General features: G+C 43.4%; 1 protein-coding gene and 1 long non-coding RNA gene across 2 annotated transcripts; both read right to left on the bottom strand.

Moving 5' to 3' along the window:
• Positions 1–23,916: 23,916 nt before the first annotated feature.
• Positions 23,917–38,611, bottom strand: LOC115778012 (uncharacterized). Its single transcript, XR_004019740.1, has 4 exons — positions 38,586–38,611; positions 24,559–24,651; positions 24,381–24,426; positions 23,917–23,964 (listed from the first exon to the last, which is right to left on the bottom strand). It is a non-coding gene; the product is annotated as an uncharacterized LOC115778012 (long non-coding RNA).
• A 5,783-nt stretch (positions 38,612–44,394) lies between these two features.
• On the bottom strand, positions 44,395–47,281 carry LOC115778016 (mucin-5AC-like). Its single transcript, XM_030726025.1, has 7 exons — positions 46,740–47,281; positions 45,976–46,040; positions 45,740–45,888; positions 45,410–45,642; positions 45,148–45,209; positions 44,787–44,974; positions 44,395–44,675 (listed from the first exon to the last, which is right to left on the bottom strand). Exons 3-7 carry the CDS (start codon positions 45,864–45,866, stop codon positions 44,395–44,397), a joined length of 891 nt encoding a protein of 296 aa, XP_030581885.1. The 5' UTR covers positions 45,867–45,888; positions 45,976–46,040; positions 46,740–47,281.
• Between the last annotated feature and the right edge of the window lie 12,196 nt (positions 47,282–59,477).

Below are 59,477 nucleotides of genomic sequence, written 5' to 3'. Positions count from 1 at the left end.
CCTTGAACTGACAAATAGATAAATGTTTTCTCAAAATTAACTAATGAAAGCACACATTGCTTTTGAATTGTAGTTTAAAAATAATTATTCCTAAAAACAAACCAAATTGGACTGGACAAATTCTTGTATTCCTAGAAAAGACCGAAAATAAGTTGATTATAGGATATGTTAAACTAAGGTGTGTCCTATAATTAGCATCACAGGTGTCTTCTAACATGTAGTCAGTCTCGCCTATTCAAATGTGAAAAGTAGTCACGGTGTGTACAACACTGGACCACACAAAGATAAGGAAAGAGAAGTCCCAGGAGATGATTGATATTTTTTTTAACGCTCACACTGCCGTGTAGTGTACAGTAGAGTCATTTTAGTTCCCAAATTATGAGTCTGGGTGGCTTGTCTGCAATTTGGAAGTTAATATCCTTTTGGGACTGCAGAGATTAAAGCTGTGATCTAGTCTCAGCCTGTATCCACCATTTGATTTGACTGAAGATTGCAAAGCTTTAATTATCACAATACATTTTAACCCAACTGTCAAATGTCAAACTATTAGATAAAAAATGTGAAGTTCACAATTCTCTTAAATAAAATTTTAATGACAAACATGAATGGCTGTACTTTTTTCACAGACACGAATGTTTACAACCATAATATTTATTAATTTACTGTATTTGGCTTCATATAGTGCACTTATGATAGTGTATGTTAATATTTAGATATGTTGCAGGCTGATGTGAACTTGAGATGATCTAGAGAAAGAAAAACACATATTCAGGTGATGTCTTTACCCTATGAAATGCATGCACAATGTTGTCATCTCATTGACTGCTAGCTACACAATGGACTGTCACTGTGGTTACATCGTATCGTACATCATCATCTATGTAAACCACGTTCAAAGATGTTGCCACAGTTCTGCAGTTGTAATTATTTATCATATATTTTGTTCATTATGAAGATGGAGAATGTTTTGAAAATGGTCCCAAAAGGCAGTGGCTATGGTGGTTGTCATAGATGCCTCAGTAGTGTATTACCTGATGTGTCTGGTTCCTGCTGCTAGCTGTCTGCCACAAACTCGTGTGTAACAAAACTCGCTGTCGGCTGTCTCAAAAATTACTCGAAGGAAAAATTGAGGTCTGGGGGCAGGCGAGGGGCTGTCCCCCTTGGTGCAGAAGAGAGGTTTGGATGATGCCACAGCCGTAAGAAGGCATGCAGTATGTGCACTGTATGTACACAAAACACAGCAACAGCAGATTTCAGGTTTCCGGTATTGTGTCCAAAAGGGATTTCCTATCTTTTTTTAATGTTTTATCTTTGCTGATATCAGTAAATAGACTGCGGGGCACAGGATTTATGAAGGGCTTATATATAAAATGAAGAAATGTTTGTTTTTACCCTCATTAATAAATAATATGTTGTAGCATCTGTTAAGACATTGAAGAAGATGGCGAGAGATTACCAGCAAAAGTTGCCCTTTTATTAACAATTAAATGGTTGCTGTGGGCCGCAAACATGCCAAAAACAACAAAATTTACAACAATAAATAAATAGCAATTTTTTGGGGCAAAAAACGAAAAATCACTTTTTGGCACGACTGGCTGTTTAGATGACAAATCGCTCCACTGCCACTGTGTACAGTGTGGCGGCATGTACGTTTTGCCTACTGCAGTGCAGTACACATTCACATTAAAATTCAAATCAGTTTATTGCACCCTATAAATTCTAATACATGTGTCAGACTTAAGGCCCGCGGGCCACATCCAGCTGCCTTTTGATTCTATACGGCCCACAAGATGATTTCATATAGCTATTATTAATAGCATGCAGGTAAATGGCACTCCCACCACTTGTACGACAAATCCGACAATGCACGTCATCAGCTGCCACGCAGGCCAAGACCTGTGTCTAACCCATTTTCATGTTGCCAGTGACACATATTAATCAGTGATCAGCGGATACAAACATCGTCAGCACGTTTTACAGTGACATTTAATTCAGCCTGACCCCAAAAATGACCAAATGAGAAGTGGAAAACAGGGATTTTTCTAAACAGGGTGGGAGGCAAAGGTCCTGGTTGCTGACGTCTCTTTTCCTCACCTGCAATGTGCAAGCTAAAGTGCGGCTTGGTGGGACAGATAGGGGAGAGGATTCAGAGTGTGACCTGCACAGGTGAGCTGACAGTGCAACACTGTGCACACACCAGGAAACGCTGCACAGCAAAGTCCTGAAGACAGAATGCACCATACACACCATATCAGAGAGGGTGAACTTTATAAGAGGCAAGGTTTAATTCAACCGCAGCTTCAGTCTTTTCTGTCGGAAATAGCTTCTGAATTTTCTGACGTGCCTTATCACTCAGGTGTGATGAGCTACTTGGGGAAATCTGTCAAGTTCATGAGAAGTAAAGTAAAAGCCTCAGCAGAGCTTTGGGATGAAAGGTGGCTGTGTGAGTCCAAACCAGCAACATGTTTATTAGATCCCATTCCTATTAGACTGTTCAAAGAAGTCTTTCCAATTATTGATGCTTCAATCTTAAAAAATTATCCATCTGTCTTTATTAGTTGGCTATGTACCACAGGCCTTCAAGGGGGCTGTCATTAAACGGCTACCTAAAAAGTGTGGCGAGATAAACTATTAGCATTACATGTATTAGTTACGTTTGCTAGCATTATTTGTTAGTTTTATTTGTATTTAGCAGTATATACCTTTTTGTGGTCTGGAACAGACTTTTTCCTTCTCAAAGTGTGTAGGCTGGCCATTCCTTAGGTGTAGTTGTCATAGAAACCAGTGTAGGAATTCTAAAAAAGGGTAAATTCTTTAGGAGAAGTGGAGGACAGGGGATATAAGCAGAGGACAGACTGTGAGAAGCTTAGACTGGATGGGGCAGAGGGACAGAGAGTTGAGGTCTGATCCAGTCTCTCAGATATCTGATTAAACATGTTTTATGTCATATACTCTGTTAATAAATGCTTGAATAAATGTTTACATTATGACGTGATTATTTGCATGACCTGTGTGTTTCTTTTCACCATCAACGAACCTGGATGGGATCACTGGATTGAAAGTTTTAAACAAAGTAAAGATTCTTAAAGTAGGATTGGACAACAAATCCCAACAAAAGCCATCACACGACCCAACTGTCTTAGCTAATTATAGGCCAGTCCTTCTCAAATAGTGGGGCGTGCCCCCCCCCCCCCCCCCCCCCCCCCCCAAAAAGGGGATCGGTGCACTACCGGGGGGGGCACGTCTGACCCCGAGAACATGCTTTTTTTTGCCGTACTAGAATAAAGTGTAATTGCACATCGACTGCAGTAGGTGGCAGTGGTGCTCTCATTGTCAGAGTGTGCGCAATAATCAATAGCTCTGTGGTGTACTTTTCTTTTCTTTTTTTTTTTTTTGCCTACTTACAGTGTAGAGCAGGTTCTGCAGCGACTAGGGTTGCGGTGGGGAGGCAAAAGGTTTTCTTCTTCCTAGGGGGGGCATAAGAGAAAATAATTGAGAAGCACTGTTATAGGCCAATCTCCAACCTGCCTTTCTCTCAAAATTCTTGAAAGAGTAGCTGTAAAAAGCTAACTGTTCATCTGCAAAGGAACGGTTTATTTGAAGAGTTTCAGTCAGGTTTCAGAATTCATCACAGTACAGAACAGCAATAGTGAAGGTTACAAATGATCTTACATCCTCTGAGAGTGGACTCATCTCTGTTCTTGTCCTGCTGGACCTCAGTGCAGCTTTTGATACTGCTGACCCAGTGTTGTAGTTAAGACCACCTAACCCGAGACCGAGACAAGACCAAGACCAGAGTGTATCGAGACTGAGACAACACCAAGACTTTTAGGGTCCAAGACCGAGGGAGGGCGAGACCGAGACAAGACCAAGACCAGTGCCTGACGCTATATGACACAGTAAAATGTAAAACATGATCAAAATCACTTCTCAAATTGATCTGAAAGATCCACATTCCCATAAAATCACCTAGATATTAAACACTTATTAAACAATGTAACTATCACGTTTTTAATGCAACAACAGGAAGTGACATCTTGCTGGGAACTGTAGTTTTTATTCTTTAAGGCCTTTCATAGCTCCACTGGTGCTGAAAACTAATGTTTGATTATGGCTTTCTGAATACAAGTAGGACTGCAACTATCAATTATTTTAGTAATCAAATATTTTATTTATCCATCCATCCATCCATCCATTTTCGTCCGCTTATTCCGGGGCCCGGGTCGCGGGGGCAGAAGCCTAAGCAGAGAAGCCCAGGCTTCCCTCTCCCCAGCCACCTCCTCCAGCTCATCCGGAGGGACCCCAAGGCCGTTCCCAGGCCAGCCGAGATACATAATCTCTCCAGCGGTCCTGGGTCTACCACGGGGCCTCTTCCCGGTGGGACATGCCCGGAACACCTCACCCAGGAGGCAGCCAGGAGGGCATCCTAATCAGATGCCCGAGCCACCTCAACTGGCTCCTTTCGATGTGGAGGAGCAAGCGGCTCTACTCTGAGCCCTCCCGGATGGCCGCACTCCTCACCTTATCTCTAAGGGAGAGGCCAGCCACCCTTCGAAGGAAACTCATTTCTGCCGCTTGTATTCGTGATCTTATTCTTTCGGTCACTACCCAAAGCTCGTGACCATAGGTGAGGGTAGGAATGTAGATCGACCGGTAAATCGAGAGCTTCGCTTTTACGCTAAGCTCCCTCTTCACCACGACGGACCGGTGCAACCGTCCGCATCACAACAGAAGCAAGCCCCGATCCGCCTGTCGATCTCCCGCTCCCTTCTCCCATCACTCGTGAACAAGACCCCGAGATACTTAAACTCCTCCACTTGAGGCAAGAACTCGTTCCTGAGCCGGAGATGGCACTCCACCCTTTTCCGGCTGAGGACTATGGCCTCAGACTTAGAGGTGCTGATTCTCATGCCAGCCGCTTCACACTTGGCTGCGAACCGTTCCACTGCGAGCTGGAGGCCCCCCCCCTGATGAAGCCAACAGAACCGCATCATCTGCAAAAAGCAGAGATGAGACTCTGAGGCCACCAAGGAAGAAGCCTTCCGCCACCTGGCTACGCCTAGAAATTCTGTCCATAAAAATTATGAACAGAACAAAGGGCAGCCCTGACGGAGTCCAACACCCACAGGAAACAAATCCGACTTATTACCGGCTATAACGGACCAAGCTCTCACTGTGGTTGTACAAGGACTGAATGGCCCGCAACAATGGGCCAGACACCCCATACTCCCGCAGAACTCCCAAAGAACACCCCGAGGAACACGGTCGAATGCCTTCTCCAAGTCCACAAAGCACATGTAGACTGGTTGGGCAAACTCCCACGCACACTCGAATATCCTTGAGAGGATAAAGAGCTGGTCCAGCGTTCCACGACCAGGACGAAAACCGCATTGTTCCTCCTGAATACCGAGGTTCGACTAACGGACGCACCCTCCTTTCCAGCACTCTGGCATAGACCTTACCGGGGAGGCTGAGTAGTGTGATCCCCTGAAAGTTGGAGCACACCCTCCGGTCTCCCTTCTTAAAGATGGGGACCACCACCCCGGTCTGCCAATCCAATGGCACTGCCCCAGATCTCCACGCGATGTTGCAGAGGCGTGTCAACCAAGACAGCCCTACAACATCCAGAGCCTTCAGGAACTCAGGGCGAATCTCGTCCACCCCAGGGGCTCTGCCACCAAGGAGTTGTTTAACTACCTCAGTGACCTCACCCCCAGTAATGTTCAAGTCATCCCCCTCATCCCCAGACTCTGCTTCCACTACAGAAGGCCGTGTCAGTGGGATTCAGAAGGTCCTCGAAGTATTCCTTCCACCGTCCGACTATAGCCTCAGCTGAAGTCAGCAGCACCCCCCCCCGCACTATAAACAGTGTGAGTGAAGCACTGCTTTCCCCTCCTGAGTCGCCTGACGGTTTGCCAGAATCGCTTCGATGCCGTCCGAAAGTCTTTTTCCATAGCCTCACCGAACTCCTCCCACACCCCGAGTTTTTGCTTTGGCCACTACCCGAGCTGCATTCCGCTTGGCCTGACGATACCTGTCAGCTGCCTCCGGAGTCCCACAGGCTAACCAAGCCCGATAGGACTCTTTCTTCAGCTTGATGGCTCCCTTCACCTCCGGTGACCACCATCTGGTTCGGGGGTTACCACCACGACAGGCACCAACCACCTTGCAGCCACAGCTCTGAGCAGCAGCCTCAACAATGGAGGTGCGGAACATGGTCCATTCGGACTCAATGTCCTCAGCCTCCCTCGGAATGCTGTCGAAGTTCTGCCGGAGGTGGGAGTTGAAGATCTCCCGGACTGGGGCTTCTGCCAGGCGTTCCCAGCGCACCCTCACAATACGTTTAGGTGTGCCAGGTCTGTCCAGCATCTTCCCCCGCCACCTGATCCAACTCACCACCAGGTGGTGATCAGTTGACAGCTCAGCTCCTCTCTTCACCCGAGTGTCCAGAACATACGGCCGCAGATCTGATGATACGATTACAAAATCGATCATCGACCTGCGACCTAGGGTGTCCTGGTGCCATGTGCACTTATGGACATCCTTGTGTTCGAACACGGTGTTTGTTATGGACAAACTGTGGTTTGCACAGAAGTCCAATAACAAAACACCATTCGGGTTCAGATCGGGCAGGCCGTTCCTCCCAATCACGCCCCTCCAGGTCTCACTGTCATTGCCCACATGAGCGTTGAAGTCTCCCAGCAAGACTATGGAGTACCCAGATGGAGCACTCTCCAGCACCCCACCCAGCACCTCCAAAAAGGGTGGGTACCCTGAACTGTCATTCGGCGCATAAGCGCAAACAACAGTCAGGACCCGTTCCCCAGCCCGAAGGCGCAGGGAAACTACCCTCTTGTCCACCGGTGAAAACTCCGATGTACAGGCAGCAAGCCGGGGGATACAAGAATACCCACCCCAGCTCGCCGCCTCTCACCGAGGGCAACTCCAGACTGGAACAGAGTCCAGCCCTTCTCCAGGAGACTGGTTCCAGAGCCCAGGCCATGCGTTGAGGTGAGCCCAACTATATCTAGCTGGTATCTCTCAACCTCACGCACTAGCTCAGGCTCCTTCCCCACCAGAGAGGTGACATTCCATGTCCCAATAGCCAGTTTCGATAGCCGGGGATTGGATCGCCAGGACCTCCGCCCTCGGCCACCGCCCGACACACACTGCACCCGACCCCTACGATACCTCCTGCGGGTGGTGGGCCTGCAGGAGGGCGGGCCCATGTAACCTCTTCGGGCTGCGCCCGGCCAAGCACCACGGGCTAATGCCTGGCCACCAGACGCTCTCCCTCGAGCTCCCTCCCCAGGCCTGGCTCCAGGGTGGGGCCCCGGTAACCCTATCCCGGGCAGGGTAAACTGTTCCCTTGTTTTTTCACTCATAAGGGTCTTCTGAACCGCTCTTTGTCTGGACCCTCACCCAGGACCAGTTTGCCATGGGAGACCCTACCAGGGGGACAAGCCCCCAGACAACATAGCTCCTGGGATCACTGGGACACACAAACCCATCCACCACGATAAGGTGGCGATTCATTATTACTCCGCCAATTAATCAAGTAATTGGATAAGAAATAATTTTTCATTTTAACAATTCATCAGCATATTTTAACTTCCGTACTGCAGTTTATCTCTGTGTGAAACAAACAACGATGGATGGAGCAGCTATAAAGTTCTCTTTTCTTCATGTTGCTGATCAGGTGGTTGATGAAGGACCTCCAGCTGTTTCACAGTAGTGGTTATAGGAACAAGAGCTCCTTTCGCTCCACCTGAGCTCACCATTGCTACTTTTCCACCGCCGAGGTGCCGTGCTCGTGCCAGTACTGGTGCTTTTTTAAATGAACCAGCAAAACGCTTAAGAACACGCTTTGTGAACTGCTCATACATAGCTTCAGCAGCCTCCCGTCAGCGCCCCTAGTGTCAGCCTCAGCAGCTTCCTTGTCTCAGCCCCAGTCTCTCCCGTCAGCTGCTGTAGAGCCCCTAGTTTCCCAGTCAGAGCCCTTATCACCTTTATCCTCACCACCACCAGATATACCCAAACAATCCCTGGAGTTGCCCCAGCCATCTGAGGACATCGTTGTGTGCCCTGCTCTGCAGCCACAGTCTGAGTCTCAATCCACACCAGCTGCAGCAGCTTCACAGCAGCCTTGGCCTGCACCACCTGAGCCAGAGCCAGAGGGTCCCGAGCCTCGTCACTGCCATGTCCGGAGGCTCACTCCGAGCCACCAGGGGGTCCCGAACTGGAGCCCGAGCCATCAGGGGGTCCCGAACCAGAACCCGAGCCGTTAAGGAGTCCCGCTCAGTCCGAGCTGTTAAGGGGTCCCGCTCAGCCCGAGCGTTCTGAGTCTTCCAAGTGTTCCGAGTCTTCGACCATCCATGGCTCAGGAGAATCTAGGCCAGCTAAGGCTCTGGAGAGTCTCCGCCGCATGCCACGTGGCCGCCCGCCTGAGGTCATCCGTTACCGCCACCGCTGGGAGCGCGGTCGGCCCCTTGACCTGCTTTGCCGCCGCTGGGAAAGTGGGCGGCCCCCTGACCTGCTTTGCCGCCGCTGGGAGCGCGGTCGGCCCCCTGACCTGCTTTGCCGCCGCTGGGAGCGTGGTCGGCCCCCCTGACCTGCTTTGCCGCTGCTGGGTGCGCGGTGGGCCCCCCTGACCTGCTTTGCTGCCGGGAGCGCAGTCAGCATCCCATGTCGTCTCGCCACCGCCGCCACCCGCCGGGAGCGCGGTCAACCTCCCGTCTCATCTCGCCGCCGACGCCAGGAGCGCGGTTGGCCTCCCGATGAACCTTGTGTTCCTTGGCCTGTGAGTCCTGCCCTTTGGCCTGGGCGGCCCCTGAACAACTCAAACTGTTTTTCTGGCCCTGTGCTGTTTTTTGTTTGGGCCTGGTGTTTTTGTTTTCGGATCTTTGGCCCTTGACCCCTCCTGAACTGTTTGTTGGACTGTTTTTTTCCGACTTTGTGCCACCGATCTTTGTTTTGGTTTGGTTTTCATTTGGACTGTGTTATTTCCCTGAACTATTTTGCTTTGTTTGGTCTCCTGGGTTTTGTTTGAGTCGGTCCCTCCATCCGGTTCCCCCTCCTCCTCCTCTTCCTTCCTCCCTCCTCCTTACTCCTTTTTGTCTGATATGTTCTGGGTTTCTTTTGTTTATGGGGTTTAGTTTGCTTTCTTGTGTTTCCTGGTGTCAAGTCTGTGTCTTGGTTCCCCCCTCTGTCTTCCTGTTTTATTTTGACAGTCGTCTGGTCTTGTTTTGGTAATCAGGGTCACCTGTGTTCCTACCTGTTTCCTCTTCCCTGATCAATCCTCCTGTGTATTTAAGTTCAGTGTTTTCAGTGCCTGTTGTGTTGTCATCTTCTCGCTGTGTGCTTCCTGTTTGTTGACTCTGTTTCCCTGAGATCTAGTGAAGTGTATTCCTGTCCTGCGTTTGTTGCCACTAGCCCTGTCTAGTCTGGCTTTTTGTTCTGCTCCTGTGAATAAAGTGGATTTTAAGTCTAATCTCTGCCTGGCGTATCCTGCATTGTTGTCCTCCTGCCTGCCTGCCACACAGACGTTACATGACACAATGTTGTGGATGCCTTTCCACTTCATGATTGTTCACTGGTATGCAGTTATTTCATAAGAGCCCCACCTTGTTCTATATACAGCATCTATGTGCAAGATTTTTGTTTCAATAATAACAGCAACACACCCATAAATCCTCAATTCTAAAAATACATGTGAGAAAAGCAGCTTGCATAACATACTAGACATCAAACATCATTCATAGAAAAATAGTGATTATTCATAAAGGATGATTAGTTTTATCCAAACAAAAGACCTTTCTTCTTGTTTGTTCAAGTGTTTATGCTAATAAATGTGTACGGTATTTTAGTGTTAGGTAGTTTATGTTAGCTTTTGATAGGTGATCCTGTAATTCTTCCATTCCCTGACTGAATCATACAAGCGTAAATACGTTCAGTCAGCCTGGGAACACACAAAAGGGAACAAAATGGGTCATTTTAAACAGTTCACAACATTTGCGAGTGTACTGTACTGTACAACCTTTGCAACCAATCCATTTGGGAAATTCCTTCCTAGATATTCCAGAATGAACTGTAAGTGGTATTATTACAAAATGGAACCATTTTGAAACCACAGCAACTCAGCTAAAAGTTATACTGTAGAGATGGGCCATCTATGTCGAGGCCTATAGTGATTAAAAGTCACCAACCTACTGTTGATTCAGTAACCACAGATTTCCAAACCAACTTTGGCACTAACACCAGCAAAAAAAGACGTGTGCACTGCGAGCTTCGTGGCATTGGTTGCCATATATATCAATATTTTACTTAACTGTTGACTACCTGTATGAGGCAGAATTAGAAGCACCTGACACTGTGGACTATGTTTTTTTCAGTTGTTAATTTTCTTACCTCATCTTCCGTATTCTGCATTGGGGTCCACTTCTTGCCTGACACACAGCCAATACATGACACTTATTTTTCAATTTTAATTATGCTAATGATTAATTGTGCTTTAATCAACTCTATACTATTCAAAAAAAAAAAAAAAATATATATATATATATATATATATATATATATATATATATATATATATATATATATATATGATTTTTTTTTTTTGGGGGGGGGGGGGGGGGGGGTCTCATTTATTATCTTACCTTTATTTGAAGTTCAAATCCTTGCACCTGTCCTTCTCAGCACTGCTGCTGGGACAGCACTGTTGTCCCTATCGGTGCGGCACAGTACTTTCTGTCTTACCTCGGTGGTGGAACAGTAGCGGGGCCGGCAGTAGCATAGGACAAGGGTGGGCTCAGCCCACCCAAATCTGATTCTTGCCCACCCAATCAAAATCTCCCATACTGCCTGCGGGCAGCGAATGGTACTCCCATCAAGCTACGCCTACAATAGTTTTTATTTTCCACACTTTGACTTTCTCACACGCTTTCGTCACACGTTCGTGGTTCGAGACCAGCTAGTTTGCGGGGCCGGAACTGAACCCGTTTTTCGGCCGAGCACCGAGTGTTTCGGCGGTGGAAAACCCGCCTCATGGTTCAAATTACGGCACGGGCTCCGGAAGCCTGTTGGTGGGAAAGAGGCCTGATTCAGGGCTGCACCCCCTCGTTTCGTGCTTTTCCTTAATCTGGGTCACACACCTGATTTCCATGTTAATATTTTTACTTCTTTTTACCATGAGCATGTATCGCGTCTATCAGTAAATCTAGCACTGGGGTATCCCCAACAGCTCCCGTCCCGCTGCTGCCCGTGCTGAAATATCTCCCCCTGAGCAGGTTACCTGCTCCGTCTCCTCCTCTGTCCAATCAGCAGACAATCTACCGACTAGTTTCTCTGCACAAGCACCTCTGATGCTAGTCCTACTCTAACCACATCCCCAGACCCAAAGCAGGTCCTTCCTCTGGCCATTTCAGCACCAAGTCCTGCCGTTGCGGACCTGAATAGCACTGTGCCCACACCAGGGTTATTATAGTTAACGAAAACGAACGAAATAACGAAAACTAAAATTGAAAAAACATTGTCGTTAACTGAAATAAATAAAGGCTACAATTAAAAGGAAAAAACGATAACTAACTAAAACTGTATTGTGAGTTTAAAAAACTAACTAAAACTAACTGAAATTATTGTGGATTGATCATTTTTCCGCTCTCCAAGTTTAAGCTGGGAGCGCCATCGGGCAGCTGTGTGCGTGCGTGTGCGCGAGAAAGCAGCAGAGTCGCTCTGAACCGATCGGGATCAGAGCGGGTCCACGCTGCCGCGACGCTGTGATGAACCTGTTCAGTCCTTGTGCGTTTCTATGGCGTTATATTTAGGTCAAAAGTCACGCGCGTGCAAAAAAACAATCTGCGCGAGAAAAAAATAATACCGCGCAAATAATTTAATTTCACGGGCGCAGGAATGCATTCACATTCGCTCAATGAATTTCTGCATGCGTAGAACTCAGCAGCCATGTGCACAGAGAAGCCACCTTGCACGCGAGACTGTCTGCTGAGCGCACGCTGCAGCAGTTTCACACGCCCGCGGGTTACTCGGGTTACAAAATTCTACGCGAGCGAAGAAACTGACTTTTGACCGTCCGGGGCGGAGCCCAAAGGATTCACAAGCCCTCACATGATCGGTCACTTTTAAATTGATCACGCCCACAGGGTGAGGGCCTTGACCTTGATTGACAGCAGTTGTTACAGGAAGTCCGAAGTCGGAATACCGCCACAAGGAAATGAATGTCAAATGCTGCCAGCATCACCTCATCTAGATTTAATGAAGTAAGTATATTTTATTTTGGCTAGAGGGCTCTGTAACAGTCACAAATGGTATTGTTTCGAAGAAACAGTTGTGTTACCTTAACATATATGTCTCAGCAACATTTAGCAAGCTGTCGAAATTGTTTTTATACCAATGTAATCTGCGATGGTAAAGTTAGCTGGCTCCCTAGCTGGCTAGTTCACGGGATTGTGGTGGCTGGTTGCTTGTTCTAAGTGTTAATATATTGCAGGTTCTGGCCAGAAACATTTCACAGGCCGGCATGCGACCGGACCGTTCGGTAACGACCGAACAACCGCTTGCTAATGCTAGTGGCCGCGTCGCTAGCTAACTGTTACGTTAGCAATCCTTTCTGGTAGCTAATTGCTGAAATTACCAGGGCCATTAAGCGCTTGCTAGAACCCAATATTGACATTGTGAATATCCCTTTGGAGGTGTTATGTATCCATTTGCGTTGTTTTTTAAGAGACAACATATACATCATTCTATCTGGTTTGGTCATTAGCTAACATGTTTTACTCGCCAACATCATAAACTTAGTACTTTCTTCATACTGGCATAAAACGGGGATGCCTTTATATGAGTAGTGTAAAGTATTCCAATTGCTTTATTGAATATGCTGCAAATCTAAATGTTGACACTGCTTTTGTGTGTGTGCCCCATAGTATAAAATCAAGGCGCCAACCCCACCTTCCCACGATTAGTTTTTGATGTGGCTGAATGGCAGAACAAAAAGAGGTGAACTCAAGTCCAGAATTCATTATTTACAAAACTCACTATTTGCAGAGCCTTTTTTTTTTTTAATCATTTCCTCATTTCTCCTGTGTCCTTTAGGACCAACTGCGCAATGCAGCCATCAATTTGTTGTCCATCCTGAGAAGTTCTTTGAATAATCCAATACCAAATGATATGTATCACCAGCTATTTCATTCCTATCATCACTGCATTATGCTGTGTTTTATGTATATACAAATGCATATGTTATTTATGGAACCACCACAGCAGTTGCATTAAGTTGTTGATTAATTATGTGTGTATGTGTATTGAATGTTGTAAATGAAGCTCAGGGACAGAGCACTACACAGCCAAGGTCAGCTAGTGGCACAATGCAGGACACACTGCAGGAACCAGCAGGGCAAAGTTCAGTTTGTGTACCTCAACAGGCACCTTCAGGGACTGCTCTTCAGCAAAACATGGCCAGGTTTGGATGTTATCCAAATGTTATTGTTAGCCTAAGCCTTTTAAACTTTATGATTGAGTTTTTATGCGTTTTACTTTGTCAGCAAAGTACAAAGGGAAAATTACCAACTGAGATGTTTCAATTCTTCAACTAGTTGTTTTACAGTTGATGTTAATTTCACTTGGTCTGCTACCTTTCTCTCAGATGTTTTCCTGGACCATCTGAGGAGCTAATGCTTTTACAAGCAGGGTTGGGAAGGATGACTGTGAATGTTCCCAATGATGCTGGCCATAAGGAAGTATGTGACCTGCTATGAAATTATTAATGAAGAATGGATTCTTGTTTTTTAAGAATTTGCACAAATTAATAATAATGCATACTAGTGTGGTGAACACGCCCAATCTTGTCTGATCTCTGAAGCTAATGAGGGTCAGCCATGGTTAGTACTTTGATGGGAGACTGCCTGGGAATCCCAGGCGCTGTAGGTTGGGGATGGCTGGGGCTCAGGAGGTAGAGCGGAGTCATGTACTAATTGGAAGGTTGGTGGTTTGATACCTGCTGTAGTTTGCATTCCAAAATATCTTTGGGCAAGATATTGAACCTCAAGTTGCTCCAGATGTATTAACTGGCATGCGAATGTTGGATTGAAAGAACTATAATGTAGAGAAAAAAAAAAGCTTGTATGACTGTGTTTGCTAATGAATGAATGGTAAATGGACTAGTTCTTATATAGTGCTTTTCTACTGTTTTGAGCACTCAAAGTGCTTTACAACACATTTATCTTTAACTCCATTCATACAAGCACTTCCATGGTTAACTAAGCTAAGTGCTTTTATTATCTTTATTTTATTATTATGGAAGACTTCCTGCATAGTTCCAGTGCCAAAGATCGCACAGCCCAGGGAGTCCAACCACTACAGACCTGTGGCCCTGACTTCTCACCTGATGAAGACCATGGAGAGGCTCATCCTTCATCACCTCCGCCCACTGGTGAGCTCAGCGCTGGACCCCCTGCAGTTCGCCTACCAGCCCGGCATTGGGGTGGACGATGCCATCATCTACCTGCTGCACAGATCCCTCTCTCACCTAGAGCAGGCAGGAAACACTGTGAGGGTCATGTTCTTTGACTTCTCCAGTGCTTTCAACACCATCCAGCCTGCACTACTGAGAGGGAAGATGGAGGGAGCCGGAGTAGACAGTCAGCTGACGGCATGGACCATCGACTACCTCACCAACAGACCACAGTATGTGAGGTGCCATGACTGTATGTCTGATGTGGTAGTCTGCAGCACGGGGGCGCCACAGGGCACGGTCCTCTCACCCTTTCTGTTCAGTCTGTACACCTCAGACTTCAGGTACAACTCGGACCACTGCCACCTACAGAAGTTCTCAGATGATACGGCCATCATTGGATGTGTATCAGATGGGAACGACCAGGAATACAGGGGTGTCATCAGTGACTTTGTCGGCTGGTGTGAGAACAACGCACTCCAAATCAACGCCAGCAAGACGAAGGAGATGATCATAGACTTCAGGAGGAAGCCACCCCCTACAGCACCGGTGAACATCCAGGGAAAGCATATTGAGACAGTGGTCTCCTACAAATACCTGGGTGTTCATCTCAATAACAAGTTGGACTGGACTACAAACACAGATGTCCTGTATAAGAAGGGCCAGAGTCGACTCCACCTGCTGAGGAGACTGAGGTCCTTTGGTGTCTGCAGGACTCTGTTAAAGACCTTTTATGACACAGTGGTAGCATCTGCCCTTTTCTATGCAGTGGCCTGCTGGGGGGGTGGATGCACCGAAAGGGACAGGAGCAGGATCGACAAACTGGTGCGGAGGTCTAGCTCTGTGTTGGGATGTCCTCTGGAGTCTGTGATGGTGATGGGTGAGAGGAGGATGTTAGCAAAGCTGACATCCATCATGAACAACCCCCATCACCCTCTGCATGAGACCGTGGGTGAGCTGAGCAGCTCCTTCAGTCAGAGACTGAAACATCCTCGCTGCAGGAAGGAGCGCTTTCGCAGGTCATTCATCCCAACAGCAGTTAGACTGTACAACACTTCATAATGTCTTGAGTCACTTGGACACTTTACCTCCTCTGCCATCACTTATCCCTACAGTCCAGATACATTTTATTTATTACACTCACCCATATAATGCATACCGTGTATGCTGTGTACCTTACCGGCTACAAATGTATATAATATTTTGATATCTGTATATAGTGTTTTGATGTGTGTGTATATGTGTGTATATGTACATGTGTGTATTGACTATATATTTTCTGTATATAGTGCTTATGTATATGTGTATAGTGTTTTTCTATTTTATTTTATTCTATTCTATTTTTAGTTTTCTGTACTGAGCTGCTGTAATGCGCAAATTTCCCCGTCGTGGGATCATTAAAGTTTTATCTTATCTTATCTTATCTTATCTAACATTCACACTCCAACGCTTGCGTCAGAGAGCAACTTGGGGTTAAGTATCTTGCCCAAGGATACATTGGCATGCAGTCTGGAGTAGCCAGGAATTGGACCACCGACCTGCTGATCAGTAGGTGCCCTACTCTACCTCCTGAGCTACAGTTACCCTAAATGAATGCAAACATTTTGTATAAAGCGCTTTCAGTGCCTGAGTAGAAAAGTGCTGTATAAGAACTAGTCCATTTACCATTTAGTACAGTTTAGTATTAAGTATCAGAGCATGGCATAATTACATCTATTTCTGAAGTGCTACCATTATGAATAACACATTGCTGTGGTTGATGTTGTTGATCTGCTAAATGTTGGTGAATCAAACCTGCCTGCTCTAAATCTACAGATTACTTACATTCTTTGTGAGACGTATCCAAAAATGTCAGAACTGGAGGGTGCCTGGATACTTCACAAAGCCATGGGTACAACATTTATTAAAATGCTTTTTCTCATTGTTTTCATCATTCAAAGCAAACCAGTCATGTTGGTTTTAACTTAAAAAAAAAAAAAAAGTAAAAAATTTAAACCCATGTAGGTGGAGCGAGTCAACGAAAATTCATTCTATTGTCACCTCAAGAGGAAGGATACACTGGGGCCAGTCTTGTGAAGGCCTGGGGAGGCAAGGGCTGTCTATATATTATGCCCATCCAGAACACACTGGATATTTCTCCCCTACCTTTCACAGCTCGGGAGTTCCAGGCCATGCCCAAAGCCCGGTGTGCATCGTGTCAGGAGTATGTGCCATTGCAACTCCTCAGCCTCCATGTCACGTCATGCTTCAAGTCTCAAATCATTGAAGAGGTATGACCTTTTGACATAAAGCTGAAACAGATTATTTTGTTGTCCTTCATCACTGTACATGGTGGTGAGTGAGCGTCCAAAGCAGCTGTTGCATGATGAAACCAATTTACAGTTTTTGATGCTGCTTGTGCCAAACAAGCTAATATTTTTTTAATTAGTCTGCTTTGATGAAACTTTTTGTAGACTCACTCTGATGACATTATCAACCTGGATGATGACAATCAAGTGGTAAGATATCAGGAGTTCAGTAATAATTCTAGAATTTCATGCTATTGAGATATAGATTTATAATTTTATGTAACATTTTACAGGGATCTAGTGATGTGCAGCCATCATTTCTTGAAGTTAAGGTGAGCATATTGTCTGACATAGAGGTAGACTTTATGTCCTTTATTTTTATATAGTTGTATTTTGATATGTTAGGGGAAGCTCTTTATCCGGTTAATACAAACTCACCTTTTTATCACCTTGACAGTAAGGATTCGCTGGGGATTCATCTTGTGTAAACCTTATAGGTGTACTGTCATGCAAGAGCTATGTAAAATTTAGAGTCAGATGTTTCAATCTCACAAAGTTTGTGGTCTCCTAGCCTGGCTGAATTTTACCTGTTAAATATTCTGAACAAATAACCTGGACCTTTTGTACAATGTTAGAAATGCAGTTACTAAAAAATATTGACCATTTGTAAGTGATTTATAAACAAGAATATTAACAGTACATGGATGATGCTTTTTTTGGGGGGGGGGTTAAAATGTCTTTATCCTTTTCATAGGTTCCGTGTCCATTGTGCAATCAACTCTTTACAAGGGAGGATATCCACATACATGCCAGTGTCTGTGGGGAGAGGTGATGAATAATGCTTTGTCAACACCTTCATGGGCTGATTTTACCTTTTTAAATTTTACCGTAGTTTGTTGTTTTGCTGTGCTTTAGGACAGCTGATGAATCAGTTTTAAAGATATAGATTTGTGTGCGTATAATGTTTTTGTTTTTCTTTTTTTTTTAAATTGAATTTTCCAGTCACATAAATGGGGACACAGTTAAAGAGAAGACAGAGGATACTGAGGACACAAATGAGAACTTCATGAGGTAAGCTGTGGAAAAGCTTGTATGGGGATTTGATGATGGTGAGCTGAATTGTAATACTGTAAAATAGTATTGTTTTAATGTGTTTGTGTAGCTCTTTAGAAATCCTGAAAGTGGACACATCCCAAACATTTAACATCAGTGTGACAAGGGAAGACCTGTTTCACAGGGGCCTTAAACAGTGGGACAGGCAAAAACAGGCTTCCCCCGAGAATCTTCTCCGGGTCTCTTTCATTGGAGAACATGGAATTGACCAAGGCAAGTTCCTTACTGGTACTTACTCCATTCCTGTGCTTACACTAATGTTTACTTGGAAATTTAACATTATTGCGTATTTGGCTAATATACTCCTTTGAACAGAAACTTTTTTTTTTTTAACACAGAAATGATACGAGGAACTGAGAGACGTTTCTTTGAAGGAGATGGCCAACAAGGCAAAAACCCTAAGTACAGTATTTGTGACTACCAGGAGAATAATTTCAAGTATGTAAATACAGTTGTTTGGAAAAAATGTGTACAATTAATGTAAAATACCAAAAAGAAAATGGTCTAACACCATTTTGTATAAACTGTTGGCATCTGTCTGTCTTAAGAATTTGTGGAGAGATTTTTGCCACAAGTTTGGTACAGGGGGGTCCTGCTCCAATCTTCCTGTCAAAATGGTGCTACCATTTTCTGTGCCACGGAGAGATGAAGAACGACATCATGTCCAGTGAAGTGACTGATATGGAAATGAAAAGCTTGATCAAAGAGGTACTCAAACATTTCTGCTGATGCATACTTTTTACATGTCGTGATTTTAAGTTTGTAGAAATATTTGTTACTGATAATGTGTTTCTATTTTCAGGTAGAACATGCTGACAAAGACAGGATGATGGAATTATCAGACCCAATTGTGGCATGTGGATATACAGGACCAATAAACTTTGACAGGAAAAAAGCAATCATAGAGTATGTATATTTATTGTAAAATAGTGGTCATAAAATTTTTGCCATAACTGCCTTCATGCAGAATAAATTCAATTATTACTTCCTTTGTGTCTTTTAGTGCCATCACCTTGCATGCAGTGGTGCGGCTGATCCCAGTACTCATCCAACTACGCAAGGGACTGAAGTTCTATGGTTTGGATAAGGCGTTGGCACACCACCACCAGATGTTTGAGGAGCTCTTTGTCCCTGGACATTTAAAAGATGTAAGTAAAGTTGTAAAAGGCGTGTACACTGTTTATAAATACTAAAAATGCTTATGGCATCTTTTTTTTGTGAACTATGGAACCCCACATTCTGAAAATATACAGTAGACCTCAAAAACAACAGCATCAGCATTGTGCAAACATTAACGCATCAGTGGCTGGGGTATTGTTATATTTATTGTAAACCATTTAGAAATATTTAAAGCATGTATTTCTTTTACAGGTGGATGCAGACTTCATCATGTTCGCACTGTCACCAGACTTCAGTGAGGAAGGCTCAATGAGACGACAGCAAGAGATGCGAGTCATCAATTTTCTTCAGGATTTCCTACAGAAGTTGGAAGACGAAGGTAACAGTCCTCCATAGCGCAGTTGTTTCATAACTTCTAACACCTGTACTCTATATCTTATAATTATATTTTTTCCACTGTGTTTTTATCAAAGTAATCATTAATTGAGTAATTGTTTGTACTTGTCATAACTTTATTTCTATGGTCATAGATTTTGTGCCAGCAGATATTGTGAATAAGACTTCTTTGTACATGTGCATTTCAGAAGGAGACACCCACACTGAGGGAAGCCCTGAAATTCCTGCTGCTGCTGCTGTTGTCCCTGGAGGGAAACGTCCATCTGTCCGAAGCTTCCTCCAGTGGGTAACTGGACAAGCCCACATTCCACTGATTGAATCAGAGGGACAGTCATTCAAAATAAGAGTTAATTTTGAACATGACTGTGACTCGCACTATGGAAGTCATTCTATTTGTTACCCAATAGTCAATGCTTGTGCAGTTGCCATTACATTCCCTACACGCCACCTGACCTCCTATAATGATTTTGAAATTAACCTCACTGAGGCAATCTGGGTTATGAGTTCAGCAGGCATTAAGATTTTATCAATTTTATACGCATTACAAAAGTTAAACTTTGCAGCAGAGGTTTAAGTTTATGTTCCTGTTAAACCTGTTATGTTTATGCTCAGTTTCAAAAGATTACCGGCTGATTAAATCTATCTAGAGTGCCAACAAGAATTTAGCAACTCATTGTCTCAAAATGTAGCCTCCAGTTCTGAAAAGTCAAGATGGAAGTGCCTTAAATGGTTTGTTGTTTTTTTGAATGCTTTTGTGTCTCCTAAATTTACAATAAAGTCAAATTGTCTTTGAGTTCCAGAACAAACCCAGTAAAACTGACTGTTAAGCTCTGGATTTAAACTATAAATTGTATATTGTTTTATATTCATTGTTTTGCACTTACCTAATAAAGTGTTTATTTTATTGTCATGATTTCAGCTATTTTTTTCACATAGAATCTCTCATACCAGAAATAATTCTGTGGCAAAGCCTTGCACTTTGATATGAAGTGATGATCAGAATACCTTGTGATCTTCAGTAATCTCCAAATATGGTGTTAGTGTTAATAGAAGAAAGCTTCTTGGAAAGTGACAAAAACACATATTTGGGTGTACTTTGTTAGTTCAGTATTTATCTTATTATGCTTGCCAACCTTTATTTGCTACTTTTAATGTATTTTCAGGTAAAAACCTAGTTAAACATGCATGTAAATCCCAGATAATAGAGCAGTGCATGAATTAAATTGAAAGCATTTTGTCAGTGCTGGAATAATAATTAGAATTTGTATTAAATATATTTTGGTGACATACTGGTGACCTGTCCAGAGTGTACTCCACCTCCCACCACCAGTGCTTAGGCCTCAAAATTACATTAATAAGATGCATTCACAAGCCAGCTGGTGATCATGTCCTAACAGAACATGATAATTAAAAATGAAATACTGAATATGGAAAAGAGAGGTTCATCTTAAACAAAAAAAATTATTTACAAAGTACATTATTTGAAGTGGAATTTATAGTTATGGCCTACATTTTGGGCAGTGGGACCATTTTTTCCCCCCACTTTACTGCATCACTTTTTCTGTAAATTGTGTTTTCCATGTAAAGTGAAGTACCATTAAAATAAACTGTTAGAATAGCCCACAGTTCAATTACTTTAATTGCAAAGAACCTAATACAGAACCTCTTAAAAGCATTACAGGTTTTCATAACACAAAAGTGACAATGAACTATAGTAATTTAAGAACTTCTTGCCAGCTCTACTTTTGAAATCACATATTACAACTAATCTCTAATTTTTAATTTGATCCCATGCTGTTCCAGTGTTACTAAAACTATAATTGCCTCACTGAAAATGCCCTAAAATCTCAACAGTAACAGGTATATTAGACAGAAAAGGGTAATTGGCATCAAAACCAACAGCACCTTAAAACTACGCTGAGGGAGCTGTTCGTTTTCACTGTGCTACTTGACAGAGCACTTACTCCAACCAAAGCCAGTTCATGGAAGACAAAAATTATACCAAGCACAATATAAACTGTAAAATAAAGTGACTTAACGGTTCAACAATTATAATACTGTGAGATTTGGGATGCATCCACCTACCAGAGGTAATACAGGAATATATCACTCTAGTGATGTTACAGATAATTTTAATATGTAACTGTCAACTGAAGAACACAGCACAAGCCAGTTGATTCTTTATCCACACTTGCTCCTTCAACTGTTACTCAAATCAGAAACATAAAATTGAAAAATCTTTGAATTACATACTTGGCATAATTTAATCCTACATTCTTGACACCAAAACAAAGCCAGTCCAAAATTTTAACCAGTCAAAGATCTGACAAAGCAGTCGCCAAGTACTTGCGACATAGGAGGTAAAGGTTCATAGTTTCTGTTTTTCCAACATTTTCATCAATCAGCAACTGAAGTGTTGCTAGTTGCTGTTCATTCAAAGGACTCTCAAATTCAGGGACCACAATCACACCGTCCACAATCTCTCCATATTCAGCAGCAACATCCCAGTCAAGGTTCGGCTCTTGAACATCCTGTAAGTTGAACATAACAGATTGAAATAACATTCATTTGTCATCATTCCACACTTAAGAGCACATAATGTAATCAGGTCTTCTTGAAAATCTTTAGCCCATAAAAACAACCTATGGGATTTGAATAACTTCTCAATGCAGTGTTATGAACAGGGTTGAAGATAATCACCTCAATATTCTCTGGCAGATTGACAGGATGAAGTGTCATTCCTAAATGCCAAAGCTGCTCAGGGGTTCGATTCCCTTCTGTTTGGAGTGGGTGATTGTTCCAACCTTGCACAAAGGCTTCTAGGTCTGCCTTCAGCTTGGGTAGGAATGTCATGTGGACAGCAAAAAGATCTTCTGTAAAAGACAGTTACAAAGAGGTTACTGCAGTAAGGTGAGCTTTGAAAACAATAGTATGCAAATAGTTTAATGCCTTCCATATGGTAGTTTCTTTCGCTGGTGTTTTTACATTAATTCTTTAAACTTCTGAAGTGTTGTCTAAGTTCTTTAGAGTAATAGCAAACCAATCTTTAATTTTCAAAGTGCTCCATATATATATATTTTTTTTTAAATAATCATATAGACATGGACCAATCTGAAGGGGGTCAATACTTACTGTCAGCCCCAAATAACATACCTCTGGAAGAAACATCAAGAAGGTGAGCATTCTCTAGGTCATGTAGTGTGTTGTAGTAGTATGAAGTCACACAGGCCCTGACATCCCTCCACAAACGTTCAATCCTATTTATATAAACAAACTCTTATTCTTTCAACATTTCAGTTGTGAGGTTGATAACTTCGGTAAATTGATAAAATGTAGGTGGAAGAAAACAACCAAATTGACATAATAACTTGATGAAAAGTATTTTACCTTTGATTGTGAACACTTTTTCCAGACATAAAGCTTCCTCGATCAGTTCCACGGACAGTGAACATGTATTGGGCTATTTGGACATTCTCCACTCCCTGATCCCCTCTAACTCTGTAGTGAACACACAGACCAAAAAATAAGATGTCTACATTCTGTCAAGGCCTGTCTGGGTTTCTACATTCATGGCCAAAAGTTATAGAACATATTTTGTGTTTCATACACTTTGAAAATTTCATGTTAATTGAGATTATTTTTCACATGGTTCTATGACAGTGTGGATCTGTTAAGAGTATGTCATAATTTCAAAGACATTTGTTGGCAAATGAATCAACGAAGTCGGAATGAATCAGCTTTGACAGTCTTGCCACTGTCAAAACATTTAGCCTTGACTAAATGGTCACACATTTACAAAATACCAATCACTTCAATAGGTGAAGTGATACCTCTGGGACTGAGTTGATTTGAAATCATTCAATTAGTAGTGGTGTACTTTTACTTCTTCATCCATCCATCCATCCTCTTCCGCTTATCCTATTAAGGGTCACAGGGGAGCTGGAGCCAATCCCAGCTGGCACAGGGAGAGAAGCAGGGTACACCCTGTACAGGTCGCCAGCCTGTCGCAGAGGTAACACAGAGACACAAACAACCTTTCACACTCACATTCACACCTATGAGCAATTTAGAGTGGCCAATTAACCTAACCCCAGTAAGTTAACGAGTAAACCCAAGCAGACACAGGGAGAACATGCAAACTCCACACAGCGAGAGAGAGAGGCCTTCTAGATGGTATTCTAACTGTGAGGCTGCAGTGCTAACCACCGCGCCACCGTGCTGCCCAGTTTTACTTCTACATTTATTAGACATGTATAAATATGTAGTCATACTTCTATGACTACATATCACAAGAACACACGTGATTGTGTTTATGAATATTATGCTTGAAACACTTTATATTCTAACAGGTAATTTATGGAACAGACAGAGACTAAGAGAGTCAGAAGTACAAAAACTGCTTGTCCAGCTGAACAATTGCTTTAGTTGTTCATATATTACTGAAATTATCCATCAAATTTATGTCTCAATATTGCAAATTGGAAATACTTACCTTGAGGGTATGCCGTGCCTCTCAGTTGCTTTTTTGAAGGCAGCCAATACTGTTGATGCATGATTATTTGTTGCAGCCTCCAAACACATCACCTGTTTTATGGAAAGAAATCTTTGATATTACTGTAAACGTAAACTTGATTTTTGTTTTAAATGATATATAATCCACTTTCAGAGAACACTATAGAATTGGCCAGATTCTGAAAAGCATCACTTTGATGAGCCTTCTTAATAAGGAGGCACATTAAAATAAATTCTCACCCTAACAGGAAATGTTAGGGTGAAAATTCAGAATAAAAACCAAAACAAAAGCTTTTCCTCCCACGTGAACACAATACATTTTACTGCAAAATCGTGTTGTCAAATGTTCTTATGCATTTACTGTTTTATTTGTCAAACATCTATAAGCAATTTTTGGTTTAGTAATTGTATATCCTGTATATGTGTATATCAAATTCACTACCACAGAATGACAACTCATGAAAGGACCTGGAAAAATGAAATCTTACCTTCCTGGAGTAGCCATCTACTGCACCGAAAAGTACAATGTTGTACCTGTTAATTTAAAATAAAAATGCACATATCAGTCTTTTATTTGTTAATTGCCATTGCAAAGTAATTACACTTGGAGCACTACCAGAGTTTGCATCATAACATTTTGTGAACAATATGCGCAGTTGTACTGACCTGATCAGCTTTTGGTTTGTGTCCACATACCAGAGTGACAGGGGCCCTCTGACAGAGTATGTTCTGCGCACAATGCAACCTAATCCAATCAGTCTGGAAAGAATTCCCAATGAGTCCACTCGATGCATTAATAACTCTTTTCCACTTCAAGTGGATCCCCATGGACTTAAGCCTCCCTTTGACAAGCCAATACCCCACAGTAGGGTTTAATCCCGGGATCCGGGATTCCCGGGAAATGCGATCAGAACAATTTCCCGTTTCCCGGGAAACGTTAGACGGGAAACCGGGAAAAAAGTCGCGCGCGTCGATTTGACTTTCAGAAAGAAAAGAAAGCTTCAGAATGTTAAATTTAAGGAAATATTGAGAGAAGGGTTCGTTTAATGCGAAAAGCATTACTCTTCATTTCAGGCACGTTCAGCCTCCGTTTAAGGCTTCAGCCTTCATCTCAAGCGTTTTAATAGAGGTATTACACAGTTGTACTTTTTTCCTCTTTAATTTGTTGAAATCGTAGGCAATGTGTTTACCCTAAGGTATTTTGTATTATATAATTTCATATTATTATATATTGTTATATTGCATTATATAGCCTATAAAATATGCCTGCCCTGAACAATAAAGAAATATCTGTTTAACTTCGAGTGTTTCTTTTCCTCGTTTGCAGCCGCTTACTAACAATCATGAATTAGGATACGGGCCTAATGGGTGAAGAAATGATCATGAAATAGATTGCTTTAACATATTTCGCTTTTAAAATGGAGTTGAGTAAAATGTATATTTTTTAGGCTATAATGATTGGCCAGTTTTTCAATAGACGATTCACAGCGATCCTACTTTAACCCTCAGACACCGTGTTATAAATTTGCTGTTGCCAGAATGGCAATGACCAAGTCGTAGTGCATTACTCAAGGCCCTGTGTTATGCCATATTATAGTGTAGTACGGTAGTTAACTTTTCAATGACTATTACAGCGTTCCACTGGTGGAGATATAGCACAACAGATGTCGCCACGACAGCGTGGCTGAGCCTTTATCAATGCTGTGGAGATGAACCGTATTGTTTTGTACCAGCAGTTGTAAAATAGCTTGGTATAATTCCATGTACAATGGAGGAATATTCGAATTATATTTGTTAAGGGAGTGTTGAGGAACGATACAACACCGCATAGCTCGAGCACTCGAATGTCGAGATGTAGGTTTTATTGCGTTAATCAAGCCGACGTTACCCCCTACTGGGCATAACAGGACATAGCTGGAAAGCTACCTCTACAATATCAGAATAGGTTAAGGCCGACACAGGCTACAGAAGGCCTAATTAAAATAAAAAAATAAATAAACTTTTTCCCGGGATTCCCGGGAAATGGCTCGTCATTTCCCGGGATTTGATTCATGTCATTTTCGGGAAAAATATTAAACCCTACCCCACAGTGGGCATTTCATTTTTTATCTGCTGCACAATTTCATCAATCTCCACATCCGTAGCATTGCTGTAGCTCTGTCTTGCAGACCAACCAAACTCCCAAACATCCTTCTACCAATGGTGCTGGCTGAAACTCCCAGTATTTTTGCAATGCAATCCATAAACTCCAACAATCTCTCTTCCTCTATATTGTACCTGGGACGCCCCATCTGTCTTGTTAACGTTTCAGGAGTCCTACTACTAACTTCATCATCTTCAATGCAGTCCATCACCAGTCTGAGGAACTCTCTTAAGGCCTGTATCATTTCAAGGTGAACAGTAACATGTCTTGACAGTGCTTCCCACAGATACAGTTCTTGGCGACATGTGAATTCAAGGAAGTCAAAGTCAAGTGGACTTCTTGAAAGAGCCAACTCTAACTTGGAGACAAGTCTGGAAATAACCTCATTTCGGAGAATGCCCTAATGACAAGAAAACATGATTAAAAAGGCATCTTAACATTGTACTGAAGACATATTTTTTATTGAAAAAAGGACACTTGCATAATGATTGAGACATGTCGAGAACATGCTTCTAATATTTTTACAGATGTGCCATAATTAAATTTCAGTAGTCAAATGTGAGTCATCAAAGCAAAAGCAGGCATTTAATTAGCTATCTTACTAGCATAAAACTGGTTCTAACACATGATTAGTTCATTTGTATTATTGGGTTTTTGCTGTCTTTGCAATATTTTCTGACATTTCAAAGTTATTAACTTGTGTAATTTGAAAAACATTGTTATCAGAAGGTCTGTTCATAGAACATGACCTAAAATGCACTTAATTAAATGACAGATGCAAAGCTATCGATTTAAAGACATGTCGCTGCAGTCATTAACAGACCACGTTGAGGACAACGAGCCCTTCCCTGATGATGACAGCGTGCGCAGCAATACTCAGCGAGACTCAAAGACTGTGGTTCATTACAGAGTGGATCTTCCCCCATATTTCCATGGTGATGGTAAGGATAAAGAAAGTTTTTTCGTTATGTAAAACCAGATTGGAGCTTGCTGTTAAAGCATGTGCAGATGGACAACAGTTAGATATCGCCACCATACTTCCCACACGTCTAAGTGGAGACGCACTGGCATACTGGCTTTCTTTATCACCGGATGTGCAGCGTGATTATGAGAAATGTGCAGCTAAGCTAAATGAAGTTTTTGGCAGGAAAGAATTCCTGTTACACTTCCAGACTTTTGGGAATGCTCGACAGCGCTTGCCTAAAGAACCTTTAGAGGTGTATGCTGCAGAAATTACAAGGCTGGTGCTAGAGGCATTCCCTGATTATGGTGAGCCAGCTATTGCAATGGAACGATTTAGAAGGTTTGTTGCTGGTTTGGATCCAGTGCTTCAAGCCAAATGTCATGAGCATGGTGGAGCTACATTGGAAAAAGCTTTGGAAGTTGCATGTAAATAGGAGCATGCACAGGAAGCTAGGAAAACTTTATAACTACCCTTCCAGATGACATGGTTCCCAAACTGGGGCCCCCAACCACAAATATGGTCACCCAGATGAACAAAGAGGTGAGCATGGCCGAGAACGGTATCGTCGCTCTCCATCTGTCTCTCCTGACTGTAGTCTTTTCTCAGCCACACCCAGCTATCACAGATCTATCAGATCACACAGTGGCTGTCCCTATCCTAGATACCCTTCTGACAAACGTGATAGACATTATTCACCTAGTCCCCCGCCTTCTCCACCTTACCGACGTGACTACCATTCCTCCCACAGTCAGGAACATTTCAAGCAGTACAGACCAGATAGACATTGCTCCCCTGATCACACCAATGCAAGGTGTCCACCCCATAATAACTCTCGCTGGCATCCTTCCCCTTATGATTCAGGTGGCCCCAAGAGTGACTCACACTCAACTCACTTTGTTAGAGAAAGACACCAACAACACAGGGAAGGAAGGCAGCACGTGAGCTTTCATAAAGACCCTTCCTACCAGGGAAAAGAGTGGTAGGAGATGCTGAGGGCCAAGTGTCTGCTGCTACCAATACTGAGGCCCCTCAACAGGTGCTGCAACCAGCTACTAAAACTCCCACACGCTATGTGATTGCAGTCATTGAGAACATTGCCACTAAAGTCTATTTAGACACAGGGTCAGACATATCACTCATTAGTGAAGATTTTAGAATGTCTATCCCCTCTCTGAGAACAAAAGTGATTCAACGCTCTGAACTTTCCCTAGGTCAGTAACTGGTGAATATTTGGACAATCTAGGCACACTTCCTATCACCATCAGATTAGGCAATGAGGTATTTAGTCACACAGCACAAGTGGTCAGAAATATCACACAGCCAGTGATCCTAGGCTGGGACTTTATGGTCTCTCATCACGCAGATTTGGACGTGAGAGAAAAGATTTTCAAAGTAGGGAATCGTGCTAGTGTTCCCCTCTTGTGCATTACTGAGACTGCTCCCCTGAGCTGCTGTGCTGTTACCTTGTCTCCAGTAGTAGTTCCTGCTATGTCACAGATGACTGTTTCAGCCAAGGTTCAGCCAACTATTGGTGTTTCTGATTTTGAAGCTGAATACACAGGTATCTTAGAGCCCGGTCCACCCAGTTTTCAAGGTCTTTAAGCAGCAAGTACGCTTGCACCTGTACAAGCAGGATTGACCTATGTCAGAGTAATGAATCCGACTAATGCGGACCTTCAAGTTCCATGTGACACTAGACTTGGTGATTTCCATCCACTTGGCGAAGACAGTGAGGATAACTATAGCATAGTAGAAGGTACAGTAGTCGCAGTTAACACCACAACAGAACCCTCTCCTCAGCAGTCATTACCAGATGTTGATCTCAGTCAGTCAGCACTTTCAGATGAACAAGGTCAGCAGCTAAAGGCTTTACTGTTGTCATATAGTGATGTTTTTAGCATTCACAACCAAGATTATGGACGCACAGACATAGTCAGACACAGTATCAGGACAGGTGATACTACACCCATTAAACAAAGGGCCTACAGGACATCACCTAACATCAGAGCAGAAATAGACAGGCAACTTCAGCAGCTCCTTTCACGTGATATCATTGAGGAAAGTTGTAGCCCCTGGTCTTCCCCTGTCGTTCTCGTGAGGAAAAAAGATGGCAGCTACAGATTCTGTATTGATTACAGGAAGCTAAATGCAGCCACCATTAAAGACTCCTACCCCCTGCCACGCCCGGCAGATGCTCTTGACAGCCTGTCAGGTGCTTGTTGGTTCAGCACAATGGACTTATCTAGTGGATATTGGCAGGTTGAGCTTGACCCACAGGATAAGGAGAAAACAGCATTCAACACTGGCAGTGCTCTCTACCAGGTCAAGGTCATGCCTATGGGTTTGACTAATGCCCCACCAACCTTCCAAAGACTGGTGGAGCTGGTGCTCCATGGCCTTCACAGGAAGGAATGCTTGATTTACTTAGATGACGTTCTTGTGTTCAGTCGCTCTTTTGCAGATCACCTACAGAGTCTTGGAGAAGTCTTCAGCCGATTTCGCTCAGCTGGTCTTAAGCTGAAGGCTAGAAAGTGCCAACTTGCTCGAACACAAGTAACTTTCCTTGGACATGTGATCTCCAGTCAAGGACTCCAACCTGATGCAAGGAACCTTGAAAAGGTTCGTGGATGGCCTACACCCAGGACAACTACGGAGGTGAGATCATTCATTGGACTATGTTCCTACTAGAGTAGATTTGTCAAAAACTTTTCAATCATTGCTGCTCCACTTCACACATTGACACACAAAGGAGCAATATTCAACTGGACTATTGAATGTGAGGATGCTTGTCAGTCACTGAAATATGCTCACACTAACCCACCAATTGTGGCACACCCCATCTTCACACAGCCTTTCTTACTGTACACGGATGCTTCACAGAATGGAATTGGCTCAGTGCTGGCACAAAGGCAGGACAATAAGGAGTGTGTTATTGCTTATGCAAGCCACACACTCACTCCCTCTGAAAAGAAATGGTCCACCTTTGACCGTGAACTTTGGGCAGTTGTTTGGTCTGTGAGACATTTCAAACACTTCCTCTCTGGTAGTTCTCCAGTTTGCATACCGTCCCAAGCGCTCCACTGATGATGCCATAGCAACAGCATTCCACCTCAGCCTGACTCAACTGGAGAACAGAAACAGCTGCGTGCGGATGCTATTCATTGACTTCAGCTCCGCATTCAACACTGTTATTCCACAAGACCTGGTAAACAAACTCAGTGCTATAGGCATCAGCACCCCGCTTTGCAACTGGCTAGCAAACTTTCTTACCAACAGACCACAGACAGTAAGAGTTGGCAAAAACTACTCACAGACCACCACCATGAACACTGGGGTCCCCCAGGGATGTGTGTTGAGTCCTCTGCTGTTCACACTGATGACTCATGACTGCTGTGCCAGACAAAACTCGAACCACATCATCAAGTTTGCAGATGACACAACAGTAGTGGGTCTCATCAGCAACGATGACGACTCAACCTAGAGAGAGGAGGTCCACCAACTCATCAACTGGTGTGGTATTAACAATCTACACCTCAATGTCAACAAAACAAAGGAAATAATTGTAGACTTCAGGAAAAATCACAAGCCACACACACCCCTCACTATCAATGGCAGTACTGTGGAATCAGTGAAAAGCACCAAGTTCCTGGGGGTGCAATTCACTGACATGGACAACCAACACCATCTCCCTTGTTAAGAAAGCATAACAATGCCTCCACTTCTTATGCAGGATGAGGAGAGCCATTCTCCCCCTTCAGCACTCACCACCTTCTACAGGGGTGCCATTGAGATCATCCTCACCAGCAGTCTCTCAGTCTGGTATGGTAGCTGCTCTGTTGCTGACCAGAAGGCCGTACAGAGGGTGGTGAGAACAGCAGAGAAGATAACCAGATCAGCCCAACCTTCCATCCAGGACCTATACTCATCCCGCTGCCAGAAAAGAGCCATCAACATCATCAAAGACCACACACACCCTTCACACGAGCTGTTTACCCTCCTACCATCTGGCAAGCACTACAGCAGTATGCGCTGTAGGACCACCAGACTCAGTAATAGCTTTTTCCCACAGGCCATTAGGCTGCTCAACTCACTCATGAAAACACGCATAAAATGACCAGCAAACTGTGTAAATGGCAGACTCAACGTCTGAAAAATACTCTTTTTATGCACATTAGATTAGATTCAACTCACTGTCATTGTGCGCACAAGGCACACAACAAAATAATCGTTCCAGATCACTCATCCAGAGACAAGCATCTGCGGTCATGCAGCCAGAGACTGGCGCTACCATTAGGCAATGTGGTTTAAGTGTCTTGCCGAAGGACACAACGCAGGGACAGGGGCTCGAACCTGCAACCTTCTGGCTGTAAGGCAAGCGCCTACCCACTGTGCCACTGCCACTTAATTTTTGTACAAGAACATAACAAGTTTACTAAAACTTATCTATCTTCATGCTGCTATTCTGCACTTTGCCATATTGCACACCTGTACTATTACCACTGCACTCGAGTAACATACCTCAACCTGACTACATTCTGGTACACTGTGTTAACCTAGAAACTGTATCCCCACTGCCTGTCTTGTGTGATCTGTTGATATTTATTTATTTACATTTTATGTTTTATAGTGTTTTATATTTAGTCTATGCTTTGGTTTTTATGCTTAGTTGTGTGTCATTTTTGTTTTTAATACTGCACATTTTGGGGTTTGGATAAACGAAATTTCAGTCTTCTGTGTAATGTACTATTACATGGTTTGATTGACAATAAAGTTCACTTTGACTTTGACTTTGACTAAGAGCTGGCTCTTTTTTCATCAGGAGGGGCTACAAACACAACAGCTCAGCAGTGTTAATTTTGTTGACAAACTATTTTCGTCATAATTTTTGTCAACGACCCTTTTTTCATGACGATAACTAAATTAAAACTACCTAAAAGGATAAAAATTATAACAAAATTAATTGACACTTTTGTCAACAAATGAAATGAGACGAAAATGCTTGGCAGGGGACGGAATCCAATCAGAACTTATTTAATTTCGTGACAGGGTGGGACAAGTTAGGAGAATATCCAATCAAACGCACAGTTGCGCACATTTGCTCTAAACCCGGGAAGGACAATCTAGCCTGTGATTTGTCGTTACTTCCGATAGAACTAAGTTATGTAAACAATGTCAGCAGGGAGAAAGAGAACAGCCGATGTATGGACACATTTGTCCTTTGATACCATGACAAACAAAACGATGTGTAAACCATGTGGTGCAACTATCTCAGGTAAAAACACGACAAATCTTAAACAACATCTGCAAAATAGTCACCCAGATCTCCATGGAAAGGTAAGCATTTTAATGTCATGCAGGGTAAAGTGGTTTTCCCAGTTTAGCGTTTGTGTTTAGAGAAAATCATCACACTGTGGTACGTTCCCTCCTGATGAGGGAACGTAGCCTCATTCGCAGTGGTGGAACAAGACCAGAGAACTGGAGAGCACACCACTAGAGATCATGGAGTGATCCCGCAGCCAGCCTCATCTCAGTTGGCAGAAATCATAGCTCTAACACGAGCCCTGGAGCTAGCAGAAGGAAAACGAGTGAATATACATACACCGACTCGGCCTACAGCCACGGAGCAGTCCACGTGGATGGACCACAGTGGCTAAGGAGGGACTTCCTCACAACTGGAAACACACCAATAAAACAGAGGGAGCACCTAGAAAAATTGGTGCATGCTGTGAGCCTGCCCACAGTGGTGGCAGTAATGAAATGCAAAGGACACCAGAAGCTAAGTTCAAGGATTACAGCTGGAAATGACGCAGCGCACACAGCAGCAAAAGAGGCTGGAGGCTATGTGGCCAGACGTATGGTATTACAGCCCATGGGGGAGCTCCCATCACTAACAGAGGATGATTTAAAACTGATTCAAAAGGAGGCTGGCCCCTACGAGCACAGTGAATGGAAAAGAAAGGGGGCAAGTGAAAAAGATGGACTCTGGAGGTCACATGATGGAAGAATAGTGGCGCCAAGCAAGCTATGCCACCTTCTATTGAAAGCAAGCACATGGACCAGCTCATGAAGGGAAGAAGAGAACACAGTACAACATGGAAAAATGTTGGTGGCATCCACACATGACTGCATTGGTGGATAACTACGTGACTGACTGTGACATTTGCAATGAATACAATCCAAGACAGCCCTACAAATGCCCAATGGGAGCCTTTCCTGTTCCTGAAGCACCATTCCAGGAAATCACCATTGACTTTACTGATATGGGGGCAGACAACATAACAGGAGGATATCGGTACCTGCTTGTGATGGTGGATCATTTCACAAAGTGGGTGGACGCAATCCCGAGCAGGAATGAATCAGCCAAAACAGTGGTTAAGTGGCTGAAGAATGAACTCATACCCAGATATGGGGTTCCCAGATGCATCAGGTCAGATAACGGGACCCACTTCAACAATAAACTGCTGGCTGAAGTGGAGAGAGCACTGGGAATCACCCACAAGTTTGGGTCAGTCTATCATCCAGCATCACAAGGCCTGGTGGAAAGGGTGAACCAAACCTTGAAGAGAAAAATAGCAAAAATGTGCTGGGGTACGAAACTCACCTGGGTAGATGCGCTCCACATTGCACTCATGTCAATGAGATCTGCACCCAACACAAAAACTCACTTAACACCACATGAATTACTAACAGGAAGACCTATGCCGGGGCCTCCAAGAGAGGGAGGTCACATGCCCTCCTTGGATGTCTGGCAGGTAAACTATGATGACTACATGCCTGCACTGACTAACTTGACTGCAGTTCTCTCAAAACAGGTGAAGCAGTCAGAACCAGACCGGACAGTTTGAAGTCAGAGACGTGACCTCACACGCAGTCCAGGTAAAAGGGAAGGCAGGGGTGCTTTGGCACCACCTAACACTTTGTGTACCCACTTCACCGCCCTCTCGCTCATTGAGAGAGGTTAGAGACGATTTGGCAGAAACAGGGGAAGGCTCTAAACAGGCAGGTAATTTAGCTTAAATTTTCCAGCCTACCCAAATTACTGGAGGCCCTGCACGACTTCCAGAACTAAACATGTGGCATTCATATTGGAGTGCCTCAGGGGGGTGGGGTGGAGTTTTGTTAACCATATCACTGGTGGTAGTTGTAAAATCTCAGCTAATACAACTACAGTTTGTTGAGGGTCAGGATGGTGTAACGTCTGGGTTGCGTTCGGTGGTGAAGAGGAGGCGGCGGGCGTACTTATTCAATTCAATTCAATTCAATTTTATTTATATAGCGCCAAATCACAACAAACTGTCGCCTCAAGGCGCTTTGTATTGTGGGTAAAGACCCTACAATAATACAGAGAAAACCCAACCGTCAAAACGACCCCCTATGAGCAAGCACTTGGCGACAGTGGAAAGGAAAAACTCCCTTTTAACAGGAAGAAACCTCCAGCAGAACCAGGCTCAGGGAGGGGCAGTCATCTGCTGCGACCGGTTGGGCTGAGGGGAGAGAAAGACATGCTGTGGAAGAGAGCCAGAGATTAATATCAATTAATGATTAAATGCAGAGTGGAGTATAAACAAAGTAAATAAGGTGAATGAGAAACAGTGCATTATGTGAACCCCCCAGCAGACTAGGCCTATAGCAGCATAACTATGGGATGGTTCAGGGTCACCTGATCCAGCCTTAACTATAAGCTTTATCATAAAGGAAAGTTTTAAGCCTAATCTTAAAAATAGAGAGGGTGTCTGTCTCCCGAATCCAAGCTGGAAGCTGGTTCCACAGAAGAGGCGCCTGAAAGCTGAAGGCTCTGCCTCCCATTCTACTCTTAAGTATCCTAGGAACCACAAGTAAGCCAGCAGTCTGAGAGCGATGTGCTCTGTTGGGGTGATATGGTACTATGAGGTCTTTGAGATAAGATGGTGCCTGATTATTCAAGACCTTGTATGTGAGGAGAAGAATTTAAAATTCTATTCTAGATTTAACAGGGAGCCAATGAAGAGAAGCCAATATGGGAGAAATATGCTCTCTCTTTCTAGTCCCTGTCAGTACTCTAGCTGCAGCATTTTGGATCAGCTGAAGGCTTTTCAGGAAGCTTTTAGGACAGCCTGATAATAATGAATTACAATAATCCAGCCTAGAAGTAATAAATGCATGAATGAGCTTTTCAGCATCACTCTGAGAAAGGATGTTTCTAATTTTAGAAATATTGCGCAAATGCAAAAAAGCGGTCCTAGATATTTGTTTAATATGTGCATTGAAGGACATATCCTGGTCAAAAATGACTCCAAGATTTCTCACAGTGTTACTGGAGGCCAAAGTAATGCCATCCAGAGTAAGTATCTGGTTAGACACCATGTTTCTAAGATTTGTGGGGCCAAGTACAAGAATTTCAGTTTTATCTGAATTTAGAAGCAGGAAATTAGAGGTCATCCAGGCCTTAATATCTTTAAGACATTCCTGCAGTTTAACTAATTGATGTGTGTCATCTGGCTTCATGGATAGATAAAGCTGAGTATCATCTGCATAACAATGAAAATTGATGCAGTGCTTTCTAATAATACTGCCTAAGGGAAGCATGTATAATGTAAATAAAATTGGTCCTAGCACAGAACCCTGTGGAACTCCATAATTAACCTTAGTGTGTGAAGAAGACTCCCCATTTACATGAACAAATTGGAGTCTATGAGATAAATATGATTCAAACCACTGCAGTGCAGTACCTTTAATACCTATAGCAAGCTCTAATCTCTGTAATAAAATGTTATGGTCAACAGTATCAAAAGCTGCACTGAGGTCCAACAGGACAAGAACAGAGATGAGTCCACTGTCAGAGGCTCTAAGAAGATCATTTGTAACCTTCACTAATGCTGTTTCTGTACTGTGATGAATTCTGAAACCTGACTGAAACTCTTCAAATAAACCGTTCCTCTGCAGATGATCAGTTAGCTGTTTTACAACTACTCTTTCAAGAATCTTTGAGAGAAAAGGAAGGTTGGAGATTGGCCTATAATTAGCTAAGACAGCTGGGTCAAGTGATGGCTTTTTAAGCAGAGGTTTAATTACAGCCACCTTGAAGGTCTGTGGTACATAGCCAACTAATAAAGACTGATTGATCATTTTAAGATTGAAGCATCAATAATTGGAAAGACTTCTTTGAACAGTCTAGTAGGAATGGGATCTAACAAACATGTTGCTGGTTTGGAGGAAGTAACTATTGAAGTTAACTCTGAAAGATCAACTGGAGTGAAAGAGTCTAAACAAATACCAGCAGTGCTGAAAGCAGCCGAACATGAAGAATAATCTTTGAGATGGTTATGAATAATTTTTTCTCTAATGTCTAAAATTTTATTTGTAAAGAAATCCATGAAGTCACTGCTAGTTAACGTGAAAGGAATACTCGGCTCTACAGAGCTCTGACTCTTTGTCAGCCTGGCTACAGTGCTGAAAAGAAACCTGGGGTTGTTCTTATTTTCTTCAATTAATGATGAATAGTAAGATGTCCTAGCTTTACGGAGGGCTTTTTTATAGAGCAACAAACTCTTTTTCCAGGCTAAATGAGCATCTTCTAATATAGTGAGACGCCATTCCCTCTCCAGCTTTCGGGTTATCTGCTTTAAGCTGTGCGTTTGTGAATTATACCACGGAGTCAGGCACTTCTGATTTGAAGCTTTCCTTTTCAGAGGAGCCACAGTATCCAAAGTTATATGCAGTGAGGATGTAAAACTATTGACGAGATAATCGACCTCACTGGGAGCAGAGTTTAGGTAGCTGCTCTGCACTGTGTTGGCACATGGCACTGAAGAGCATAACAATGAAGGAATTAGATCCTTAAACTTAGTTACAGCACTTTCAGAAAGACTTCTACTGTAATTAAACTTATTCCCCACTGCTGTGTAATCCATTAAAGTAAATGTAAATGTTACTAAGAAATGATCAGACAGGAGGGGGCTTTCAGGGAATACTGTTAAGTCTTCAGTTTCTATGCCATATGTTAGGACAAGATCCAGAGTATGATTAAAGTGGTGGGTGGGCTCCTTTACATTTTGAGAGAAGCCAATTGAATCTAACAATAGATTAAATGCAGTGTTGAGGCTGTCATTCTCAGCATCTACATGGATGTTAAAATCACCCACTATAATTATTTTATCTGATATGAGCACTAAATCAGATACAAAGTCTGAGAAATCAGACAGAAACTCTGAGTAAGGACCAGGTGGACGATAGATAATAACAAATAAAACAGGTTTTTGATTTTCCCAATTAGGAAGCCAAAAGCGCACAACCACATTTACTGGGAATTCCACAGTGTTGTCCTTTAATAAATGTATTCCTCACCAACCTTATAAAGCCCGGTTGAACGGCTGCTACATTACCACACATGAAAACGAGCAGTGTTCATACAACCTGTGATGATACAAAGAATAAGGAAAGAAAATTAGAGGTTCGCCTCAAGCCAAATGTCCGTCTGCAAACGTGTCTCCCGCGCTCTCTACAGAGGAGCAGTGGGCGCACCCTGGTGACATCATTAACGAAAAACTTAGGCTTTCGTTAAGAGACACCACAATTATGACTGTTACAATGGGACTGCCTTATTTGATCTGTGTACAATCATACCTTGTGGGACTTATCCAAAGGGTTACCAGACGACCCCTAAGTATTTGTGTAAATACAGCAAGGGCGTGGGTTGTGTAAAATGAGAGTACGTGTTGGCTAATACACAGGGGGAGGATTGGGGTTATCGGAATATGAAGAGGTACATGGCTGTGGGTTATAACCAAGACCCAGGGCCTTTGGTTGACAGGATCTCAATGTTTAATGGTGTCAATCCCTCACGCTGTGAGCCCAATAGTTGCAATCCGATCTACATCATCATAAAAACAGCACAACTAACTGATGCAGGGTTGTATGAATTAGGGGTGTGGGTCACAAACTATGACCCAACGGGGATATTAGAAATAAAAATAGCATGTAAGTCACAATCAGCTGTACCATTAAACACAAGTGCACTTGAGGGTGACTTGATCCAAAAATCAAAAATTGGCACACCAGCAGTCACTTATCTCATGAATGTAACTTATGAGAGCAAGTTGGCCATAGAAACCGGGTATGATGATAGAAACATTTGGTTGAAGTGGGTGAAATATACTGCTGAGACCACAGCCAAGTCGGATTGTGTGGCGTGTGCTAAGGCACGGCCCACATTGGGTACAGCGCCTTATCGTTTAAGCCTGAGAAATGATCCAGAGGGCCTGCTTTGCACCGTCAAACTGTTTAAACAGACCAATGCTCCAAAACCCGGTACCTGTAACACTGAATTATTTGTATCCAAAAGTGAAACGTGCTAACATTCCACCTTCTGTTGTAGTGTATGCAGGAAATTACACCTGTTTTTCTAGGAATGGAACGGGGACTCAAGTGGGGATTCTGCCAGGCCATTACTGTGAGTATGTAATCAATCTTAAGCAAAATACACTGCACGAAAAGAAACATATTCGTCCCCGTATACTGACGCGGGCGCCGCTAGTAAACGACAGCTTTCGTCAGCATACGGGGATGCGCATTTTCGTTCGCCTGAGACGGATATGGTCGTTTACGTACCACCAGAAGCAGCGGGGGGTAGAGATACGGGGGAGCCGGCAGGCGTTGACTACTTTACATATGAATAGCAGCGCTGCAAGCCGAAGCAGTGGCAACAGACCCACGTGGCTTCTCTGTCATTGGATGAAAAAAATGCCATCACAATTCAGCACTCACATGTGATTGGCTGGTAGATCTGTCCCCAATTGGCCTTTATAAAGACAGGCCTGGGTAAGCCCCTCCCAAATAAATAATAACCCAGTAATAAAAATTATTTTTAATTATTATTTCTGTGATTATACCTTGTATGTTATGTTGTATTCATGCCATGCTAATAACCTCAATTAAAGGAATTCAATTAAGCGAAACAAATTGTGAGGCACAAGTTTGAATTTCTTTTTTTTTTTTTATTTACAAAGCAATATGCACATACACACATCATATAATCCATATATATATATATATAATATATATATATATATATATATATATATATATATATATATATATATATATATATATATATATATATATATATATAAATAAAGAAAACAAAAACATTATGACATATAATGCTTTGCTACTTCTGGGCCATGTGGTGGTGGCTTTCTCTCAGAGCATGGTTCAGCATACAAACATTTATGGTGCACGGCGTTGTATTTAGGGTGAGCTTCTAGTCTGTCTTTCAGTTTGGCGCAGAGGTCACTGAGCTCCTGGCTGGGGAAGCTTGGGGGTCTTAATCCAGCCCGATATGCCCTCTGAGACGCCATCCTCCTCATCCAACATGAGGTCAGTGGTGACACTGTTCCAGAAGGCAACCTCCTTCACTGCCAGGACACTCGCCCATCTTGTCTTTCAGTTGCGCTACAAAAAACTTGAATAACTGAGGAGATAACCCACTCATTGCAGCCAGAAGTGTCTTCTCGTCTGCAGCGGGGCTGGTTGAAGCTGGCCGGTAGAGAGGCCCGCTTTCACGAGGAGCTTCTGGGGTGTTGAAAATATAGACGATGTCCTCCATTGTTGTACCAGGAAAGCAGCATAGACAAAGAACACCATTCAGTTTGAACGGAAGAGAACGACACTGATTTCCTCTGGTCTTGCGAGACCTTCAGTGTGATCCCGCACGTGATCTGTATTGTCCAATCACAGGCGAGGAAGCTGCCACACGGAATTCAATTCATTTAATTTCAATTCAATTCAATTTTATTTATATAGCGCCAAATCACAACAAAAAGTCGCCTCAAGGTGCTTTGTATTGTGGGTAAAGACCCTACAATAATACAGAGAAAACCCAACAGTCAAAACGACCCCCTATGAGCTGGAAGACACACATCCACTGTCCGTTTTTTTTTTTTTTTTTACATTTTTCTCATTAAAGTTTTGCTGATATCTCTTATGTACATCCATGTATAGCAAAATAAAAGTTTATATGTTTTATATGTTTTCTTATTACATCTGCCTTGGTAGTCTTTAATGTCATTAATGCATGTGAACATTCACTGAACGTTTATGGCAGCGTTCATGGGATGTTGTCTGAATGTTCAGTGCTAGCTGGGAAGCCACTGCACAGAAGAGGATGATGGTGTGACAGACTTTTTGTTACAGTGAATTAGACTGAAAACTGAGTATGCTTTTCAATGAAAATAATGCTTGTGGTGTCACCAAAATCAAGTTATAGCCTTTGTTTATCTCCCTGAGTCCACTAAAGTTCAGGGTTCACAAAAAACTCCATGACAAAGGCTCACAAGACAGAAGCTCACAGCCTTATTGGAAAAAGGGACAAAAGCTGAAAACATCCAAAAGTATATTTCCAACTAGATAATACTAATTTATAAAATAGAATGATTTCTTCTGAGTTTAGTCTTGTTTGAATGTTTCGCTGTATAATTTATGTGTAGTCACATTGTAATGAAAATAGGCTTAAAAGATGATAATATAAATTTGATTACATATATCTCAAAATAAAAATATGCTGCTTACAACTGTTGGGAGGGGTAGACCACTGGCGAGTACTGGAGACCACTGGTGAGTACTTGATTTGCATTTGTATGACTCACAGAAACCTCCTTTACATATGAGAGCCTGCCCTAGACCTGAGGAGGGGGGGAGCTGAGGGAGCACTGACACAGAGAGTCCACGGCAGTTTCCCTACAGTTTATTGTTCTGGCCAAAGCCTCCTGCTGAGAGCCCGAAAGCTCAAGGCGCGCGGCAATATTACATGCAAGAAACTGTCGAAAAACCCACTTTTCATGCAGTGATAATCATAACTACACTGAAGCCATGTTTGCAGGACAAAATACCCCTCGGGCAGACCTCTGGTGGCCATGCACGTAATTTGCGGGGGAGATAGGGGGGTTATGACCCCCCCCCAATAATCTGATCCAATCACTATAACCCCCCCCCCCCCCCCCCCCCAATAAAGTCACATCATTTCGATTTACAAGAAACATCTTACATGAATAACATGTTATTTTTCTTTATTCATTATCAATTTTAGGTAAACTACTAGCATGTTTAATCATTTGGTAATGTAACCCCCCCCCCCTCTCCCCACAAAAACTTGGTATCACCCAACCCGCTTTCTCTACCAAGCAGCAGCTTTCTTGTGGAAGCAGCTGCTGGGCAGCGGGTGTAGTTTGAAAAAATGAAGAGCACAGAACCCCTTGTAAAAAAGCGGAAAAATAAAAATGAGGTAAATGTAAATGTATTGTTAGCTGATGATTTAATAACTATGCCGCTGTGTACCAGACACACTATGAATACCGGTTCAGGTATTTTAGCTCCATTAGAAAAAGATAAAAGTGGTTATTTGCACACATGCGGCACAGTACAATACCTGTAATATGTAATAAACTAAACTCATTAGACAAGTATATAGTTTTGCTCAAGTGAACACACACATAACATTTTATGTATTTAGTTAGTAATGACTAATATTAGTACTGATAACAGGACTGAAGATGAGAGTCCCAGAAAGGTCCAGGATGAGACTCGTTATATTTTAAACACATCAAGTTAAAACCTTTGTCTCTAAAGAACGTGTTTAATAGTAAAGATTGCATTAAACTCTCACATGCTCAGTGGAGAACAGACTGCTGTAAAATATTATATTTATTATATTTGGCAGGCCAAATTAAAAGAGTTTCTTTAAAAGTGGAATGAGGGGCTGCAAAATTGGTAGTAAAACAAAACAGGTTCATGAAAGATACTTGTTACTGTTGGAAGAAACGTGAAAAATGTAAGCCTTTTCTTAATTGTTGAAGTTGCAGAGTAAATACAAATAAAGTTAAATAAATACATAGTAAAAGCATTACAGTGTATTTCTAATACATTTCTAATTAACCCAAAATCTCCTGAATCCTTTTAGAAAAGTAAACGATTTAATAAATAAATAGATAAATAGGCAGAGAGCTTAATCCCCCCAATGTTGGACCCAAAGTTACGCCCTTGCTGGTGGCTATGTGGGGATGGTAAGTTAAGGGGGATGTTACCTGACAATTGGGTGGGATCATGTGCATTAGCTCAGCTGGTGATGCCTTTTTGAACCAATAGGGTTGTGGAGTAGCAGTGAAATAAAAAGTTAGGTTAGCTTAGAGGAAGTACTCTTCTCAGTAAGGTTGGTTGCAGCTAACTGCTTGCAGACTGCAATTTTCCGGTTTTCTGTGATTTTTCTGATTATTCAATATATATATAAATTCTTTTGCATGAGGACTAAAGTGTTTCTGACTCATTCCTTCACAAGCAAAAAATCACGCCTTAACCCATGTATGTAGTCAGGATTTTGCTTTACCCAGTAGAAAAAACTGGATGGGAATATCTTAAAGTATGGCGTAGATAGAGACCTTGGAACACTATATCTTGGAAAAAATATATCTATGCAAAATCTTTTCATTTACTTTGTAATTGCTTTGCCAAGGTTTGTCATAGAAACACATATGATGGCTTGTTGGAAAGGCGAGGTTGTGCTGAATCCATCAATATTAAATATGTAAATGTGGCCTGCATAATCAGGGTGTTAAGTCACTTAATGTATGAAGTGCCCCAACTGAAAAGTATTGAGAAAATTGAGTCTCTTGTCCCAAGTTTTATTATACTGCATGTATTGTCCTATAACACAGTAGGCTTGTTGACTTAATGGCATTCCATATGTGCCCTGCCTGCTAGCATCTTGCACCCTGCTGTTATGTCCTGGATTTTCTCAGGGCATCTCTGCACAGCCTGCACCTGGGGTCTTGCCTGGTGTGGTACACCCCAGCCACTATCGACCTTGTGCTCAGAGATTACTCTTGTGCTGCCATGATTAGTGCTATCTGTCAGTCTAGCTTTGGCCAGCCATTGGTAGGATTTCTTTGTCAGCCACTTCTTCTATCTGCCCACTTCTTCTATCTGCTATACAGGGGCAGAGCTTCTGGGGGGGCTGGGAGGATGGCACACCCTCGGCCCGGGCCTAGAGGGGGCCCGGATGGGAGAGAGGAGAGTGGATAAGATTTCAGGTAGCCAGGCCTCTATCACATCCGAGTAGATTTGGAGAAGGTGAGCCCTCTCCTGAATGTATACAGATGAGCATGGTATATGGCCATAGGTATACTCTACTTTACATTACCCATCATTCATGTTTTACATGGGGTTTTAAAGGTGCCACAGTCAGGACTGAGTCATAGTTGCTAAAAACTTTACATCATTTTAGTGATGTAGTAGGTGTAAAATATTGAATAAAATGTTGTGCTGCATGACTGGCTTTATTTTCACTCTTACATTTAAAATTTTCAAGTGGATCGCCAATATTTTCTCCAAGTGCATTGTGGGTAAAACTCGTATCCAACTGTCCACCAACGTCCTCATCAGTCACTTGGCAGCAGATTTTAAATTAAGTGGAGCATTTTTACAGACTATGCTAATATGAGTGGCACTTCATAACATACACATTCCCGCTGTTGTGGGCATGTGTATGTTGTAAAATTATGTTGTGATGAGCTTTATTATTTGGGTATAAAGGGCCCAGTTATTTGCCCCACCCCCGGTGCTGCTGTGTGTGTGTATATATACACACACACAGCACACAAAATATATATATATATATTTTTTTTTTATTTATTTATTTTTTTCCAAAGTTACAGTAATATACATGATATCTACATGAAGTCAAACAAAACGTGTAATTTTACAAGCATTTGAATACTATGAAAATGTTTATTGTTGTTATTTTATTTAAATTCTAAAACATCAATTTGTTTATGTTTTCTCTTATATGAGAAAGAAACCGTTAACAGACATGAAGATGGGGACAAAACAAAAAGCTAGAGACCTGGAGCTGACTTAAACTCAGCGACTGAATGAAGTACTAAGTCTCTAGGCTATAAAAGCACCCATACTTCTTAATCTTTTGTCTATGCTGATGATTCAATTAACAGCTTAAAGTTGTCTGTGTCATTCTGTTCAGGTCAGGGTCATTCCCAACCAACAATACTTCGTTAGCCTAATAGCATAATTGCCTAAGTCATATTTTGGCATATTTTGAGATACCTACCTAATTCTACTCTGCTAACAGTGTAGATTCATTTAGATAGATATCTCAGTTTTGTCCAAAATATGACTTAGGCAATTATACTATTAGGCTAACGACTTACTCATATTGACAAACAGACCTAATCCACTCTTTTTGACGTGTCCGATAAATACAAAGTTGCATTTGATTATAAGTTCACCTTAAACCACACAATCCTTTAGATAATCACATATCTTGGATTTCTACTGACATTAAATCCCTTTTTTCTATTGGTGAAAGGAGTTCATGTTTTGCTGGCCATTCACATGGAAACCAGAACAGATTCTATTGCTGACTTGGTAGAAGCCATAACAACAGCACCAAGATGAAAGCAGTGCTGGGACTAATCTTGTGAGGTGCACCACTCGAAGTTGCAGTTGATGCAGTAGATACAGCAGTTGCAGGTAGGGAAGCTGTATTTGCAACCATAGTGGAGCTGGCAGTTGTTGGTGCAGCAGTCATGGAATTGGTAGTTGTTGGTGCAGCAGTCGTGGAATTGGTAGTTGCTGGTGCAGCACTCGTGGAATTGGTAGTTGCTGGTGCAGCAGTCGTGACATTGACAGGAACTATATAAAGATTTTCAAAAAATGGATTAATGAATATATGTGTACAGACAGAGAATTTCTTGATCCTTGATTAATGTCAAACTAACTTTTGTTCCATTTTCAAATACTCACCAGAGGTTACTGATACTGTTTCAGGAAATATGATGATGGTGAAATTGATGCTGGAATTCTGAATAGCATCTTTTAAAGTTTGAACAATGACATTGTTCTCTGGGACTTTTGCATTGGGAGCTGTTTGATTGAACACAAGCTCCACCTTTGCCTCAGTTCTATCCACTCGTGTTTGGACTGTAACAATACTGTGTGATAAAAGAAAGCGAGACAAATGTCAAATTCTGATTAGAGATGTTTGATTGTATTATCTATGTTGAAGTTGAGCATGACAATTTTGAAATCTTTCAAATTTTGAAATAAATAAATAATTTGTAATATGGATGAAAATAACTTAATAAGTGTTAGCAAAATATTTTACCTGAACTTAATCACAATGGCACCAATGTAGTAAGGAAATTTTGGGTGGTATACTCTATCACACTGCAAAACACAAACAGAAGATAAAACAAGTTGAAACCATACAAACATTTCAGGAAAGACTCCTTCAAAATTACATTATCTACAAATGTTTATTGAACTGAAGACATTTTGTGAGATTTTCTAGATTTGTTTGCTAGATAGAAATTACAGCAAAGATTCTTAGTCAATAAGAGAATTGTTAAGTCTGAAAGATTACTCACCGTCTCTTTAACCCGTCTTTCGCGATCTTTGTACACACTGCTGCTGGGGTCATTGAGTTCAGGTACATATGGTTCAAAGAACTGTAAAAACAGAAAAACTTGAACAGGTGCAGTAGTTGTTTTCTCAGTTGTCATAGTGGTTGGAGCTGCTGTGGTATTTGTTCCTGCAGGTGTGATGGCTGTTTTTGCTGGTGTGGTTGTTGATGGGGTAACTGTGGTAGTTGTTGCTGCAACTGTGGTAGATTTAGATGGAGAGAGGGCGAAAATGTTTAATATAGTCACTGTTAAACATTTGATACTTTGTGTTCAAAAAGATTAAAATTTACTTACATGTGTCACTGACTGAAATGGTTGAATTTTCTATGTCAAAGCCCTTGACTTTTAAAGTCATACTAATCAAAACATCCTTGATCTGAGTGTCATTAGGAACGGATGTGTTTAAAAACAGGAGTTCCATGGTGTTGATGACTGATCCCTGCCTGCAAATACAGACAGAAATATCCTAGTTTTGAATATCAAACTTAGATCAGTGCTCTTAACACAATATGTTAAAATACTGAAATTACCTGAACGCCACCACGGCCAGAGAGACAAAGACAGAAGGGAACGCAAGCCTGTAAGCAGGTTCAATCTAAAGACACAAAACAGAATTCCTTAAAACAATGTTTATCTGCTTTTATATGTGACAAATTGTAAAGTAGAATGAGCAGGCAATAAACAAATGCAAGAAAATTGTGTTGTGATTACCCACAGAATCACCCAAACAAACAAACAAAAAAAATAAATAAATAAGCTGTTCCCTTATGGGGAGTTTTGAGTGTCTGGAATGGGACCCAACTGCATGATGAATACATATTTCCATTTGAATCCTAATTTTGCCTTGACCAATTTCAGGGTCCTGACTGCACAGAGGATCACTATTTAGTTTGATGAGTTTACAAATGATATGAATGATATGCAATTGCCTTTCAGAACAGTGAATCTCAACTCAAAGTTTTTAGTACCTCACTATCCCGCTGTTTGCAGTATTATGGCAATAATTACCGTAATAACTAGTTATATTGGGAGTGAAGGGCAACTTTTAGAAACCATATTAAATTGTCGGAAAGGATAAATGGCTGCGCAATTATGGTAATTCAAAGTGTGTTTGATCTGAGGTCTCAGCGGAGAAATATACATTTAGTCTTAACCAGCTGATCACAGCAAGTTAGGGCAGGTAACAGGGACACCGGTGACAATCGCTGCTGTTAAGGGTTAACTTATGTGCTGATTTTAATGAGCAGATAAAATATCTAAGAGTAACATTATGGAATTCACAAAGGCTGTTTACCTGTTCCTTTATTGAAGAAGATCGACTGTTGAAGGCTGCAGATGATTGATTCAACAAGTCCTCTGTAAAACTGCTCTGAAGGGATCTGAAGATGACGTATCTCTTTGTAGTAGCTCTGGTTGTTGCTGCTGAAGATGTTGATGATGTTAGAGTAGCTGTAGTTGTTGCAGGAACGTGTGTGGTCGGTGTCGGTGCGGTGGTTGCTGTTTCACCTGCTTTGGTTGTTGTCTCGACCCCTATGGTCGTTATCTTGGTCACTGTGGTTGTTGAGTCAGCTACTGTGGTTGGAGAGACTGCTGTGGTTGTGATTCTGGCACGTGTTATTGTAGTCTCAGCCACTGTACTTGTAGTCTCAGAAGCTGTGATTATTGTTTTGGCCACTGCGGTTGTTGTTTTAGGAGCTGTAGTTGCTGTTTCGGATGCTGAGGTTGTTGTTTCAGCAAATGTAGTTGCTGTTATGGAAGTTGTTATTGTTTCGGCAGCTATGGTTGTTGACTCGGCAGCTGTGCTTGTATTGGCTGCTGTTGTTTTTGTTTCGGGAGCTGTTGTTGTAGTCTCGGCTGCTGTGGTTGTTGTTTCTGCAGCTGTTGTTGTAGTCTCGGCTGCTGTGGTTGCTGTGTCTGCAGCTGTGGGTGCAGTCTTGGCAGCTGTTGTTGTTCTGTCTGCAAATGTCGTTGTGGTCCCAGCCGCTGTGGTTGTAGTCTCGTTAGCTGTTGTTGTAGTCTCGGCCGCTGTGGTTGTTGTGTCTGCAGCTGTGGTTGTAGTCTCGGCCGCTGTGGTTGTAGTCTTGGCCGCTGTGGTTGTTGTCTCGGCCGCTGTGGTTGTGGTGTGTACAGTGGTTGTTGTGTCTGCAGCTGTTGTTGTAGTCTCGGCAGCTGTGGTTGTTGTGTCTGCAGCTGTGGTTGTAGTCTCCGCAGATGTGGTTGTTGTTGCTGCCGCTGTTGTTGTTGTAGTCTCGGCCGGTGTGGTTGTCATCTCGGTGGCTGTGGTCGTTGTGTCTGAAGCTGTGGTTGTAGTCTCAGCCACTGTCGTTGTAGTCTCGGCTGCTGTGGTTGTTGTGTCTGCAGCTGTGGTTGCAGTCTCGGGAGCTGTGCTTGTTTTGTCTGCAGATGTCGTTGTGGTCTCAGCCGCTGTGGTTGTAGTCTCGGCAGCTGTTGTTATAGTCTCAGCCGCTGTAGTTGTTGTGTCTGCAGCTGTGGTTGTAGTCTCGGCCGCTGTGGTTGTAGTCTAGGCCGCTGTGGTTGTTGTCTCGGTAGCTGTGGTTGTGGTGTGTACAGTGGTTATTGTGTCTTGCAGCTGTTGTTGTAGTCTCGGCAGCTGTGGTTGTTGTGTCTGCACCTGTAGTTGTTGTGTCTGCAGCTGTGGTTGTAGTCTCGGCTGCTGTGGTTGTTGTGTCTGCAGCTGTTGTTGTAGTCTCGGCCACTGTGGTTGTTGTGACTGCAGATGATGTTGTAGTCTCGGCTGCTGTGGTTGTTGTGTCTGCAGCTGTGGTTGTAGTCTCGGCAGCTGTGGTTGTTGTGTCTGCAGATGTGGTTGTGGTCTCAGCCGCTGTGGTTGTAGTCTCGGCAGCTGTTGTTGTAGTCTCGGCCACTGTGGTTGTTGTGACTGCAGATGTTGTTGTAGTCTCGGCTGCTGTGGTTGTTGTGTCTGCAGCTGTGGTTGCAGTCTCGGCAGCTGTGATTGTTGTGTCTGCAGATGTGGTTGTGGTCTCAGCCGCTGTGGTTGTAGTCTCGGCAGCTGTTGTTGTAGTCTCGGCCTCTGTGGTTGTTGTGTCTGCAGGTGTGGTTTTTGTGTCTGCAGCTGTGGTTGTAGTCTCGGCCGCTGTGGTTGTAGTCTTGGCCGCTGTGGTTGTTGACTCGGCTGCTGTGGTTGTGGTGTGTACAGTGGTTGTTGTGTCTGCAGCTGTTGTTGCAGTCTCGGCCACTGTGGTTGTTGTGTCTGCAGCTGTGGTTGTAGTCTCGGCAGCTGTGGTTGTTGTGTCTGCAGCTGTTGTTGTAGTCTCGGCCGCTGTGGTTGTTGTGTCTGCAGCTGTGGTTGTGGTCTCAGCCGCTGTGGTCGTAGTCTCGGCAGCTGTTGTTGTAGTCTCGGCCGCTGTGGTTGTTGTGTCTGCAGGTGTGGTTGTTGTGTCTGCAGCTGTGGTTGTAGTCTCGGCCGCTGTGGTTGTTGTGTCTGCAGGTGTGGTTGTTGTGTCGGCCGCTGTGCTTGTAGTCTCGGCAGCTGTGGTTTTAGTCTCGGCCGCTGTGGTTGTAGTCTCGGCCGCTGTGGTTGTAGTCTCGGCAGCTGTTGTCGTTGTCTCGGCCGCTGTGGTTGTGGTGTGTACAGTGGTTGTTGTAATCTCGGCCACTGTGGTCGTTGTGTCTGCAGCTGTGGTTGTGGTCTCAGCCGCGGTTGTTTTAGTCTCGGCTGCTGTGGTTGTTGTGTCTGCAGCTGTTGTTGTAGTCTCGGCTGCAGTTGTTGTTGTGTCTGCAGCTGTGGTTGTGGTCTCAGCCGCGGTTTGTTTTAGTCTCGGCTGCTGTGGTTGTTGTGTCTGCAGCTGTTGTGGTAGTCTCTGCTGCAGTTGTTGTTGTGTCTGCAGCTGTGGTTGCAGTCTCGGCAGCTGTGGTTGTAGTCTCGGCAGCTGTTGTAGTCTCGGTCGCTGTGGTTGTGCCTGCAGGTGTGGTTGTTGTGTCTGCAGGTGTGGTTGTTGTGTCTGCAGCTGTGGTTGTTTTATCTGCAGGTGTGGTTGTTGTGTCTGCAGCTGTGGTTGTGGTCTCAGCTGCTGTTGTTGTAGTCTCGGCTGCTGTGGTTTTTGTGTCTGCAGGTGTTGTTGTAGTCTCGGCTGCTGTGGTTGTTGTGTCTGCAGCTGTGGTTGTAGTCTCGGCAGCTGTGGTTGTTGTTTCTGCAGATGTCGTTGTTGTCTTAGCCGCTGTAGTTGTAGTCTCGGCAGCTGTTGTTGTAGTCTCAGCAGCTGTGGTTGTTGTGTCTGCAGGTGTGGTTATTGTAGTCTCGGCAGCTGTGGTTGTTGTGTCTGCACCTGTAGTTGTTGTGTCTGCAGCTGAGGTTGTAGTCTCGACAGCTGTGGTTGTAGTCTCCGCCGCTGTTGTTGTAGTCTCGGCCGCTGTGGTTGTTGTGTCTGCAGCTGTGGTTGTAGTCTCGGCTGCTGTGGTTGTTGTGTCTGCAGCTGTGGTTGTTGTCTCGGCCGCTGTGGTTGTTGTGTCTGCAGCTGTGGTTGTTGTGTCTGCAGGTGTGGTTGTTGTGTCTGCAGATGTGGTTGTTGTGTCTGCAGCTGTGGTTGTTGTATCTGCAGCTGTGGTTGTTGTGTCTGCAGCTGTGGTTGTGGTCTCAGCTGCTGTTGTTGTAGTCTCAGCTGCTGTGGTTGTTGTGTCTGCAGGAGTTGTGTTAGTCTCGGCTGCTGTGGTTTGTTGTGTCTGCAGCTGTGGTTGCAGTCTCGGCAGCTGTGGTTGTTGTCTCGGCCGCTGTGGTTGTTGTGTCTGCAGGTGTGGTTGTTGTGTCTGCAGGTGTTGTTGTTGTGTCTGCAGGTGTGGTTGTTGTGTCTGCAGCTGTGGTTGTTGTATCTGCAGGTGTGGTTGTTGTGTCTGCAGCTGTGGTTGTGGTCTCAGCTGCTGTTGTTGTAGTCTCGGCTGCTGTGGTTGTTGTGTCTGCAGGAGTTGTTGTAGTCTCGGCTGCTGTGGTTGTTGTGTCTGCAGCTGTGGTTGCAGTCTCGGCAGCTGTGGTTGTTGTGTCTGCAGATGTCGTTGTGGTCTCAACCGCTGTAGTTGAGGTCTCGGCAGCTGTTGTTGTAGTCTCGGCCGCTGCGGTTGTTGTGTCTGCAGCTGTGGTTGTAGTCTCGGCCCGCTGTGGTTGTGGTGTGTACAGTGGTTGTTGTGTCTGCAGCTGTTGTTGTAGTCTCGGCAGCTGTGGTTGTTGTGTCTGCACCTGTATTTGTTGTGTCTGCAGCTGCGGTTGTAGTCTCCACTGCTGTGGTTGTAGTCTCCGCCGCTGTTGTTGTAGTCTCGGCCGCTGTGGTTGTTATGTCTGCAGCTGTGGTTGTAGTCTCGGCAGCTGTAGTTGTTGTGTCTGCAGCTGTGGTTGTTGTCTCGGCAGCTGTGGTTGTAGTCTCGGCAGCTGTTGTTGTAGTCTCGGCCGCTGTGGTTGTTGTGTCTGCAGGTGTGGTTGTTGTGTCTGCAGGTGTTGTTGTTGTGTCTGCAGATGTGGTTGTTGTGTCTGCAGCTGTGGTTGTTGTATCTGCAGGTGTGGTTGTTGTGTCTGCAGTTGTGGTTGTGGTCTCAGCTGCTGTTGTTGTAGTCTCGGCTGCTGTGGTTTTTGTGTCTGCAGGTGTTGTTGTAGTCTCGGCTGCTGTGGTTGTTGTGTCTGCAGCTGTGGTTGCAGTCTCGGCAGCTGTGGTTGTTGTTTCTGCAGATGTCGTTGTTGTCTTAGCCGCTGTAGTTGTAGTCTCGGCAGCTGTTGTTGTAGTCTCGGCAGCTGTGGTTGTTGTGTCTGCAGGTGTGGTTGTTGTGGTCTCGGCAGCTGTGGTTGTTGTGTCTGCACCTGTAGTTGTTGTGTCTGCAGCTGCGGTTGTAGTCTCCACTGCTGTGGTTGTAGTCTCGGCCGCTGTTGTTGTAGTCTCGGCCGCTGTGGTTGTTATGTCTGCAGCGGTGGCTGTAGTCTCGGCTGCTGTGGTTGTTGTGTCTGCAGCTGTTGTTTTAGTCTCGGCTGCAGTTGTTGTTGTGTCTGCAGCTGTGGTTGCAGTCTCGGCAGCTGTGGTTTTAGTCTCGGCCGCTGTGGTTGTAGTCTCGGCAGCTGTTGTCGTTGTCTCGGCCGCTGTGGTTGTGGTGTGTACAGTGGTTGTTGTAATCTCGGCCACTGTGGTCGTTGTGTCTGCAGCTGTGGTTGTGGTCTCAGCCGCGGTTGTTTTAGTCTCGGCTGCTGTGGTTGTTGTGTCTGCAGCTGTTGTTGTAGTCTCGGCTGCAGTTGTTGTTGTGTCTGCAGCTGTGGTTGCAGTCTCGGCAGCTGTGGTTGTAGTCTCGGCCGCTGTTGTAGTCTCTGTCGCTGTGGTTGTGCCTGCAGGTGTGGTTGTTGTGTCTGCAGGTGTGGTTGTTGTGTCTGCAGCTGTGGTTGTTTTATCTGCAGGTGTGGTTGTTGTGTCTGCAGCTGTGGTTGTGGTCTCAGCTGCTGTTGTTGCAGTCTCGGCTGCTGTGGTTTTTGTGTCTGCAGGTGTTGTTGTAGTCTCGGCTGCTGTGGTTGTTGTGTCTGCAGCTGTGGTTGTTGTCTCGGCAGCTGTGGTTGTTGTTTCTGCAGATGTCGTTGTTGTCTTAGCCGCTGTGGTTGTAGTCTCGGCAGCTGTTGTTGTAGTCTCAGCAGCTGTGGTTGTTGTGTCTGCAGGTGTGGTTATTGTAGTCTCGGCAGCTGTGGTTGTTGTGTCTGCACCTGTAGTTGTTGTGTCTGCAGCTGCGGTTGTAGTCTCCACTGCTGTGATTGTAGTCTCCGCCGCTGTTGTTGTAGTCTCGGCCGCTGTGGTTGTTATGTCTGCAGCTGTGGTTGTAGTCTCGGCTGCTGTGGTTGTTGTGTCTGCAGCTGTGGTTGTTGTCTCGGCCTCTGTGGTTGTTGTGTCTGCAGATGTGGTTGTTGTGTCTGCAGCTGTGGTTGTTGTATCTGCAGGTGTGGTTGTTGTGTCTGCAGCTGTGGTTGTGGTCTCAGCTGCTGTTGTTGTAGTCTCGGCTGCTGTGGTTGTTGTGTCTGCAGGAGTTGTTGTAGTCTCGGCAGCTGTGGTTGTTGTGTCTGCAGCTGTGGTTGTAGTCTCGGCAGCTGTGGTTGTTGTTTCTGCAGATGTCGTTGTTGTCTTAGCCGCTGTGGTTGTAGTCTCGGCAGCTGTTGTTGTAGTCTCAGCAGCTGTGGTTGTTGTGTCTGCAGGTGTGGTTATTGTAGTCTCGGCAGCTGTGGTTGTTGTGTCTGCACCTGTAGTTGTTGTGTCTGCAGCTGCGGTTGTAGTCTCCACTGCTGTGATTGTAGTCTCCGCCGCTGTTGTTGTAGTCTCGGCCGCTGTGGTTGTTGTGTCTGCAGCTGTGGTTGTAGTCTCGGCTGCTGTGGTTGTTGTGTCTGCAGCTGTGGTTGTTGTCTCGGCCTCTGTGGTTGTTGTGTCTGCAGGTGTGGTTGTTGTGTCTGCAGGTGTGGTTGTTGTGTCTGCAGATGTGGTTGTTGTGTCTGCAGCTGTGGTTGTTGTATCTGCAGGTGTGGTTGTTGTGTCTGCAGCTGTGGTTGTGGTCTCAGCTGCTGTTGTTGTAGTCTCGGCTGCTGTGGTTGTTGTGTCTGCAGGAGTTGTTGTAGTCTCGGCTGCTGTGGTTGTTGTGTCTGCAGCTGTGGTTGCAGTCTCGGCAGCTGTGGTTGTTGTGTCTGCAGATGTCGTTGTGGTCTCAACCGCTGTAGTTGTAGTCTCGGCAGCTGTTGTTGTAGTCTCGGCCGCTGCGGTTGTTGTGTCTGCAGCTGTGGTTGTAGTCTCGGCCGCTGTGGTTGTGGTGTGTACAGTGGTTGTTGTGTCTGCAGCTGTTGTTGTAGTCTCGGCCGCTGTGGTTGTTGTGTCTGCACCTGTATTTGTTGTGTCTGCAGCTGCGGTTGTAGTCTCCACTGCTGTGGTTGTAGTCTCCGCCGCTGTTGTTGTAGTCTCGGCCGCTGTGGTTGTTATGTCTGCAGCTGTGGTTGTAGTCTCGGCAGCTGTGATTGTTGTGTCTGCAGCTGTGGTTGTTGTCTCGGCAGCTGTGGTTGTAGTCTCGGCAGCTGTTGTTGTAGTCTCGGCCGCTGTGGTTGTTGTGTCTGCAGGTGTGGTTGTTGTGTCTGCAGGTGTGGTTGTTGTGTCTGCAGGTGTTGTTGTGTCTGCAGCTGTGGCTGTAGTCTCGGCCACTGTGGTTGTTGTCTTGGCCGCTGTGGTTGTGGTGTGTACAGTGGTTGTTGTAATCTCGGCCGCTGTGGTCATTGTGTCTGCAGCTATGGTTGTGGTCTCAGCCGCTGTTGTTGTAGTCTCGGCTGCTGTGGTTGTTGTGTCTGCAGCTGTTGTTGTAGTCTCGGCTGCTGTGGTTGTTGTGTCTGCAGCTGTGGTTGCAGTCTCGGCAGCTGTGGTTGTTGTGTCTGCAGCTGTGGTTGTAGTCTCGGCCGCTGTGGTTGTGGTGTGTGTACAGTGGTTGTTGTGTCTGCAGCTGTTGTTGTAGTCTCGGCAGCTGTGGTTGTTGTGTCTGCACCTGTAGTTGTTGTGTCTGCAGCTGTGGTTGTAGTCTCCACTGCTGTGGTTGTAGTCTACGCCGCTGTTGTTGTAGTCTCGGCCGCTGTGGTTGTTCTGTCTGCAGCTGTGGTTGTAGTCTCAGCTGCTGTTGTTGTAGTCTCGGCTGCTGTGGTTGTTTGTGTCTGCAGCTGTTGTTGTAGTCTCGGCTGCTGTGGTTGTTGTGTCTGCAGCTGTGGTTGTTGTCTCGGCAGCTGTGGTCGTAGTCTCAGTAGCTGTTGTTGTAGTCTCGGCCGCTGTGGTTGTTGTGTCTGCAGGTGTGGTTGTTGTGTCTGCAGCTGTGGTTGTTGTGTCTGCAGCTGTGGTTGTAGTCTCTGCCGCTGTGGTTGTTGTCTCGCCCACTGTGGTTGTAGTCTCGGCCGCTGTGGCCGTTGTCTCGGCCGCTGTGGTTGTGGTGTGTACAGTGGTTGTTTTAATCTCGGCCGCTGTGGTCGTGGGTCTGCAGCTGTGGTTGTGGTCTCAGCCGCTGTTGTTGTAGTCTCGGCTGCTGTGGTTGTTGTGTCTTCAGCTGTGGTTGCAGTCTCGGCAGCTGTGGTTGTTGTGTCTGCAGCTGTTGTTGTTGTCTCGGCAGCTGTGGTTGTTGTGTCTGCAGGTGTGGTTGTTGTGTCTGCAGCTGTGGTTGTAGTGTCTGCAATACCTTTACAAATATCACACATTGAAGCCCAAACTCAACATTCTAGCAATTTTTTATTTGACCTCATATGTATTTTAATATCATGGGAGACATAATAATTTCAATAGTGTTGTTTGTTGTCAAATCTGCCTGTGACTTAGTGTTTCTGGGTTTTCTCAACTCTTTTGTAATCCTGTCTTATGTGCATTGTTCCCCTTTTCTAATGAGTCAGGATCTGTTACCTGTGCCCTGTTTTCCCCCAGTGGTTCCCCATCTTGCTATTCACGTGCTATGTGTATTCAAGCCCTCAGTTTTCTTCTGTGTCCTCCCTCATGGTAGTTTGATTTTGTTCCAGTTTTCCACGGTCTTCCAGTTAGTGTTTGTAAAAACTAATCTAGCTTCTCCTATGTTGTTGGAAATCAGCAATAAAGCTGTATTTTTGAGTTCACATTTTGCCTTCAGTGTCCAGCATTTGGTCCACTCTCAGCCTGCCACACACTTTCAAGAGTTATATCACTCTCCAGCATAAATGGCTTTCTATATTATTGTAGCCTTTACCTTACAATATAAAGCACCTTGGGATTCGGTGCTATAGAAATAAAATGGAATAGAGAATGTAATTGCAATTGATAACCCGCAACCTTAACCTGTTATGCTTTGTCAAAATTATTTTCAAATATAGTCATTTGTTACACTAACAATGGTATGTTTTTTAAAGTTATCAAACAAGACTTGAAGTTTTTAACAGAGCTTGAATGTATTTCTTTCAGCCTTAAAAATATATGATGGCCATATGTTTACTTTAATGTTATGAGAGCTCAAAAATATAGGCTCAAAAATTATACAAAGTGAGGCCAAAAATTATATAAAGTGAAAATTAAATAAAGTGCAAAATTTCAATCCAGTTTTTTGCATTGAAGTATAATCCATACACTGCGATATAGACTATGTGAATAACAACGTGTCAGAGTCAGAGAGAATCTTGGGGTGTTGTTTATAAGAACAGGTATGCAAAATTTCCTCAACTCAGACATAGCAAACTCAGATTGTCCACTATTCACCTAGATTTCCTTACTGCAACCAAAGTACATACGTGTTTACCCAGTAAAATGGCATACACGTGTCTGTTAAAGCAGTTCATGTATTTTGTATCAGCAGTAGGTTTAACATTACTTCGCTCACCTGTTAGCACCATGGAAATTAATATCATCAATCCAACCCCCATTCTTCAATCACTTAAATCTGTAAAAGAAAAACATGTCAAGGATATGAATATAGTTTTTTAAAAAAGAGAAAAAAAAGACTTGCTTAATTATTAAGAGTATTCATTGTGAAATGCATGACTATTTAAAAATAATATTGTCAAAACAATTAGCATTCATTTTATAAGTTGATTAAATGTAAATTAAAAAAGTCATATTTACTATACATAAATCTATATTCTACTGTACTTACCAAAATTGAGATTAGATGAAAATTAATAAAAATTTCCCTTTTTTCCCTCCTGTAGATGCTTTTTAAATTATTTTTATTTTAAAACAGCGCAGTTCACCTCTTTCTTGGTAAAGCCTTCACCTTATGATGCAGTCCACACCTTTTGTGTCCTTATATATTTCAGGAGAATAAGGGCTCATGACGTGTATCAAATAAAAGGCTTTGTTAGCTTGAGAATGAAGAATGTAACATCACAGGATTCACAGGCGTGTCAGCTGTCAAACTGAAAGTTTTTTGGCGTAGTATAATGGCCTCTAGCTTCCTACATCATAAATGCCATGAAAAACAAATGCAAGAATTGTAGTAGGGTGAAAAGAGTTTAGAAGAAAAGCAAGATAATGCAAGATAAAGTAATCACACATCATTGTTTATTATAGATTCTGAAGTTTTTGTTTATATACTGCATTAGTATGGCCTGGATGTTCAGTTTTAATGTTTGAATCCCCTGATTTCATTGGTAATACAAAAAGTTCATTTATTGGTCCTCTCTTCAGCTTTTCAAAAAATTGTGATGGAGGAAGGTGTGTTGATCTTAACATTCAGCTGTAACTCAAAAATAACTTTGGCATGTTAAAATAATAATGCTCTTCAGATAAATTAATGTTTTGTCCTCCATAACAAAAGACTCACAGCTGTGCTATTAAAATGTAAACAGAAATGATACAGAGCAAAAATAGCAAAAGGCTGACTCATTATTTAAAAAGCCAGGCTCCAGTGAAGTACACTTCACCAAAGTACTTTTCTCGTCAGTGTCCTCCCATACATCTAGTACTCTGTTCAAATAACAAAACAAGTAACAGACTGAATGAACAAAATTCCATCCTTTAATTAGCAGGGTCTTGCCAGCTCAGTAAATCCATAGATATATGCACTGATGTAACACAGCAAGGGGCCCACCTGCTCAATGCAGCGTCTGGTCAAGAGACAGGGTACCCTAAATTGAATAAGCAGCTAAGAACAATGCTTGATATTTGAAATTGCCATCAGTATCTTATTTTACATGGTAAATATAATTAGATTTGACATTTTCTAGTGGGCTTGTCAAACCACAGTTTTTTAGGACACTTCCCCATTATGTCATCACGTTAAGAAAAAATTTGGCTTGGAACATGTTTGTGGTGCAACTGTGACGTCTCAAGACTCAAGAGTAAAGTCTTAGGAATGCGTCGGTCACGCCGCTTTTTTTTTTAAGATTGTTAGTCAGATGACTAAATGACAGTGACTCTCTCTCTGAGATAAAGTGGATTTATTTAACCTGTGTGAATTTTATATATATATCCATTATATACATATATACATATATTAGTGTTATAGTACTCGAGATCGGTCTTGGTCTCGAGACCGCTTTTTGATGGTCTTGGTCTTGTCATGGACTCGGACCTTGCGGACTCGGGATTTTATTTCAAGACCAGTCAAGACCACAGCTCTGGAAATATCACTAAATTGCCAGAATATTGTCCAATTTATTTGATAACATCTTTGCTTTTATGGATGCAATACGTACTGATTCAAATCCAACAAAGATTGCGCTCCTCTGCCTCTCAAAGGAGCGCGCCTCACAGACTCCGCCCCGGCTAGGTCGCTGCTATTATCACTGCTTAAGCCTGTATCATTTCACCGCAGTTTGCCATCTATCACAGAGCACAGACAGTTTCATTCACAATGTGCACGTTTGGTCTCACTATGGTCATGCGTGTGCTACATAAATCAAAATAACAACCGACATGAACACGAGGAGAAGTAAGAGGGAAAATTAAGATCAAAGGAAATTTCAGGCTTCCGATTCAACAAAAAAATCTCAGCATGAAAGGTAAATACCAACCTTCATGTATTTTGATACACAAACTGAAAATTTAATCCAAATTTTAGGGCTGCAATAATTCTTGGAGTAACTCAATTCAATTATCAAAAATCCTTTGATGTTTCGTTTCAACTCTGCAGCTCAGGTGTCTCCGTGTAAGCGGAGCATTTCCTCTACATTAGTTCTCCATCGCTATAACGGATTTCCGTCATTTGGAAAAAAAAACGGACCCTTTACCCTAGTGGATTGCTGAGATGTTTTTCCATGCCCCCACTTCTCTGTGCTGTGAGTGTGTGTGTTTGAATGTGCCCTGTGTTGTGCAGAGGATGTCAGCTGTTATTTTTTCTTTATGTCAGCTGTAACCACCAGAACAGATCTATAACCACAGTGTACTGGGGAAAGGGGGGCTGCAATTAGCACTAGCAATTGTTAGGTGCACCCCCCCTACCCCCCACCCCCTTCAGTACAGAGGGGCTCCATCAAAATGTTTTTTATCTTTAATCCCTGTTTAGTAACTAAAAATAGAGCTGCAGTAGAAACGCAATTTGGAGGATGCTTGTGAATAAAAAGCATTACAGCATTAAGTTCATTCAGCCCCCAGTTTTTCAACAAAAACACAGCAGCAGCTGTTTTACCTGCAGTCTGTCTGCACACCCGCAGCAAGCGCAAAGAGGCGGAGCAGTACTGAGAGGGTGAGCTCAGGTGGAGTGAAAGGAGCTCTTGTTCCTGTAACCACCTTAAAACCTTTACTGGGAAACAGCTGGAGGTCCTCATCAACCACTGATCAGCAACATGAAGAAAGAGAGCTTTGTAGCAAACTCCATCCACCCTGTTTGTTTCACACGGAGAAACATCTGCAGTACAGAAGTTAAAATATGCTGATGAATTGTTAAAATGAAAATTATTTCTTACTTGATTAATTGACGGAGTAATCAATTGAATACTTGATTACTAAAATAACTGATAGTTGCAGCCCTACTTGTATTCAGAAAGCCATAGTCAAACATTAGTTTTCAGCACCAGTAGAGCTATGAGAGGCCTTCAAGAATAAAAAAACTACAGTTCCCAGCAAGATGATGTCACTTCCTATTGTTGCATTAAAACGTGATAGTTTATGCTCACAATATGGTGGCTGATATTCAAATGTAGGAATGCTTTTAGCAGCTGATTGTTAAAAAATCTGGATTATGTTTTTGTCGTGTATGTTTTTTTCATGTGATTTCTGCAAACACATTAGTGGAAGGAAACGGCACTCTGGGACACATCAGATGCTTGATATAAAATGTAACTTTTCTGGATTATATGCAAAAATTATCATTCTATCCATCACTCAATTCAAAAGTGGGAGCGGCATTTAGCGGTTAGCATTAGCTTACTAATTAGCATTAGCATTAGCACTGGGGTGAGAAATATTTCTTGCAAGAACCCTGAAGTTACCATGGCCACCACCAATGGCAGAGAAGTAAGTTGTTTCTCCGTCATTAGTACATTGAGCTAGTGGTGGGTAGATCAATCCTAATATCGATAATATGGATACCAACGTTGGTATTGGTATTGATCAATATCAGTGTAATGAGATCGATA

This window comes from Archocentrus centrarchus, unplaced genomic scaffold (assembly GCF_007364275.1).
Source record: "Archocentrus centrarchus isolate MPI-CPG fArcCen1 unplaced genomic scaffold, fArcCen1 scaffold_94_ctg1, whole genome shotgun sequence".
NCBI lineage: Eukaryota > Metazoa > Chordata > Actinopteri > Cichliformes > Cichlidae > Archocentrus > Archocentrus centrarchus.
The sequence above is the reverse complement of the archived record's forward strand: the minus strand, read 5'-3'. Positions and strand labels throughout refer to the sequence as shown.

What these genes read in the sequence shown, in the direction of transcription:
- LOC115778016 (XM_030726025.1), bottom strand. Translation starts at nt 45,866, where the DNA reads ATGGAACTCCTGTTTTTAAACACATCCGTTCCTAATGACACTCAGATC. An exon ending in AAAGACGGGTTAAAGAGACG is followed by an intron (nt 45,210 to 45,409) that starts GTGAGTAATCTT and finishes TGTGTTTTGCAG; the next exon opens with TGTGATAGAGTATACCACCC. An exon ending in GCCATTGTGATTAAGTTCAG is followed by an intron (nt 44,975 to 45,147) that starts GTAAAATATTTT and finishes TTTATCACACAG; the next exon opens with TATTGTTACAGTCCAAACAC.